This window comes from Trichosurus vulpecula, chromosome 4 (genome assembly GCF_011100635.1).
Source record: "Trichosurus vulpecula isolate mTriVul1 chromosome 4, mTriVul1.pri, whole genome shotgun sequence".
Classification (NCBI taxonomy): domain Eukaryota; kingdom Metazoa; phylum Chordata; class Mammalia; order Diprotodontia; family Phalangeridae; genus Trichosurus; species Trichosurus vulpecula.
In genome coordinates, this window is record NC_050576.1 from 402513010 (window position 1) to 402584395 (window position 71386).

The 71386-nt window shown below is 39.1% G+C and overlaps 2 protein-coding genes across 2 annotated transcripts in view; one reads left to right on the plus strand and one right to left on the minus strand.

The window, feature by feature from the left end:
* The window catches only part of TMEM182 (transmembrane protein 182), a 96183-nt gene extending 90109 nt beyond the window's left edge, over positions 1 to 6074 (minus strand). Inside the window, exons 1-3 of the mRNA XM_036756777.1 lie at positions 5711 to 6074; positions 5344 to 5443; positions 2283 to 2381 (exon numbers count right to left, since the gene is read on the minus strand). Of these exons, the coding sequence (XP_036612672.1) occupies positions 2283 to 2381; positions 5344 to 5443; positions 5711 to 5842 (331 nt within the window). The 5' untranslated portion in view covers positions 5843 to 6074. The remainder of the gene's footprint in view (positions 1 to 2282; positions 2382 to 5343; positions 5444 to 5710) is intronic.
* Positions 6075 to 36035: 29961 nt separating this feature from the next.
* Positions 36036 to 60731, plus strand: MFSD9 (major facilitator superfamily domain containing 9). Its single transcript, XM_036756801.1, has 6 exons — positions 36036 to 36272; positions 41636 to 41723; positions 45042 to 45085; positions 50627 to 50756; positions 55008 to 55217; positions 57151 to 60731. Exons 1-6 carry the CDS (start codon positions 36135 to 36137, stop codon positions 57945 to 57947), a joined length of 1407 nt encoding a protein of 468 aa, XP_036612696.1. The 5' UTR covers positions 36036 to 36134; the 3' UTR covers positions 57948 to 60731.
* Positions 60732 to 71386: the final 10655 nt, after the last annotated feature.

A 71386-nucleotide genomic window follows, 5' to 3' on the forward strand; every position in this document is an offset into this window, starting at 1 on the left:
AAAGATGAGAGTCTAAATTTGAACAAAAAATGTCCTCCAGTTTCCACAACAGGGTACTTGCGAGCTCCATGAGTCCCTACTTTGCTATTGATTGCAATAACCTTATGATTCATGTTCTTTGGATACAAACCCTGTTGCTCTCCCTGAACTAGACATTGAGTTGACGGGGACTGCAAATCCTTCTGAAGGAACCTTGTAAGATGTGCCACATACTGTAGTGCTGAGGCTACTTTCTGATGGTATATCAGATGCTCTGGGATACACAACTCTTTTAGACCACGGAAAGTGTCAGTTTTATACTGAGACAAGAAGAGATATCTGTACAATTATCTTTATAGGAAGCCTAGTGTGGCATGGCAAACAAATGGGACTTTAATAAATCCTCCCACATTGACTTACTTAGACAACATGACTACTTGATATAGTGGCCTGGGAGTGGGGTACCTTCTAAGTGTCATACTTTCTGGTCAGGCTCCTACGCAATTACCCAAGTGATTCAGACTCTAAAACCTGCTTAGATGAGTAACTATTGATACTTTGGCCTATCCAGAGACTAATTTATGCCAAAGATAGATGGCTTGTGATTCTTTAGAACTCTGTGTACAGTGTTTGAAGCAAGCAAGAGGAAAAAAAAAAGATTTGACATTAAGTATTGTATTGATGCTATCACTAAACACAGTATTGCATCCTTTGAAAGAAAAGTGATATCTTAGTGTGGAGACAAAACCGATTTTACATACAAATGAATAAATGGATGGATAATTTAAACATTTGTCAAGTCTATTCAGTATAAAAGTGAATTAGGCATTAAAATTTTGAAAATAAAAATATTGTAGCCTTCACTGATGACACTGGCGAATTCTGGCTCCTACTCGTGGTCAGGCTGACCAGCCTTGATTTATGCATTGGTTGAATCAGACTGACAGTATAGGAGACCTAGGAAGTTTCTATACTTTCTCTGAAAGTCACTAAATGAGATTATGTAGACAGAAAGGAAGCTACATAAGTATGTCTTCTAGTTAATTATTCTGAGAATCAACTGGGATCCCTTAGGCCTCTTGCACCAATCTTTTCGAGATAAGACAGAAAAACATCACTTTTATGAGTAGCCAGATAACCAATTGTAAAATAAATTCAAAAACTTGACATTTTTTATTAAATAAGCCATCTTAATTTGGGGATAAGTTTTTGGGTATTCTTATTTTTTTTTTAAGAAGTGAGTCAAGGTATGGTTCCTTTAATTAGAAAAAGAAAAAAAAAATCAAGCTGAGAGGGGAAGACCCTCAGGGTTGCCGTTCCAAAGAGAAACAGTTACCACTGACATTCGGTCTAGGCCAGGAGTGCCCAAAATACAGCCAAGTGGAGCTTGGGCAGGGACCTATTATGGTCCAATCTATGAGCTTCCAAGGTTTAAGGCTTTGGGAAGGAAGGAAGGAAGGAAGGAAGGAAGGAAGGAAGGAAGGAAGGAAGGAAGGAAGGAAGGAAGGAAAGGAGGAAGGAAGGAAGGAAGAAAGGAAGGAAGGAATCTAGCCAGTAAACCCCAAGTTAAGGGGGCAGCTTCTGGCCATCAAAATTTACCTTCCTTTGGAGAAGAGAAGGAGAGGATGAGCTGAGAATGGGTGTTGCCTCACTCTAAGTGAGTACCTGAAAAGGCCTTAGCCTAAAAGGGCCAGGGTCTCCCATTGTATCTTGGGCCATCTCCAGTCATCCTGGTGAATATCTGACAGCCCTTCCTCACTCAAATCAGAGTCAACTGCAAGTCACGTCATCATCGTCCTGATTCCATGGTCCTCTTCAAAAACGAAGGACAAGAACAATTTATTTTTTAAGAGAAGCCATTTTTCCTACTGCCAAAACATTTTAAAAGAATTTTGATAACAGAAAATAGCAAAACAACACTATTAGATTTGAGTGGGAAGAGAATTCAGATGTCATCTAGTCTAACCTCCCCATTTTGCAGATGAAGAATCTAAGGCTCAACACGGTGAAATATTTTGTCCAAGGTGACTCAGGTAGTAAGTTGCAGAACTAGGATTTGAGTCAAAGTTCTCTTACTCCATATCCTGAAATTCTCCCACAGCAGTTACTAGAAGACCCAAGAATCTGTTAAATATTATTCCACACGTATATCACTATGTTTGTAATCTATTTATGGGGGAGAGAAAATGCTTAACTTCAGCTCATTAAATGATTTTTAAAAATGAACCCAATCTCTTTGATTTAACATTAGTCTAGGTAATTATTCTTTAGAGACAGCATTCCAAGAAAGTGAAAGTACTTACTCACTGCAGAGTCATAGGAGGTCGAATTGTGCTCGTCTCTCAGGAAGGGATATGGGGAGAGGTAAGCGTGGGTACAATTCTTAGATGGTGATTGATTTGCTAGAAATGAATCAAAAAAAATTTTAAAAGCCTCTGTTATTGAGAAGATGAGATGTTCTTGTATAATGAAGACTGGCTTTGAGGGGACATTAAGAGTTGGGATTACACAAAGCAGAGAATTAAAGTAATTATTCAGAAAATCTTTCACACACATACACACATGCACACACACTACTATTACGTGGAGGGGGGAAAAGGGGTTGGAAGAATGTTTCGTCTAGATTTCAGCATTATTTGCTCAACATCTGCTCCTACAGACATCTTAAATTCAGCATGTCCAAAGCTGACTATTTTTTCCCTCAAACCTTCACTTTTTTTTTGGAGGAGGCAACTGGGGTTAAGTGACTTGCCCTGAGTCACACAGCTAGTAAGTATCTGAGGCCAAATTTGAACTCTCGCACTCCTGACCCAAAGGCCAGCGTTCTATCCACTGTTCCCGCTACCTAGCTGACCCCTTGCTTCTTTATAACTTTCCTATTACCATCAAGGGTACTACCATCCTCCTAGTCAACCAGAGTAATGACCTAGATTTCATCTTCAACTCCTCACTCTTTCTCTCCACCACCACCCCAAGTCCAGTAAGCTGTCAGGGCTTATCGATTTTAAATTCATAATATTTCTCCTATACAACTCTTTCTCTCTTCTGACACTGCCATCACCCTGGAGCCAGCCCTCACCACTTCATGTCTGCACTATTACAATACCCTGCTGGTTGGTTTCCCTGCCTCAAGTCTCTCCCACTACAATCCATCCTCCACTAAGCTATTAAGTTGATTTTCCTAAAATGCAGGTCTGAGTAGGTCATTCCATCCCTCCCCGTCATTCAATAAACTGCAGTGTAGTGAAGGAAAACTCATAGAATCTATAATTGTCTCTATTACTTTCAGGACCAAATGTGAAATCATCTGTTTGGTTTTCAAAGCCCTTCATAACCTGGCCCCTTCCTACCTCCCCAGTCTTCTTTTATCTTACTCCCTTCCAGTGACGCTGGCTTACTTGCTGTTTCTCCCATACAATACTCCATCTCCTGACTCTTCGAATTTGCCCTCTCAGTCATATCTAGAATGAAGTCCCTCCTTATATCAGCTACTCTGGCTTCCTTCAAGCCTCAACTAAAATCTCATCTTCTTCAAGAAACCTTTCCCAATCTTATTTAATCTTAGTGCCTTCCCTCTGAGATGACCTCCAATTTATCTTGTATATGTCTTGTTTGTACATAGCTGTTTGAATGTTTCCCCCCTTCTTTCTTAATATCCTCAGAGATTAGTACAGAGCCTGGCACATATCTGGCATGCTAGATGAATTACTATTTCAATAACTGCTAAATTAATTACAATTTCAATCAGCTAGGGAATTGTTTCACTGGACACAGTCTTCAAAATGGAGACACATCTTCTATTATCATCAACATTAGAATAAGATCTTGACTATCCAGATATCAGCTATCTTTAACCTTCCCTTTACATGCCTTTTTAAACCTCTATTTATACAGAAAAGATGTTGAAAAGAAAATTAGCTCCCCTTTAGTGTTTATTATTAATTTGTTTAGAGAGGCAACTTACAAAGAAGAAGTTATGATCTGAAAACTTAGAGATTTCACCTTACATTCCCTCTAAAAATTCATTTCTAAAAATACAAAAGAATGGCACCAACATTCACCATTGAGGGAAATGCTTTTGCCTATATGTCATTCCCCATATTATTCATATAAAATATAATTTGATTTTTGTCTCTAAGTACAAGACAGCATAGCTCTCCCCAAAATCTCCTCAACTTTGTCAAAGGTCTTTTGGAAGTCCAAATGTAACAGGCTAATGGATTCACCTTTATCTATATTACCCCTTCAAAGAACTCTCTTAAGGGGCAGCTAATGGCATAGCAGATACAGTAACAGGGTCTTGAATCAGGAAAATTCCTCTTCCAGAGTTCAAATATGGCCTCAGACACTTACTAGCTGTGTGACCCTAGACAGGTAACTTTGCCTCAGTTGTAAAGTGGGTTGGAGAAAAAAAATGGCAAACCACTCCAGTATCTCTACCAAGAAAACCCCAAATAGAGTCATGAAGAGTCAGAGAGGACTAAAAAAAGACCGAACTCTTAAAATCAGCTTTATTCTTATGGAAACCATCTTACCTTTCCCCAATAAGTTAGGCTGCAAAAGTGTTCGGTGATTCTACCTTTAATTATAGATTCCACAACTTTGCCTGGTATAGAAATAACTTCCCTTGCTGTGTCTCACAATGTTTATTATTATAGACACAGCAAGAGAAGTTCTTAATCACTATCAAGAAAAATAAACATTCTTTAAGTGCTTATTTTTACCTTGATGCAAACTGGCCATAAAGCAAGTTTTTTTTTTTAAATAAAGCAATATCTGAGCTCATATAAATCATATGAGATACAATTAGGGAAAAGTGTCATGGTAGTCTGCCTTAGTAGGGCCATGGAAATATCTTATGCCATTTCAAAACCACGTTTACATAAAAGGAAATTTATCCATTGACATACCATGCAATATAATTCAAACAAGTTTTCATGTCTCTACTACTATTGCTTAAACAAAAATTTCAGAGATTTGGATATAAAGAAGGTAAACCATCCCTTCTATAATTTCCAAAGTTATAAGGTTTTAAAGGAGTTTGATTATCAAGATAATGTTAATAACAGATACTTAGGAATGGTGGTAGAGAGAGGAAACTTAAATTGCCTCTAATTGGATGGTGACTACATGGTATTGTGTCACATTAACTACTACCAGTCACACACACACACACACACACATACACACACCCTAAAAAATTATTTGCCAGACAACTGTACAACTATATTGGCCAAAGAAACTATTCCCCAAAAGTACTAGAAATGCAATTATTTCAGATGCTATAACAAAAATTTATGTTGTTCCAAATTAAAGTTGTTCATTTTTTAATAACATAAAAAAATGAAGTTAAATTTCACTTACTGTACCAGAATTTCCAAATGTCGGCTGTGTTTTCCTCGGCAACACCACTAAACCAACATCTCCAAAAGAAACCTTCATGATGGAAAGTAACATTCTCTACCTGCCCAAAACACAAAAAAACCATGTATTATTTATTGGATAGAGAGCAACCAATCTAGTCACATTCAGTCATTTAGAAAAAGAAAGAAGAACACGTCTAATGCTGACTAATAAAGTTCTATTTAATATTATCACATCTCTTGAATGTAGGAATTCAAGCATTAGAGCCACTATTCTTTGATTTCCATGGATGCTTCACCTGCAAGAGAAGGGGAAACATATACTAGAGACTACAGAATGAATCATTATCCTGAAGAAGAAAACGCACATTATGTTCACCTGAACATTGCCCAACTTCAGTCACAAGCAGCCAATAATCTGACCCAAAAGCCACCAAAAAGAGCAGAACCCCCAGGGCACCAAAAAGAGCTCCAAAAAAGACTGCAATGTTCCGTTTCATTGTTAAGCTACTGGTTTCGGTTTTCCAAAAAAAAAAAACAAAACAAAACAAAAAAAAAACTTTAAATCCTTTACAAAACCCTGTTGCTCAATAAGACAGGAACATTTCACTAATGTAGAAGAAAAAGATCTCCTTTTTTTTGTCCCCAAGGAAGCACAATCTACTTGAGGAGTGTCTCTTTCCTTGTCTTTGGTCACTTTCTCCTATACTCTATCAGTAGATGTTTTCCTTTCCCCTGGGCTGACTCCAGTCTGGCAGCTGAGAATGACCTGCTATTTTAAGACATTAATTGAGAAGGATCTAGGGGGAGGAGGGGGAACAGCGAGGATCAGGATGGTAAGTGATCAAAAATAGTTGACCTTCTCCTGACTAACTAGTGTCAGGAACTGTCTCAGATTATTGTTACTGAACTTGATTCATCCATAAAACATAGAAAAAAGATGAAATGGTAGCAAAGCAATAGGTGTGACTATCTTAAAAAAAAAAGTCTTGCCTCAACAAGCATTTCTTATTTTAAGATAGTCACTATGAGCTGAGAGGTAGCCCGGAAGACATTTGAGAAGCTCTTTGAAGATGAATAAATCACAGTTACAAACAAACTGCAGAGACCTCTCTTGGTACGCACGATCTCCACATAAATATAGCTCATAATTAATTTCCTTCTTATTTAGCTACATTCTTTCACATGAAAAGTATTTGTGCAGCAGATGGTTCTAAAAGAGATACCACTGGTTACTCTGTAGATATTTAAATGTGCTCAATATATGTTCAGATATGTATTTTATAAGTAAAAACACTGAAGGGCAGCAGAGCTTTCTGGCCTGAAAAAAAGATGCTCTTTTTAAACAATTTATAAAAGACTAGGTAAAGGCTTCTATAGGAAGCACCAGAAACTAAAGTGGTTGGCATCTGAAAGGAGCTCTTGTCCTTTGAGACAAAGAGAGAGGTCTAGAAAATATGCAGTGATCCGAGGAAACAGGTTACAGCTCCTCTATAATTTGGTAAATCAATCAATCAATAGACATTCATTAAGTGCCTAATATGTGCCAGGCACTGTGCTAAGAACTGGAAATTCAAAAAACAAAAAAAGGCCACATTCCCTGCCCTCAAGGAGCTTACAGTCTAATGGGGGAGACAACATGCAAACAAATATATACAAAGCAAGCTATATACAGGATAAATAGGTAATAATTCACGGAGGGAAGCCACTGGCTTTAAAAGGTGTTGGGGAAGGCTTCCAGTAAAAGATGGGATTTTACTTGGAACTAAAAGGAAGCCAGAGAGAGAGAGAGCATTCTAGGGATAGAGGACAGCCAGAGAAAATGCCCAAAGCCAGGAGATAGAATGTCTTGTTCATGGAGCAGTATAGAGGCCAGTGTCACTGGGTCAAAGAATATGTATCAAAGAGTTAGTGTAGGGGAGAAAAGTGTGAGATGACTGGGAAGATAAGAGGGGGTTTCAGGAGCTACAGTGACTGAAAAACCCTGTTGCCAATTTAGGAATAGAGTCTTAACTAAGTTGGGATGACATCCTCTGTGCCTGAGGAGATTTGCCAAAGGGTAAAAATTTGCCACAGGACATAAAACAAGTAAGGCCACTAATAGCATTTGCACTCCTAGAACTTAATGCTTGTCATAACAAGATTTTCTGGGGAAGGGGAAGGACAGTCCAGCCTATTACTCTGCAGCCCCCAACACTAAAGAATAGATGTCTCCCAAAACCATGCCCTCCCTTCTCTTTCCTTTTCCCTTTCTCTTCCCTTCTCTCACCTCTCTTCTCTTCTTTTCTCTTCTCTTCTCACATTACTTCTTTATCCTCTTTTCCTTGGTGACTTCATCCTCTCTCATGTCTCTGGTGAGTTGATCAGGTTCTGCCCCAGACTTCTCAATCATGAGGTATTAGAGGAATCCCCATCAACAGAGAAGTGTAGCCCATCCCTTGGGACAGAAGGTAAAGCTGATGACCCAATCTTTCTTTTCTTCATTATGGCTTTTTATAGGATCATCTGAGTGAGCTCTATGTCTCTTATAGGATAGCTATAGAATAATTACTAGGGCAAACATAAATCAGAAAGGACAAGGGAGCCTCATTGCCCATATCATTACCTTGAAAGTGGGATTGGGGGAGACTACAGATGGTTTTTTTAAAAGATCAGATCAATGGCTGTTATTTGACTCCTGATGTGTAATCAGTTCTGTTGGCCACATGTGTGACTGTCAGAATCACATTAGTTAACCATCACTAGATATCTAATTTTTGGAATATATGAAAGTAATGGGCAGCTAGGTGGTGCTGTGGACAGAGGGCTGGGCATTCAGTCAGGAAGACTCATCTTCTAGAATTCAAATCCAGGTTCTGATACTTACTAATGCTATGACTCTGGGCAAGTCATTTGATCCTATTTGCCTCAGTTTCCCCATCTATAAAATGAGCTAAAGAAGGAAATGGCAAACCATTCCAGTATCTTTGCAAAAAACAAACAAACCCAAATGGAATCACAAAGAGTTGGATACAAATGAACAACAACATGACAGTGATACTTTGCTATTCTTTGACCTGATATGGGTTTAAACAATGGTAAAATGAGGCCCTGGGACATGGCTTAACGCTTTTGGGTTGGTCTTTAAATTATAAAACATTATATGAGAACCATTACATATGGATTCAGCTATCATCCTCCTGAAGGTGGCTCCTACCCCAATCTCTCCTTTGAGCTCCAGCTCCAAATCCTAGATAGCTCCGCTCAGAGCTATATTATTGTCACCTCAAATTCAACATGTACAAAGTTGAGCTTATAATCTTACCCTTAAACCTGCTACTTCTTCTAACTTTCCTATTTCTATTTTTAGAACTACAGACTTTTTTTTGTAGGGGGGAAGGCAGGACAATTGGGGTTAAGTGACTTGCCCAAGGTTACACAGCTAGTAAGTGTGTCAAGTGTCTGAGGCTGGATTTGAACTCAGGTCCTCCTGATTCCAGGGCCGGTGTTCTACCCACTGTGCCACCTAGCTGTCCAGAAGTACCAACTCTCTACCATCACCCAGACTTAAAATCTCGGAGTCATTTTTGGCTTTTGCTCCCCTCTCTCTCTGCATCTAACCGGTAGTCAAGTCCTATTAAATTCTTCCACCTCTCCTCCACATTTATTGTCACCACCCTGGGTTCAAATCCTTTTCATCAGCACTCTTAGAAGTGTCTCCTTACTAGTCTCACTACCTAGACTCTCTCCTCTCCAATCCATCAATCATTCCATGGTACCATCTGCTTTTAAAACCTCAGTGGCTCCTGACTGCCTTTACTTAAAACAACCTTTAGCAGAGCATTTAGGGCTTCTCACAATGTCATTCCAGACTCATTTCCAGTTGAAACTCATATTGTCCTCCTCCATATATTCTATATTTTAGCTGAACTAGACAATTAGCTATTCCCTGATCATGTCCTACAATCTCTCAGCTCTGTGAGATACAACAATATAAGTTGTATATATGGGGCAGCTAGGTGGCGCAGTGAGTAGAGCACCGGCCCTGGAGTCAGGAGGACATGAGTTCAAATAAGGCCTCAGACACATGAACTAGATGTGTGACCTTGAGCAAGTCACTTAACCCCAATTGCCCTGCCAAAAAACAAAAACAAATAAGTTGTATATACAACAATATAAGTTGTCTCCATCTTTGTCTGGTCTGACTCCAAGTCCAACATGTTATCCCAACCCTTTTTTCCCAGAAAACCTTTCCTTAACCCCTTCAATTCTAGTGCTTCCCCTATGTTGATCATTTCTGATTTATCCTGAATGTGGCTTGTTTGAACATAGTTGTTTGCACATTTCCTCCTCCACTAGACTGTGAGTTCCTTGACATCAGGAACTATCTTTTTTTTACCTTCCATTGTACCTCCGGTACCTGGCACATAGTAGCCACTTAATAAATATTTAGTGACTCTCATGTTGTCTCTGCATATCAATTTGTTGTGGTTCAGTTATTTCAGTTGTGTCTGACCCCATCTGGGGGTTTTCTTGGCAAAGATACTGGAGTGGTTTGCCATTTCCTTCTCTAGCTTGTTTCATAGATAAAGAAACAGAGAGAGTTAAATGACTTGCCCAGGATCATACAGCTGGTAAGTGTCTGAGGCTGGATTTGAATTCAGGTCCTCCTGACTCCAGACATGTATAAAAAGAAGGTAAACAGACCATCCATGAGAGATGAAAGATGGGTTTTCTGAGTGCAACACTGGCATGCTTGATATAATAAAATAATCAAAAGAAGGACTTTAGGATGTTGGGCAGAAGCTCTGTGGAGGATTTATGGAATGCACAGATAATTATCACATGGGATGGGAAGGAAGAGAGAAATCAGGATGTTCCTCAAAGAAAGGGATATCCAGACCTAAGAGATTACTGATCTAATATATAAAGTGAACTAGTGTGTGGGAATCAAAATTAAGCAGTCAGAGGACGTGACACAGGTCATTTTGTTTTACTCTGAATGTAGTGGATATGCATTTGAGAGAATTCTCTATTACAGATGTAGCTATGTGACCCTGGGAAAATCATTTAGCCCTGTTTGCCTCAGTTTCCTCATCTGTATAATGAGCTGAAAAAGGAAATGGCAAACCACTCTAGGATCTTTGCCAAGAAAACCCCAAATGGGGTCAGGAAGAGTCAGACACAACTGAAACTACTCAATGACAAGAGCTGAAATTTTGTACAAGCCTTAAAAATCTTAGATTATGGGGTAATAGAGCCAAAATAAAACAACAGAAATTAACTACAAAGGACACATAAAGGACACCTGCGTTCAGAGAAAAAACTGATAAATAGAAGTGCGTATAGAATGGTTTATACACACACACACACACACCACATGCATATATCTGTGTCTAATGGTAGACATCTCTAGGGTGGGGAGCGGGGGGAACAAGGAGAAAAACAAGGGAAAACAAAAGGAAGTTACATGATAATTTTATTATATATTTAAAATGAATAGCAAGTGGCACATAACAGATTTGTAGTTTTGTGTACAATCATCTTTTTTTATTATACTATGTTATGAAAATGCTTGTTTTATTTCTTGAATTCAGAATAAAATAAATAAAATTTTTTTAAAAGTTCAGGTTTTGATCATTTCTGCAGTATAAGTACCTCATACCATGGCATGGAGTTTTGGGGACAAAGTTGATTTTATTTTACATTTATTGGAAAAAAATATATGTATCATATGGTACCCAGTCTCCATCTAGCCTCTTTAGAGGAAGGAAGGAAGGAAGAAGAGCTGGGAAATCAGACACATAGTACTAAGAGTCCCAACTCTGGAAAAGTTGGGTATCACTACTCTGATATGATTATGAAAAAAAAAGGTCTCTTCTGGAGGTTATTCAGGGGGTAACACTGTGTAGTGGAAAGAGTGCTGAAGGATCTTAGATTAGAAACATGGGCTCAAGTTGAAGTTCTGCTACTTTTGACTATGAGGTTCTCAAATCCTCAGTTTTGCCTTCTGCAAAATAGGAATAATACACTACCTTAATTCACAATATTGTTATGAGAAAACTATTTTGTAAACTGTAAAAATCTAGATAAATGTGACATTATTGTATCTTCAAAATCCTCAATGTTAACTTTTCTACAGGGAACACTTCTCAACTGATTTAATAAAGATGTTAACTTTGGAGAGAAAAAGTATTTACAACCATCTTGCCTAGAGATAAAGATAGGCCTTAAACTGTAGCACAATTGCTATGCTCTTAAGTAAGTACTTATGGAAGAAATGACAGAAGTTTCCTCAAGATCCCTTTAAACCTGGGGTCTTAGCCTCTTTTTTTTTTTTATCATGGACACATTTGGCAATCTGGTGAGGTCTATATCAATCACTTCGCAGAATAATATCTTAAAATGCATAAAATAAATGTATAGTATTACAAAAGAAATCAATCACATTGAAATGGAGATGTAATTCCCTGGCTCCCCCTTACCCCCACCCCATCCAACCTCATAGCCCTTCTCAAACTTACGCATGGACCTCCCAGCTTTAAATGAGATATTTCTACAAAGCTACCTTCTATTATTCAAATAGAAAAGAAATGCTCTCCATAACAGTGACATCTGGTGGCTACAGGCAGGATTTAAAAGTATTATCTTGGGCCTTATTTTGAAAAGTAAAAGTACTATGGAAATTCTGTATTTTTAAGCATTTAATGTTAAATAACTATAAATGGGGTTACTTTGTTTAAATGAATGACTTTACATAGATTAAACGTCAAAGTAACTAGACACAGGTGAATTTAAATGCATATACATATAAACTAGACACCAGGTGAAAACGAATAAACGTATATGTACATACACCACTTTTTGTTGTTCAGTCCTTTCAGTCACGACAACTCTCTGTTACCCCATTTGGGGTTTTCTTGGTAGAAATACTGGAATGTTTTGCAGTTTCTTTCTCCAGCTCACTTTACAGATGAGGAAATTGAGGCAAGTGGAGTTAAATGACTTGCCCAAGGTCACACAGCTACTAAGTATCTGAGATCAATTTGAACCCAGATCTTCCCAATTCCAGGTCCAGCACAATCCACTGCACCACCTAGCTGGCAATATACACCCCATACATTTATCTTATTGTAGCCTCACAGTAACCTTTAGGCTCAAAAATAAACATCATTTATCTAAGAGGTCTGGAAAAGTTGGTTGCATTAAAAAAAAAATTACATTACAAAAAACACTAAGGATTACAGATTTAGAGCTAGAAGACACCTTAAAGTCCATCAAGAACAATCTCCTCACTTTACAGAGGGAACAATCTATCAGAGGCTCAGGGAGCTTCAGCGATTTGCTCAGGGTCACACAGCTAGTGTCTAAAGTAGGTTTTGAACTTGATCTTAGCTACAAGCCCAGCACCAGGATCCAGCAGGGTGCTAGAGCTGATTGTTAAGTTTTCAGTATGGGCATTTTATACCTTGGAAATCGGCAAAATATAAATCAGGGCTTGATTTATTGTCATGGTGTTCCTTTAGACTTAAGAAAGTGAAGGAAAAAGTGTAAAAAATGCAGATGAAGCTTTAAAAATGTTGCATGCTTGAGAGCAACCCTGCCAGGATCTGATGTAACCTACTGCCCCCACAATCCTGCCATTTGTTTGATTATCATTACCTGAAAGTACAGAGAAGGAAAAAAAAACAGCAAAACTCTTAAACCCAGTGCCTTTGACCACTTCCACTTAAGACAATCAAAAGATAAAGCACTGCAGAGATTGTGATAGGGAGGCCCAAGAGAGAAATAATTTGATTTAGGAAATAAGCAACTACATGGCAAATCACTTTCTAGTAATGCAGCTATTGAATTAAGGGAAGCACACCTATATATTAATACATTACAAATAGTTGCAATTTTGATTTTATTTACTTTTAAGTTTCCACATAATGAAAGGAAGTGTTTAGCCTAAATGGATCAACATCCTGAGTAGAATGTTTAAAAATTGGTGAATAAAAAGATTCTGTACTTAGGCTTCTAAGTCATAAATAAGTTTATTTTTTTAATGCATCCTGCATGTAATTTAATTTTGGCAAGTAAATCAAGTTGATACTTGTTTCTGTAGTATTAAGCAACCTTAGTATTGGTTCCCTCTGCATCTGGGTTGAAAATTTCAGTTTCTCTATAATATAACCATCTCTTCCCTCCCCCGACCCCTAATCACCTCTGGCCTATCCTGATTCTATCCATTCCTTTCCAGTCCACTTCATCCCATGCATCTGGGCAGCCTACCCATTAAGTATTAAGCAACCCTACAAGGAAGACAAACTAATTTGTGTTCATTAGAACCACAGATTATGAACTAGAAAATAATTCAGAAGTCTATCTAATTCAAATCCCTCATTTTACAGATGAGGAAAGTGTAGTAGGTAGCCAAAGCAGGGTTTGATATTTCTCAGACCATCCAAGGTTTACCTGACCACATAAAATTTCCTTGTTTAAAAATTGTGATAAATGTTTAGTCATTTTTCACTCAGGTCTGACTCTTCCTGATCCCATTTGGGGTTTTCTTCTCAACAATACTAGAATGATTTGCCATCTCCTTCTCCAGCTTATTTAACAGATGAGGAACTGAGGCAAACAGGGTTAAGTGACTTGGCCGGGGTCACACAGCTAGTATGTGTCTGTTTAAAAATTACAACAAAGAATTATGCAAAAAGAGAGGCAATATGGCACCTCTCAGTGAATACAGCAGAGGAGTTAAGAGTCAGGAAGACCTAGATTTGAAGGCCAAATCAGATATGGAATAGCTCTATGTCCCTGGGTGCATCACTTCATCTTTCTGGGCTTCAGTATTCTCATCTATAGAAACGTTTGGACTCAATGACCCATAAAATCACTTCCAGCTCTAAATCTATGATAATATGAACCCAGGTCTTCTGATCCTAAACCCAGTGTTCTTTCTATGGTTACCACATACAGACCAGGTATTTATGAAAAGGAAATAAATGTGATCCTTTCCAAGTGAGACTGTACCCAACTGTTCCACTGTGGGGGAGCCATTCACTGCACAGCTTCTGGATTAACCAGTCACTGTAGCTTGACTGGCAATCCCTTCAGTTCTGCTCCACTTTGTCTTCAGTCACATTCCCTGCAGGTCTACATAAGCTTAAGTATATGCTTGAAGGATTAACCCCCTTAAAATTAGAGCACTTGTTAATGAACCCTGACAACAGCCAACTTGCCATGGGTATAAGAGAATAGGAGGCAATGAAAACTACCTCCTCCTCTCATACCAGAAGCTTCATAAACCCATTGGGTTAAATCATTCATAGGTTTCTTCAGTCAATATACATCTGTCACAAAACAGGGAGGCTATAGCATGGACTCCCACCCCTCTCAACACACACACACAATCACACACACACACTCAAACCCAAAACAATATTAGAGCATGTAAATCATTTAAAGCATACCAGGGTGAGGAGGATTTAGAGATTATTTGAACACATCAGTGAAAGTAGAAAGAAGTGTGACAAAGAACTCTTACTTGTGGAATGGTCAGACAGGATTGCAGAGGTCCAATATGTTACCTACCTGCTGATAGAGAAGTATTGGACTCAGAGTACAGAATGAGACACATATTTTTGTGCGTGACCAGCACGGAAAGTTGTCTTGGTTGACTATACATGTTTGTCATAGGTTTTGTTTTTCCGTTGTTCTCCGTTGGAGACAGGGGAGGTAAAAAGGTGAATTTTGATTGACTGAAACAACACATTAAAAAAAAGAAATAAGTGTGATATATGTATTCCAGGAACATTTCTCTTATCTTCCAAGGAAGTCCATGTAGTCAAGTAAAATTTCCTGGGCAAATGAACAAACATTTATTAAGAGATCATTAAATTCTAGGTGCTATGTTAAGAGCTGAAGACACAAATGCAAGCAAAAAGTCAGTCCTTACCCTCAAGGAGCTTACATTCTAATGGGGAAAATGATACATAAAAGGAAGATGAAAAGGGGCAGCCACGTGTTGCAGTGGATAGAGTACAGGGCCTAGAGTCAGGAAGACCTGAGTTCAAATCTAGCCTCAGACACTAGCTGTCTAACCCTGGGCAAATCACTTAACCCTGTTTGCCTCAGTTTCCTCACCTATAAAAAAAGCTGGAGAAGGAAATGGCAAACTACTTCAGTATCTTTGCCAAGAAAACCCCAAATGGGGTCACAAAGAGTCAGACATTACTAAAACGACTGAACAACAATGAAAAATGAGGAGTAGGAGGCAGAGTAACCTCAAAGGAGCATTGAGGCAAAATTTAGAGAATGAAGGATGACCAGGTTGGGTCCTTCCTTAAAATGTCAGTTCTGGGAAGAAGTCACTAAAGGGAGACTTACAAAAAAGAAATAGTGTACAGGCATACCTCATTTTATGGTGCTTTGCTTTAGTGCACTTTACAAATAGTGAATTTTTTTGACAGATTGAAGGTTTGTGGCAACTCTGCATCAAGCAAGTCCATTGGCGTCATTTTTCTTTTCTTTTTTTTTTGACTTTTTTTTATTTAATATATTTAGTTTTCAGCATTGATTTTCACAAGAGTTTAAATTAGGAATTGTCTCCCCATTTCTACCCTCCCCCCCGCTCCAAGGTGGCATATATTCTGGTTGCCCTGTTCCCCAGGCAGCCCTCCCTTCTGTCTCCCCACTCTCCTCCCATCCCCTTTTCCGTTTCTTTCCTATAGGGCATGATAAATTTCTACACTCCATTGCCTGTGTATCTTATTTTCTAGTTGCATGCAAAAACTATTTTTTTTGTTTTTGAACATCTGTTTTTAACACTGAGTTCCAAATTCTCTCCCCTCTTCCCTTCCCACCCACCCTCCCTAAGAAGTCAAGCAATTCAACATAGGCCACATGCCTATCATTATGTATAACCCTTCCACAATACTCATGTTGTGAAAGACTCACTATATTTTGCTCCTTCCTAACCTATCCCCCTTTATTGAATTTTCTCCCTTGACCCTTTCCCCTTTTGAAAGTGTTTGTTTTTGATTACCTCCACCCCCATCTGCCCTCCCTTCTATCATCCCCCCTTTTTTATCTTCTTCTTCCTCCTTTTTCCCTGTGGGGTAAGATACCCAATTGAGTATGTATGGTATTCCCTCCTCAGGTCAAATCTGATGAGAGCAAGATTCACTCATTCCCCCTCACCTGACTTCTCTTCCATTCCTACAGAACTGCTTTTTCTTGCCACTTTTATGCAAGATAATTAACCCCATTCTATCTCTCCCTGTCTCTCTCTCTCAATATATTCCTCTCTCATCCCTTAATTTGATTTTATTTCTTTTAGATATCTTCCCTTCATCTTCAACTCACCCTGTGCCTGCTCTCTCTCTCTCTCTCTCTCTCTATATATATATATATATATATACACACACATACACACACACATATACATACATACACACCCACATACACATATATATATACATAAATATATATATATATATATATATATATATATATATAAAATATGCATATTCCCTTCAGCTACCCTAATACTGAGGTCTCATGAATCATACACAACATCTTTCCATGTAAGAATGTAAACAAAACAGTTCAACTTTAGTAAGTCCCTTGCAATTTCTTTTTCTTGTTCTTTTTCTTGATTACCTTTTCATGCTTCTCTTGATTCTTGTGTTTGAAAGTCAAATTTTGTATTCAGCTCTGGTCTTTTCACTGAGAAAGCTTGAAAGTCCTCTATTTTATTGAAAGCCCATATTTTGCCTTGGAGCACGATACTCAGTTTTGCTGGGTAGGTGATTCTTGGTTTTAATCCTAGCTCCATTGACCTCCGGAATATCGTATTCCAAGCCCTTCGATCTCTTGATGTGGAAGCTGCTAGATCTTGGATTATTATGATTATGTTTCCACAATACTCAAATTGTTTCTTTCTGGCTGCTTGAAGTATTTTCTCCTTGATCTGGGAGCTCTGGAATTTGGCAACAATTTTCCTAGGAGATTTCTTTTGGGGATCTATTTGAGGAGGCGATTGGTGGATTCTTTCAATTTCTATTTTGCCCTGTGGCTCTAGAATATCAGGGCAGTTCTCCTTGATCATTTCTTGAAAGATGATATCTAGGCTCTTTTTTTGATCATGGCTTTCAGGTAGTCCAATAATTTTTAAGTTATCTCTCCTGAATCTATTTTCCAGGTCAGCAGTTTTTCCAAGGAGATATTTCACATTATCTTCCATTTTTTCATTCCTTTGGTTCTGTTTTATAATATTTTGATTTCTCACAAAGTCACTAGCTTCCACTTGCTCCAATCTCATTTTTAAGGTAGTATTTTCTTCAGTGGTCTTTTGGACCTCCTTTTCCATTTGGCTAATTGTGCCTTTCAAGGCATTCTTCTCCTCATTGGCTTTTTGGAGCTCTTTTGCCATTTGAGTTAGTCTGTTTTTTAATGTGTTGTTTTCTTCAGTATATTTTTCAGTACTTTTTGGGTCTCCTTTAGCAAGTCCTTGACTTGTTTTCATGGCTTTCTCGCATCCTTCTCATTTCTCTTCCCATTTTTTCCTCTACTTCTCTAACTTGCTTTTCCAAATCCTTTTTGAGCTCTTCCATGGCCTGAGACCAGTTCATGTTTTTCTTGGAGGCTTTTGTTGTAGGCTCTTGGACTTTGTTGACTTCTTCTGGCTGTATGTTTTGGTCTTCTTAGTCACCAAAGTAAGATTCCAAAGTCTGAGACTGAATCTGGGTGCATTTTTGCTGCCTGGCCATGTTCCCAACCAGCTCACTTGACCCTTGAGTTTTTCAGCGAGGTGTGACTGCTTGTACACTAAAGAGTTCTATGTTTCACGCTTGGTGGGATGTGCCAGCTCTGCCACACCAGCATTCCTCCCTCCCCAAGAACCCCTAACCCAGACTGGACTTAGATCTTCAGCAGGCTCTTCAGTCCTGCTCTGATCTGCCACTTAATTCCTCCCACCAGGTGGGCCTGGGGCCGGAAGCAACTGCAGCTGTACTTCTGTAGCTGCCCCACCTCTGCTGCCCCCTGGGCGGTGGCTGAACCCTGAACTCTATCACCCTGTCCTTAGCAGCTTTTCCCACTAACCTTCTCTGTTGTCTTTGGTGTTCGTGGGTTGAGAAGTCCGGTAACTGCCGCAGCTCACTGATTCAGGGCCCCAGGGCCCACTCCGCCTGGCTTCTCGTCTGGTTGGTCCACACGGCCCATGCTGGGCTCTGCTCTGCTCCGCTCCCAGCTCCATGTGGGATAGACCTTACCCAGAGACCATCCAGGCTGTCCTGGGCTGGAGCCCTGCTTCCCTCTGCTATTTTGTGGCTTCTGCAGTTCTAGAATTGGTTCAGAGCCATTTTTTATAGGTTTTTGGAGGGACTCGGCAGGGAGCTCACGCTAGTCCCTGCTTTTCAGCCACCATCTTGGCTCCGCCCCTCCGGCACCATTTTTCTAACAGCATGTGCTCACATTGTATCTCTGTGTCACAGTTTGGCAACATTCACAATTTTTCAAACTTTTTCATTATTATTATATCTGTTTTGGTGATTTGTGATTAGTGATCTTTGATATTACTGTTGTAATTATTTTGGGGCACTATGAATTGTACCCATATAAGATGGTAAATTTAATTGATAAACGTTGTATGTGTTCTCACTGCTCCACCCGCTGACAAGTAGTTTCCATTCTCCAGCCTACCTATTTCCTGAAGCACAACAATATTGAAATTAGGTGAATTAATAAACCTACGGTGGCCTCTAGGTGTTCAAGTAAAAGTGAGAATCAGTGCAGCAAATTTCATTGTTGTCTTGTTTTTGAAAATTGCCACAGTCATCCCAATCTTCAGCAACCAGGACCCTGATCAGTCAGCAACCATCAACATCAAGGCAAGACCCTCCACCAGCAAAAGGATTACAACTTGCTAAAGGTTCAGGTGATGGCTAGCATTTTTTTTTTTAGCAATAAAGTCTTTTAAATGAAGGTATGTACATTTTTTAAAGATGTAATGCTATTTCACACTTTATAATAGACAGTCAATAAACATAACTTTTATATGCAATGGGAAACCAAAAAATTCACATACCTTGTTTTATGGTGGTTTTCACTGTATTGAAATAATTGCTTTATTGCAGTGCTCCTGCAATCTCTCTGAGGTGTACCTGTATTTAGGGTCAGCACCTTCAAGTCAGAAAGACTTGCACTAGATGAGGGACTTTAGGCAAATCATTTAACCTCTTGGCATCTCCCAGGCAACACCCTAAATCAGACTATATATTAGAGGCGATTGTAGCCCTACATCTACGGGAGAAGGTTTCCCCTAGGGAGCTTCTGATGTTTATCAAATCACAGGTGGAAATGGGAATAGGGGAGGGGGAAGGAGGAAGAAATGAAGGGGAAAAGGAAATGGGATGATGACCCCAAATGAAACTATAGGAGATAAATGTGAAATGCTCTGTTCATCTTTGTGGGCAAAGTATTATATTAATAAAGGGCTTCCATTATATTAGCTTATTTAAAATTAGAATTTAATGAGCAAGAATGCAAAAATGGGCTTATTCTTCTGTTGCCAATATATTCTGCTTTTATAGTTGGCATAATGCTACTGTTTCCTCTTAACTTTTTAGAAACCAGTATAGAATTCTGAAAACGAATCCATTATCACGAGGGGATATAAATCCAACAGCAGCAGATTAATTATGTGAATCATCACATGATGGATTTTTACAAACCGTTTGAAGTTGTAAGTAGAGTTCCTGCTTCTCATTCTATTGGTCTTAGGTTGTAAACCAAAATGAAAAAAAAGTCAAAGTGAAATGTCCTAAAATTCAGGATAATTGTTTAATTTTAGGGAACTGAAATTTGCCCTTTGAAATACAGAAATCAAAACTTCCATTTACTGCAATAAATTTCAGTAATTGTCTGAGATCTGTAAAACATATTGAAAATTTATATTGTTTAAAATCCTCTTCTCATTGTTAAAAGCCATGAGTGTTTGAAGGCCAAGTCTGGTAACTGAGGAGGTAATTCAAGATTCACTTAAATAAAAGAGCTGAAGGGAGCCCTCTTGGGGACTAAGCTATAATAAAAGTGTTCAAGGAGAACTGAATTTTACTTAAATTAGTTTTATTTGCAGGAGAAAAAAGGGCTAAAGGAAACAGAAAGCAAGTAGGTAGAGGGAATTTCTATATTGGTGAACTCTGCATCTAGAAAGCCCAATGCATTTACAAGACTCACCTTTCACACAGTTATTTTGTAAATATCATGGTCTCTAGGTACTGTTCCTCCCTTTCCCTCCTTTCCGCCCTAAGAAAGTGAAATACTATTCTACTGATTTGAATAATTCAGCCTAATTTCCTCATATTTTATGGGATTTAAGAGAGATGGTGTATTAGGAGGGCAGAGTTTATAATCTCAAAGAGGATCATAAACATGTCTGAAAGGTTTGGAACCGCCGGATATAAGAAACTCTCAAAGTAGAAGGCAGAAGAATCAAAGCATATATTTAGGCTCCACAGTAACCAACCCATGAACCAGCAACCCCATTTTGATATATTGATCAAAAGCTTCCAGGCCCAATAAGTACGCCTTGAAAGAGTAACCAGGAGGCTACAGAGAAGCATGATTGCGTAAAGCAAAATCATGCTTCCCCCTCTATGGTAAAAAGATTACCCACTGGCTTCAAGTCCTTGTTCAGCTTCCTCCCGTAGGTCAGCTCTGCTACTGGCAGCTCCTGCTTTGGCTGTGGCTGTGGCCGTGGCTGTGGCTGTGGCTGTGGCTGTGGCCGTGGCTGTGGCTATGGCTATAGCAGCCTCTGGCTCCAACGGGAGCTGCTTTTAACCATCCGACTTCTGCGGGGGTGTAAGGTACGCCGGGGAAAGCACAGGTTCTTTCAATCTGCTTAAGCAAGGTGAAGGGGTTGACCGGGAAAGCACAGGTTCTTTCCATCAGCTTAAGCAAGGGAAGCAAGGTGAAGGGGCCGACAAGCTTACTCCAGTCCAACATACAAACAGCATTCAGTTCAGGGAAAAAAGCCAAACTAGTCAAGGGCACTTGTTGACTAAGTGCTAAGGAGCCCATTTTTGGTTGCCAACACAGATGGGAAGAAATTAGGGTCCTTTGAGGGAGAAAATATGGTGACATTTGTAGTCTTCCCATGCTAACTTAATATTAGTGACTGGAACTGTTTTGGAATTAGACTGGAAATGATTTTGCACTCTGGCATGAGTTTGTAGAGGTAGTGGTGAAGGATTAGAAGGATAAGAAACCTAGTTTGCTGGTGGATCACTAGAATACAAGGAGCCTTGTATCATTAAGACAGGGAATATTTGAAGCAGTGGGTGGCAAAGATGTGCTCAGAAAGAGGGCTTGGTTGTATCTGAGACTGACACCTGGTGCCACCTGCTGGGAACTTCACAGGTCTGCAGGAGCCAGCATGGGCTGGGGAAAGACGGTCAAAAGCCCTAACTAGTTGTACTTGCAAGTAACTAAGGGAAGAAAGAACTTTAGGAATTCATTGTTCATAGAATGGTCTCTTCTATTTTTCTAAGACCTCAGTTGTAGGTAGTATTATTTTCTTGGACCTTCCTATCCTTTCTTAAGATCACTGAGTCCTTTCAAAAGGAGTAGTCTTAATATGTCAGGGGTGGGACACTATGTTTTCCTAGGTTTCCAGGTTAGGGATTATAAACCAAGTGAGTGAGAAAACCCCTGAAGATGATCCGTTTTGTCTTGAGTCTCTGACACAAGGTTTATGCAAATACTTCATATGATCATTCTCATTTTTAATCACCATTTCCTAGAGAAGCTTATGAAAAACAAAGGAATCACTGAAAAGAGGAGTCTTCTATACACAGGTCAACAGGTAACAAGCATTTATTAAAGCCCTTACTATGTGCCAGGTACTGTGCTAAGTGCTAGAGAAACAAATAGAAGCAAAAAGACAGTCTCTGCTCTCAATCAGCTTCCATTTTAATGGGGGAGATAATGCATAAAAGGCAGATGAAGGGGAGGAGGATGATGGGTACCCACTGGGTGTAAGACATGGTGGCAAAATCCTGAGAGACGGAAGCACAACGAAAAGGGAATGAAGCGTGGCTGACTTGACCCCTTCTCTAAAATTTAAGTCCCTGAAAGGAACTCACCAGTGGGAGAAGGGGACCAATATGGCAGAGGGATATTACAGGATGGAAAGGTCCCAGGGGAAGAGGGAATTTCTAGGGTGAGAGGACTGTTGAGTCACGGTGGCAAGGTCCGTAGAGTCAGAAGCACAGCCAGGAGGGGAATGAAGCACGGCTATCCTGGGTCTGTCAACAAAAAGGAGGTCCTGAAAGGAACTCACCTATGGGAGGAGGGGGGTTGGCATCACAGAAGTATATTGAAGGATGAGAAGGCCCCGGGCACTAAGGGAATTTCCCAGTTGAGTAAAGGTGGCAAAATCACCTCAGTCAAGAAAAACTTATTAGTAAAAAGGTAAGAGAGTATCTAGAAACACTTAACAATTTTAAATCGGGTCCAGACAAATTATATACTACAGTACTGAAAGTATAGGAAGGTGTATGATTGATGAGCTGCTTTAGATGATCTCTGAAATATTTTGGAAAACAGGAGAGGTAACATGGGATTACAGAAGGACAAATATCACAAATGTCCTGATTTTGAAAAAAAATAGAAAATTATAGATTCTACAAGATAAGTGATTTCTTACAAAATTCAAGAATACATTTTTATTAAAAGGATGAGTTGAAAGCATTTAGGAAAAAAAAGGCAGTGACAATTAAAATTAGCATGGCTTCATCAAGAAAGGGGATAGCCGACTAACTTCAGTGACAATTAAAATTAGCATGGTTTCATCAAGAAAGGGGATAGCCAACTAACTTCATTTCCTTTTTTGAAAGGATAGCTTGACTGGAGATCATGGTAATACTCTAAACATAGTATATCTAGATTTTAGCAAAGCATTTGTTAAAGTCTCATGGCATGTTCATGGCAAAGAGAGAAAGTGGGAGAAATAAACATATTTAAGTGGCTTGGTAACTGGTCAAATGACCAAGACCAAAGAAGCCTCCTCAAAGTCCTACTCCAATGTCTCATTATGGTATGGTGGTAAAGGTTATGCCAGCAAAGCATGAACTCTGGCAGGGTTTATCACACCAGAAAGGTTTCAAGTATGGCTCTTACAACAGGCTAAGTCTGCTGCCTAAGAACTAATTGAAACACAGAAAGGTTTATCACTGGAAGGTAGTTCACGAAGTGATGAATCCTTCAGTTGTGCAACCAATCCATGAAAACAAAACAAAACAAAACATGGAAAAACTGCCCTCAGTCCTGTGTGGCCTCCTTTCTTTTCCACAGTAACAACAGTGGAATGGCAGAGGATATTAAGAATAGAACACTTTTTAGACTCTCTATAAGCATTAATGTAATTGTTAGAATTCTAAATAGGAGATCATTTTCCCCCTTTGGAAGAATGGAATCAAAATCTGACATTTTAACAACAAACGAAGCAAGAAGACAAAAATGAAATTGCAACTCTGTGGAAAAAGAGACAAGGGAAAATGAAGGTGTTGGCTAAGTTCATTTCATAATGGGCTCAAGACAATAAGAAACATCATTTCTTTTTCTTTCTTCTCTCTCTCTCTCTCTCTCTCTCTCTCTCTCTCTCTTTTGCTATTCCAAATATTTTAATAAGAGTTCTCTGGAAAGAATTTAAAGCACCAGTTTGTGAAGATAAACTCCACTGGAGAGAGAGAATACAGAATACAGGTAGCCATGGAACTGAGAAATTTTCTTGATTTGGGGCAGGATCTGAGAGTTTACTGTTTTCTGATTAGCCTTGTGCTGCTCTGTAATCTCATATTTCTCTTTTTCTGTGTCAAAAATCTCTCCTTCTTGGTGTCTAGGTTTATGGAGTCTTTTCTTCTTGATGTAAGCATCAGTAAGATGATTTGGAATTATTACACCTGAAAGGTTAACCCTGGTAGAGGTGGTAAAGACAAATTTCTGATAGGTCCTTCTCAGAGGAACACAGTTGATGGTCAGAGGTATAGTCACCAGTACCAAGCCACTAGCCAGCTGCTTCAGGAAAACCACTTGCTTGCTCCTGTGGTGGCCAGTGAGCATGATCAGACTGGTGCCTGGCTTGATGGTAGCTCAAAGTCCCCTCACACACTAGCTGAAGGGCTTTTTGCCATGATTGAGCAGCTTTCTAGGCACATCCTCAGTAGGATAATACCTAGGCATTTTTCGAATCTTTACCACATGGGTTCCTCCATTCTTATCACCACCAACTGGCTTTGAGATAGTAGCAGTTTTTCCTTTCAACTGGGGTTTTTGGTGCAGCCTATTTCTGCTTGCCCATGGCTCTCCAGGAACACATGGCAGACCTGGAGTATCTACCAATCCCTCAGGCCAGGACTGGGTTCCTACTGCAATGCTTTCAAGGCTTTTTCTTTTTTTTTTTTTTGGAGGGGGGAAGGCAAGGCAATTGGGGTTAAGTAACTTGCCCGAGACCACATAGCTAGTAAATGTGTCAAGTGTCTGAGGCCGCATTTGAACTCAGGTCCTCCTGACTCCTGAGTCAGTGCTCTACTCACTGTACCATCTAGCTGCCCCACTCGAGGCTTTTTTAACACCTCAGTCACATCTTCTTTTTTGTTCTCTTTTTTTTTTCCTTTTTGAACTTCTTTTCCTTTGGTTCCTTTGGGGGCTTTTTGTCCAAACACCACCTTGAGAGAAGGGAAAAGGGAAACATCATTTCTTAGAACATCTGATCATCTTCTGTTACATTACTCTTGATAAATTAAAAAAAAAAAGATTGCCATGATGAGATCTCCAACATAGGTACCATTTGTCGAAGAGGATTAAGAGGCAGAAGAATTCTACTAATAATGTGACAAAATCTTCCTAGTCAACATATAACATTCAATCAATCAACAGGCATTTATTAAGTGTGCCAGGCACTGTACTAAGCAATGATGATGCAAAAAAAAAATAAAAACCAAAACCTAGCTACTGTTCTGGTTACATTTTAATGGGGGGGAGGGGAGAAGGAGACAATGTATAATTAGGTATAAACCAGGTACATCTAGTATAAATGAAAGATAAGTCACAAATTGCTGAGGAAATCAAGAAAAATCTCTTGGCGAAAGTGGTTGAGCTGAATCTTGAAGGAAGTTAGGGTATTCTGAGGAGGGAGAAAATTCCAAGCATGGGGAGCAGCACAAAAGCACAGAGGCAAAGAGTCATGTGGGAAGAATAGCAGATAGGCCAATATGTCTGGACCATAGAGTGAATGCAGGTGAATAATGTATAAGAAGACTAGATGGGAAAGGGCTAGGTCAAAGAGCTTTATCCTAGGGGTACTAGAGACCCACTGGAGTTTACTGATTGAGTAGGCAGGGGTATCATATGGTCAAAACTGTGCTTTAGGTTTCAGCAGTTTGAGGAGGTGTAACAGCAATGTTGCTAGCAGCTGTTGTGCGGGTAAAAGACCAACAACACCAGTATACGGAATGACTGCTAGCATAAGTTTTTTGATCTGCTTTTCTAAGGAAAGCAACTTTAAGGAGTTTACTATCTCACTTTAATCAAACATACATATATCATTCACTTAGTTCAGGAGGAAAAGCTAGCACCCTGAACTTCAGATAAAATACAAACAGAAATTATAAGCATACATAGTATAAAGAGAGCAAATAACACACAGAGATCCACAGACAGGCCAAATCACAATAGTTACCAGAGAGAGAGGCACCAACTTCTGAGTTTTCAAAGCCAGGGGGCTCCAAAGGGTATCCATAGTCTCATCTGGTCGAATCACAGGACACTCTTCCAGTGAGTGAGAGCCCCAAAGCATATATACCCTTCTTAGGGCCAGGAAGACTTCACACTAATCAGCAAAAAGATGTGGGCTTGGGGCTTTACACCTAGTAAGCAAAAAGGGGTGGGCCTGGGCCTCCTGCACTTAGCAAGACTTAATCAAAGGCACTTGATTACTTCAGCATTCTAAAAAAGAAAACAGTAAAAAAAAGTCCCACCCTGATTACTATTACAGGAGGATGAATTTGGATGGGGAAAGATAAGCCTAGAGGCCAATTAGGAGGCTATTATTCATAATCCAAATAAGAAGTAATGAGAATACGAACTGAGACGGTGTCTTTGTGAGCAAAGGGGGTATCTTCAAGAGATGTTGGGGAGATGGAAACAGCAAAATTTGGCAGCTGATTCAACATGTAGAGAGAGGGAGGGTAAGGAATCAAAAATGCCATCAAAGTTGCACACACACTGGGGCCACTGGAAAGATGATTGTAACCTCAACAGTAATAAGAAAGGTCAGAAGAAGAGAGAGTTTGAGGCAAAAGATGGTAAGTTCTGTTTTGGACATGTTGAGTTTGAGATGCCTATGAGACACCCAGGTGGAAATTTCTAAAAGGCAGGTTACTAACGTAGTGCTGAAATTCAGGACAGAGACTAAAGCTTGTTATATTAGATCTGAGAATTACCTGCATAGAGATCACTGATCCCACGGGAGCCAATGAGATCACAAAGTGAGAATTTAGAGAGAAAAGAGAAGTAGGCCCAGGAGAGAGTCTTAGGGCACACCCACAGTTAGTGGCATGACATCGAGAAGGAAGATACAGCAAAGGAGTGTGAGAAAAAAAGTGCTTAGTCAGATAAGAGAAGCCACAAAAGAAATGTCAATAAAACCCAGGTAGGGGGAAGTATTCAGGAAGAAGTGGTCAGCAGTGTCAAATGTTGCAGAGAGGTCAAGAACAATGAAGATTAAGAAAAAGCTATTAGATCTGGTGATTAAGAGATCATTGATAATTTTGGATAGAGCAGTTTTAGTTCAATGATGAGTTCAGAAGCCGGACTACAGAGAGCTTAGAAGAAAGTGAGAGGAGAGAAAGTGGAAGCACTGAATATAAATACCATACTCAGCCAGCACAACCAAAATTGGTGGTCCAGGAAAAAAGGAATGGGGAATGACAGAGAATGCTGGGATCCACAATGCACCAGACTTAAGAAAGTAAAAAGGAGAAAGAGAGAGAGAAATGGAAACAGGGAGGAGAAGTGGGACTACCATGGCTATATCTATGTGCATGGTTTCATTCAAAATTGCGGGATCAAAGAGGAAGCAATCCTGCTTATGAGGCAGCAAAGTGGTAAAGTGGATAGAGTCAGGAAGACCTGAGTTCAAATTTGACTTCAGACACTTACTAGCTGTGTGACCCTGGACAAGTCACTTAACCCTGTTTGCTTCAGCTTCCTTATCTGTAAAATGTGCTGGAGTAGGCTCAATTGGCTCTCCTGGAGAAGGAAAGGGCAAACCACTCCAGCATCTTAACCCTCAGTGGGGTCACGGAGAGTCTGACACGACGGAAATGACTCAACAACTAATCTCCTGGAGTAGTGGTGAGACAAAGTGCACTAATATTTGTAAAGCCCTTAGCACAGTGCCTGGCACGTAGTAACTGCTATATTAAATGATAGCTTTATGATCATTACTCTCCTGTGGATTGTTAAGAGATCCTTCCTGTCCTGTTGAGGGCATAGTTTGTCATCAATGCCTGGACTCATCAGCCAATGTTTCTGACGTGGAGAAGCCCAGTAAAGAGTTTGGTAGTCCTCTACTGCCAGAATGTCTGTGGCCATTCCTTGTGCTACTTGCGTCATGGCTAGCTTGCAATTCCTTCCTTTGGAATCAGAAATCAGAGGCTTATATCAAGCCAGTGAACTTCCTGACTTCTCCCCATGCTGCTTGGGAGTGGCAGTAAAGCATGTATAGCTAGTGAGTATTCTTGACCCTAAGGGTGGGGATTGAGATTGGCTGCATTTTCTGCTTACTGGGCTGCTACTACTGATATGATCATGCTTTTACTAATTAAACCATTTTGTTTTATTTTTATTACAACATGAACTAAAAGTAATTTGTTATTAAAAATGATCTAGATAAGGAGCTACCAGTGGGTGGAGGTGAAAAATTACTTAAGAGACTATCTAAGTCTGTTGAATAATAGTAACTTCCCAACTTCCACAACTTCCCAGTTAATTTGGAGGGGGCCTTTGATACACAAGAGTTATTCAATAATCCTCTAATATTAATGACTAGCTAGGCACAAAATAAGGAAATATATGTTTGATAAAGGCATTCATTTCTGTCTAAGAGGATGTGCATTATGGGGTCTCTATATGTAGTGATATCTCTAGATGCTCCTGGTTGTGAAAAAGTAATTACTGACATTTATACAGTACCTTCAAGTCTGCAAAGTTTACATAGATTATCTCATTTGATCCTCATAACAACCTTGTGATGAAAGTGTTAGAGGTATTATTATCCTCATTTTACAGATAAGGAAACATAGGCTTAGAAATATTAAGTGGTTTACTTCCCCATAATCACAGGTCTTAGATGTGTCAGAGAAGGGAAGTAAACCTCGAGTTTCTTGACTCTAGGCCCAGTACCCTAACCACTACACCATGCTGCCTCTCAATGACAGTGTGCTGACTGCATTAAGTTCCAGAACATTATATGGGTCTCCTTTGTGAGACACATTACTATTAAATAAAAAAAAACTGCCTAAAAACTGATGTTGGAAAAAATAAAAGGTTAAAAAAAAGCTCTAATACTATAGGCATTGAATTAATCCTTTGAATTTCCCATTGAATTAGTGTGTGTATGTGTATGTCTATATATGTATGTATATATAAAAACATACACATATATACATATCCACAGATATATGTATTTATACACACATATGAACATAAGCGTGTGTGTGTGTATGTGTGTGTATGTGTGCATGTGTGCGTGTGTGTGTGTGTGTGTGTGTGTGTGTGTGTGTGTGTGTATGAGACAGTAATTGGGGCAAGTAGCTGGCAAAAGGGATAGAGCACTGGGCTTGGAATCAGGAAGATTCATCTTCCTGACTTCAAACCCAGCCTTAGACACTTACTAGTTGTGTGGTCCTGGGAAAGTCACTTAACGCTGTTTACCTCAGTTCCTCATCTGTAAAATGAGTTGGAGAAGGAAACAGCAAACCACTCTAGTATCCTTGCCAAGAAAACCCCAAATAGAGTCATGAAGAGTAGCGCACGACTGAAAGAAAAACATAGATATATGTATCTGCATTATATATGTATACATATATGTATAAATACATACATATGTGTATGAGAGAGAGAGAGAGAGAGAGAGAGAGAGAGAGAGAGGAAGTACTAGATTATGGCTCTAGAATGGAAGATGGAGGAGGAAAATGGAATGGATTGTGTTTGGGAAATTTTGCAATGCTTTTTAGCCTTCCAAATTTTGCAGTACAATACATACGTATATATATAATCGCTTGAACAATCAAGACAAGCCTCCTTCCCTTTCTAGTGAGCCTCACCTTCCCCAGGGACCTATACTGTCCTCCAGACTTGATGGGTCACTATCAAACAACATGCTTCTTCTGGTTAACACCACAACCCCTAGGGATTCTACAGTGACTCCAGAATTCTAGAACTACCCAGTTTTGGGCATCTCACCAGTAAGTGAAAAGACTAGGGAATATCTAGAGTTTTGTCCTACTTTCCCTAGACCTACAACATGACTCAAAATATAAGCAAAGAGTAAGGCCAAAGCAAGGTTTGCTGCCCCCCTTCATGAGTTTATCCTTTGCTTCTCTTTAGTCCTGGGAAGTCAGTATTGTTCAGGGAATCTTCAAGACTGGCCTACTGCAATTGGCCCTGGCTGACAGAAGTGACTCCATGTTTGATTACTGATTGAACCACTTATGTATTAAGAAGTTCCTACGTACCAGCAATCTGTTTATGTTAGCTCCATTTAGGCAATATTTGCAAGGCTCTTCTAATCAGAATCCAGGTGTGAAAGGCATGCAAAGCTCCCCTAATCATAATAAATTTAGCAAACTACCTTTATCATGATGCCCTTTTATTTGATAAGGGGTGAGGGGTGAGGAGGAATTTCAGCAGTCTGAGTGCCCTAGGTCCCCCTCCTTCTTGGTTCCTGTGAATCTGCCAGTAGCCACAATCAGATATTAAGTAAGGCAGCAAACCAAAGTTCTGTGCTCTCAACAGGGGTACTCAACCTGCCATGAATCCTCCCCAGCACCAGTACTTTCCCTGTTACTGAACAGCTGGGTAGCTACACATTTGCATGTCCATGAGAAATAAACTGCTTGACTTGGGATCCTTCAGCACGTGCTCCTTCTCAGAAACTCATCCACAGCATCCTCAGGTCCAGTAATTCCTTTATCACTTCCTTACAGCCTTCTGCTGCTGACAGCTCCTAGCTTGACCCAGGACACGCTGGCTCTCAATCCGGGGTTTGGTGGTTTCCTGATACATGCAGTTCTAGAGAGGTCACAGGGCTGTGGGATCAGTGAACCATACAGACTTCCTTCCAGGAAACCACAGTCTTTGCATATTTCTGGCTGTATCAGTCTGGTTCTCTCCATGTTTGTCTTCTCTCTGTAAAGGACTAATCTGGGAGCATGGCCTAGGTACTCTGAAATCAATCACCCTAATTGTGTATCTGGGGCCCAGCTAGTACTCAGGACCAGGTGAATGCATACCTCACATTGCTGCTGTTGTAGTTCAGTCGTGTCTAACTCTTCATGACCTCATTTGGGGTTTTCTTGGCACAGATGCTGGAATGGTTTGCCATTTCCTCCTCCAGCTCATTTTACAGATGAAGAAACTGAGGCAAACAGGGTTGAGTGACTTGCTCAGGGTGACATAGCTAATGAGTGTCAGAGTTCATCTGAACTAAGAAGATGAGTCTTCCTAACTCTAGGTCCCGTGCTCTAGCCACCAGGCCACCTAGCTTTCTTCTATACTCATAAACAATTGCTTAATCCAGACAATATAAATGATAATTGTACTAATGAAATCACAAGTCCAATATCCCACAAATCCACAAAACCCTATCAAAGTTCTATGGTTTGCAGGTATCACTATAGTACCCATTCATAACTCCAGCTGAAGTCTTTCCCTCCTAAATGGTATACTAGAGAGGGTGCTGGGTCTAGAATCAGGAAAACTTGAGTTCAAATCTGTGCTCGGAAATTTATTAGCATTGCGACCCTGGGGATAGAGCAAAAATTAGCAGAGTGAAAGCCAGGGTTTTTTTCTGAGCTCCCCCTAAAAATGCTCTCCACAATAACCTAAAAAAGCATACCAAACTAAATTCTGAGAGAGAAAGCCAAGAAGAAAACAAAATTCCAGCCTTGTGAATCTTAGGACATAGACAACTGGCCAGGACAGAAGCAGCATAGAGTTAATGGAAATAGCAGCAAAGTTGAGAAGTAGAAGAGAAATCAGGGACGGAAAGGGAAGTGAACACCTGGTTAGAAAGAGATCCAAGGGGATCCCTGTACAATCATTTGGCACAGGATTGAGTGCCATTTGGCAGCTTTGTTGGAGCAGTGAATTAATCCAACTATTCTGGAGAACAATTTGGAACTATACCCATATATATTCTTTGGCCCAGCAATACCATTACTAGATATATTACTCAAAGATATCAAATAAAAAAGGTTAAAAGGACCCACATATACAAAAATAACTATAACAGTTCTTTTAGTGGTAGCAAAAATTATGAAATTTCGGGAATGTCCATAAATTGGGAATTGACTGAACATCTTATAATATATAAATGTGATGGGATACTATTACTCTTGTACGAAATGTTGAAGAGAATATTTACAAAAATATAAATTGCCCAGGTTAACAGAAGAGGAAATAAAATACCTAAATAACTGCATCTCAGAAAAAGAAATTGAGCAAGCCATCAATGAACTCCCTAGGAAAAAATCTCCAGGGCCAGACGGTTTTACATGTGAATTCTATCAAACATTTAAAGAACAATTCATTCCCATCCTTTACAGACTATTTGGGAAAATAGGTGAAGAAGGAGTCCAATCAAATTCTTTTTATGACACAAATATGGTACTAATACCTAAACCAGGAAGAGTCAAAACAGGGAAAGAAAAATTTAGAGCAATTTCTCTAATGAATATTGATGCAAAAAATTTAAATTAAATATTAGCAAAAAGATTTAGCAATTTATAGCAATTTATCATGAGAATGATACACTATGACCAGGTAGGATTTATTCTAGGAATGCAAAGCTGGTTCAATACTAGGCGAACTGTCAGCATAACTGATCATATCAACAACAAAACTAGCAGAAACCATATGAGTATCTCAATAGATGCAGAAAAAGATTTTGACAAAATACAATACCCATTCCTATTAAAAACACCAGAAAGCATAGGAATAAACAGAGTCCTCCTTAACATCATAAGTAGAATCTACCTAAAACCATCAGCAAGTATTATATATAATGGGGATAAGCTAGATGCATTCCCAATAAGATTGGGGGTGAAACAAGGATGTCCATTATCATCCCTATTGTATAATTTGGTACTAGAAATATTACTTTAGCAAAGAGAGAAGAAAATAAATCGAAGGAATTAGAATAGGCAAAGAAGAAACTAATTTATCACTCTTTGCAGATGATATGATGATTTACTTAGAGAATCCTAGAGAATCAAGTAAAAAACTACTTGAAATAATAAACAACTTTAGCAAAGTTGCAGGATATAAAATAAACCCACATAAATCCTCGGCATTCCTATATATTACTAACAAAGCCCAACAGCAAGAGATAGAAAGAGAAATTCCATTTAAAGTTACTGTAGACACTATAAAATATTTGGGAGTCTACCTGCCAAGACAAACCCAGGACCTATATGAACACAATTGTGAAACACTTCTCACACAAATAAAGTCAGATCTAAATAAATGGAAGAACATCAGTTGTTCATGGTTAGGCTGAGCTAACATAATAAAAATGAAAATTTTACCTAAATTAATTTACTTATTCAGTGCCATACCAATCAAACTACCAAAAATATTTTACAGAGCTGTATAAAATAATACCTAAATTTATCTGGAAGAACAAAAGCTCCAGAATATAAAGGGAATTAATGAAAAGAAATGCTAGGGAAGGTAGCCAGCCATACCTCATATTAAACTGCACTACAAAGCAGCAGTCATCAAAACTACTTGGTACTGACTGAGAAACAGAGTGGTGGATCAGTGGAATACGTTAGGTACACAAGTTGCAGTAGTCAACAACTATAGCAATCTAATCTTTGATAAACCCAAAGAATCCAGCTTCTGGGTTAAGAATTCACTATTTCACAAAAACTGCTGGGAAAACTAGAAAACAGTATGGCAAAAACTGGGCATAGACCAATACCTTGTACCGTATACCAAAATAAAGTCAAAATGGGTTCATGATTTAGGAATAAAGGCTGATACTATAAGCAATTCTGGAGAGCAAGGAATAGTTTACCTGTCAGATTTATGGGAAAGGGAAGAAGTCATGACCCAACAAGCGATAGAGAGCACTACAAAATGCAAAATGGATAATTTTGATTATGTTAAATTGAAAAGCTTTGTACAAACAAAGACAATGCAAGCAAGATTAGGAGGGAAGCAGAAAATTGGGAAAGAATTTTTACCACCAGTGCCTCTGATAAAGGCCTCATATCTAAAATATACAGGGAACTGAGCCAAATTTATAGGAATACAAGTCATTCCCCAATTGAGAAATGGTCAAATGACATGAACAGGCAGTTTTCAGAGGAAGAAATTAAAGCTATCTATAGTCATATTAAAAAATGCTCTATTGATTACAGAGAAATGCAAATCAAAACAACTCTGAGATACCACATCTCTCCTGTCAGATTGGCTAACACGACAAAACAGGAAAATGATAAATGCTGGAGAGGATATGGGAAAATTGCAACACTGTTACATTGTTGGTGGAGTTATGAACTGATCCAGCCATTCTGAAGAGCAATTTGGAACTATGCCCAAAGGGCTATAAAAATGTGCATACCCTTTGACCCAGCAATACCACTTCTAGGGCTGTATCCCAAAGAAATCACACAAGTGAGAAATGGGCCAGTATGTACAAAAATATTTATAGCAGCTGTTTCTGTGGTGGCAAAGAATTGGAAATCAAAGGGATGCCCATCAATTGGGGAATGGCTAAACAAATTGTGGTATATGAATGCAATGAAATACTATTGTGCTATAAGAAATGAGGGGCAGACAGACTTCATTATAACCTGGAAAGACGTATATGAACTGATGTTGAGCAAGGGGAGCAGAACCAGACGATCATTATACAGGATTACAGACACAGGGAATCTGTAAGAACTAACATTGATACACTTGGCTCCTCTCATCATTGCAAGGTTCAAAGACAGCTCCAAAAGACTCAGGATGGAAAAAGCTATGCACATCCAGAGAAAGAATTACAGAGTCTGAATGCAGACTGAAGCAAACTATTTGCTCTCTTTTTTCCCCTTCTTTCTTGGTTTATTTCTTCTTTCTCATGATTCATTCCATTGGTTATAATTCTTCTTTACAACTGGACTGTTATGTAAATGAGTTCATATGTAGAACCTGCATTGGATTATAAGCCGTCTTGGGGGGCAGGGAGGAGAAAACAGAGGGAAAGAAAATTTGGAACCCAAAAACGTATGGAACTGAATACTGTAAACAAAAAATAAAAAATAAATTTATAATTAAAAAAAGAAATGTTGAAGAGAATAGTTTCTGGAAAACTTGGTAAGACCTACATAAACTGATGCAATGCGAAGTGAGCAGAACTAGAACAATTTACACAGTAACAACAATATTGTAAAAATGATAAAATATGAAAGACAATATCTCTGATCAATGCAATTATCAGTGAAGGGGACAGCTTCAGAAAGATCTGGGAAGACTTTAAGACCTGATGCAAAAGTGAAGCGAGCAGACCCAAGAGTACAAGATACACAGTAACAGCAATATGGTAAAGAAAATCAACCGTGAAAGACTTACTTTGATCAATACGATGATATACCATAATGCCAAAGGATCTGGGAATGAAAAACCCTATCCGCCTCCAGAGAGAGATGTGATGCACTTCTTTTTCTCTTGGAAGGGAGAAGTGAGGCAATCGGGGTTAATTGACTTGCCCAAAGTCACACACAGCTAGTAAGGGTTAAGTGTCTGAGGCTGGATTTGAACTCCGGGCCTTCCTGACTCCAGGGCCAGTGCTCTATTCACTGCTCCACCTAGCTGCCCCAACTGGTGGACTTCTGGATGCACATTGAAGGGTACTGTTTCCCTCTATCTTCTCGATTTGGGGGCGGGGGTGGAATATGACTCACGCAGAAATGTTTTGCAAGTACTATAATTCTTGTTTCTTTAATGGGTGGGGGATGGAACTGAAAATAAAAATAAAACTGAAAAACAAAACCGAGAGGGTCACAACCTCTGTCTATCTCACTTTCCCAGACTGTAAAATACGGGTAATAACAGTACCTACCTCGCGGGGTTGTTCAAATAAGATGCTATTTGTAAAGTGTTATGTAGATATATGAAGTGCATATAGGAAGTGCTTAATAAATGCTTATTACGTTCCCCTTCCTTCCAGCCTCTGGCAGGGCAGTGCACTTTGCAAGGAGGAATGCGGCTCCAGAAATAAGCCCCGGCCCCGGCTCCCCGGCCCCTGCGCCGGCTCCCCGGGCCGGGATTGGGGTTCGCTGCCCTCTGTCCCCGGGCAGGCGGGACGGCTACGCCTGGAGGGCTCCCAGTGCGCAGGCGCCTCCTTTTGGTTGTCTTCCGCCAGAGGCGGGGCGGAGCTGAGAGCCGGGGCGGATCAGCCTGACCCTCTTCTTGGCCAGAGGCTGCCCCGGGCCACAGCCGCATCCGCCCGCCTCGTTCCGCACCCGGGGCTGGGGTCCTCTCTGGATGGAGGATGGGGGCGGCTGCTCCCGGAGCAGAGCCCCGGCCTGCGGAGGACCGGGAGCAGAGGAGGCGGGGACCTCGGCTCAGTCCTGCCGCCGGCTCAGCAGACTCTCGCATTACCTCTACCTGGTGGGCTTCCTGGTGAGTCTGGGGAGGGCGGCTCCAAGTGCGGGGCGCAAGCGGAGCCGCAGCTGCGGAGCCTGGGGGAGAAGGGAGGGAGCAGAGCGTGCGCCGCGGGGCTCCCAACAGCTTTTCATTTCACCGCGATGCCCTCCCCCTCTCCATGCCCTCCCTGCCACCCTCCCCACACACCTGCCTTTAAGCTCAGCAAGTCCCAGCACTCGGTGATTAAGGAGTCGTAGGAGGCCGGGGTGCCCGAGAGGCGATGCAGCGAACCACGCCAATATACGCTTTGTGGGGAGAGGGCCACCGCTGTTTCCCAAGTGACTTCACAGCTGTCAACTAGGTGGCCCAGTGGACAAAACGCTGGGCCTGGCGTTATAAAGACGCGAGTTCAAATCCGGCCTCAGACACTTCCTAGCTGTGTGACCCTGGGCAAAGCACGTAACCCTGTTTGTTTCCTCGTCCGTAAAATGAGCTGGAGAAGAAAATGGCAAACCACTCCAGTATCTTTGCCCAGAAAACCCCAAGTGGGGTAAGGAAAAGTCTGACACGACTGAACAACAGCAAAAACCATAACTAACCACATGCAGAGATGGTTCCGAGTGTGGAAACTCCACCAGGCAAGGCAGGTCAGAGGGAAGCCTTGCCCTGGATTATCTCCATATCAGAGACCATGGGATCATAGTGCAAGAGCTCGTAAGGGGAATGCGAGGTCGTTCAGAGGTGTCAAACCCCAGGCTGACAAAAAAAGAGAAGAAACAAACAAAAAAAAACAGCCAAACTCCTACCAAATGAGACCCAAATTAGATTTAAATGTAATTGGGCAGTGTTTGCCAAAATAAATAACAAGTTATATTGAAATAGTGATTCAAAAAATGAAAGGACCCGTTTAAAAACCTGTGCCCTACGATGAAATATAAACTATTTAGTTTAGTTTTTAAAGTCCATCACAACGTATCTTCAATGTAGCCAACCAGTTATCTTTGTTCCGTGTAGAGGACACTCCCATCTCCTTTCGGACCTTTGCCCTGGCCTTCTTGCATGTGAAATATAGGGCTTCCTTAATCTTCCTTGTAGAATCACTCCTCTCCTTTAAGACAAAACTCAAGCGTTGTCTTCTGCATAAAGCCTTTTTTGATCCCTCCAACTGAGAGTACCTCCCCCCCACCCTAAAGTACTTTGTATATAATTATGTTTATTCCCTTCTTATTTTCTGTTTTTATATGTGCTTGTCTCCCTCATTAAAATGTAAGCTCATTTCAAGTAGAGATTATTTCATTTTTTTGCACTTGTTATCCCCAGTACCTAGCACTATGCCAGGCACATACTAGGTACTGATTGTTTGCTAATTAACTGGTTGACTTGCTCTAGGTGTGAGAGACGGTGCACAGTGAAGTTCGCTCACTAATACACTCTTACATTCTTCTCTCTCTCTCCGCTACATTTGCCAACTAGTTCGGTTTCAGTTTCATTTCCTGAGAAACACGTGATTTCCCCTGAAATGATGAAACGAAACCGAAACTGAACCTCAATAGTCCTCTTCTGATTGGTTACTCCCAAATTTGGTAACAGGAAATGCATAATGAGGTTTTGCAAAACCACTGTCCTCTGATAGGGTACAGATTAGTTACGAATAATTATGGTAATGAAGGATAGAAACTCTTTTGCGCCCATTAGTTAGATATTAGTAAGAAGACCGGGAGCGTCCCCCCCTCACCAGCCAATGGTGAGGTAGGACAGGAGTTAGAGGTGGGGTTAGGATTAGGACAAAAGAAGCCTGAGAGCTTCCACATGTGGTACTCCCGGGATTTGGCGGCTTAAGCAATCAGTGGGTGCTGTGCCCTTTCGCATGAGAAAGAATAAAGAATTTTTTTTTATTATTTAAAATAATTTATTTTTTATTTTTTTTAATTTAAATTTATTTATTTAACATATTTACTTTTCAGCATTGATTTTCACAAGAGTTTGAAAGGAGGAGCGGAGCAAAAGGAATAAAGAACTTTTATGATCTTGGACTCAGACTCCAAACTTTTGATTCCCGTGTTTGTCATCCCGCACGTAGCTCGTACAATTAATAACCATCAGAGGTCATGTTTGAACCCATGACTTTTGACTGCACTGTCAGTGGTCTCCCTGCTGCAAGACAATTTTTAACATTTAAATGCTTTATAACTTTGTCTAAATTCAAAAACCTTTCCATCAGTTAAAAGAAGAGCCACATGTCCTTAAATTAATCCATAATTTGTGGAGACCTGGATTTGATTTCCCAATAGAATAAGAGAATTTTTTTTTAATTTTTATAAACAGTAGAGTCAATAATTTCCTTGCAGGCTGGACTGAAAATGGGAAGTTGTTATTTGGTATTTAGGATTCGGTATTTTGTAGTCATTGCCAGCTGGTGCAGTGTATACAACCCTGGGCGTAGACTCAGGAGATCTTCCCAAGTTCAAATCCAGGCTCAGACGCTTACTAGCTTTGTGACCCTGGGCAAGTCACTTATCCCTGTTTGCCTCATCTGTAAAATGAGCTGGAGAAGGAAATGACAAACCACTCCAGTATCTTCGCCAGGAAAACCCCCAATGGGGTCACAAAGGGTCAGACGTGACAGAAAAACGACCTACCGACAAAGCCTAAGTCTTGGGGGAACTTGTCAAGGTTCCAGGGCTTAATTTTTCTTAGGGTACAACTTCAGTAAATGCCACTTATTTGATCATTTAAAGAAATATTTACTGAGCGCCTCATTTCTACAAGACACTGTCTAAAACACAAAGATAAGTAAAATACTACTCTTGTCTTCAAGGAATTTACTTGAAATCTGGTAGGCAATTTGCAGATTAGATTTGGAGGCTGATCCCAGTCTCCCTTAGGATGCCTTTTGCCAGTTCTTGTTCTGATTTTCTCTACTTTTTATGCATTGGAATTTCTGTAAACAGTGCTGGAGGAGGGTTAGGAAAAAGCCTATTATTGTCTCTCTACTTACTATTAGTAACTTGTAACCTAAGGTTATGTATCCCTGGAGGAGGATGCCCTAGCAAGAAGATAATCCTTTGGTCTGAAAATTTGCTACTTAGGACCTCATCCTTTTCCCATATGTTGCCTCCTTGTTATGACTCCATTATTCTCCCTTTCCTCACAGTAGTATCCTCATTTAAGTTCTTCATTTCCTTCCACCAACCCAGGAATAATTGATTTGCAGTAAGATCATCTGCTCTTCCCTCCTGTTAGGCTGGTCAAAAGTGGGAGTAGTTACAAGTCAACTCTTTTTGATCTTGAAAATATTGGGGCTGATTTTGTTCAGCCTCAGGCAAGTATTTTGCTCATCCTAATCTTAGCAATATATTATAGTATTCCATCAGCATTGGGTAACTGGAGCTGACATGATTTGGAATGCATTCCTAGGATGAATTAATCTTGAGTTTGAGTTTATATAATAAATTGCTTTTAAAAATTTGAGTTTTGATGAGTAGTGAAAGAACAAAAAGGCCGTCAGTAGTACTAGATCATGTTTGATAATGTTTGATTTATGAAAATGACTTTATTTGAAACAAACCCTGTGTGATTGGTAATACAAGAGTTATATCCATTCTATAGGTGACAAAATTGAAGCTCAAAGAAATAAATGATTTGCCTAAAATCACAGAGTAAGTAATTCAGTCAGGCCTTGAACCTAAGGTTTCCAAATACGAATTGCATTCTTTTTCCACTGAGTAAGAAATTCACATCATCTATAAGTTGATACTTCATCATTGGATATTCAGAAAATTATTTGCTGACACATCCAAACAACATTTTAAGTCCATTTGGGGAACTTTATATAAAATTTGGGGAATTTAAGAATTTTAGGGTAAAGGAGAACTGCTATGGAATCTACTGTTAATGCTAGGTAGAGTGCTGTTGTGGAAAAAGTACTATATTTGTAGTCAAGGCAACCTTGGATGTTTTTGAAGGGCCACAAGATTTGTTCTGTTTGATCCCCTCTTAGAAATAGGAATAATGGATAGCAATGAAGAGAGGCAGATTTAGTCTGTTAATAGGTGACTGGCAAAACTCTTAAATTCCTAGGGTCTTATATAATATTCCTAGTGTGGACTTAAAATGTTGGGACATGTCCCAACATAAATTCGTTTTCTGAATATTCAAGAATGAAATTGCCAACCTGTAGATTATCCAGACAGAAAGAATATTCTGTGGTCTGAGGAGGCTAAGTCACTTGTCCAAGATCACACATTCTTGAAGCTGCTCTCTCAACCCAAATTATTAACCAAGGTCCCTTCATTGCCCTGGGCAGAATGTTGGAGAGATGGTGTTGTATAATGTGGAGTGTAAGGATAAGGTACTGTACTTGGGATACAGGTTCCTGTCTGACATTTTTATAGTTCTTTAACCCTGAACAAGGGATTATCATCTCTGAGGCCCAATTTCATCACCTAGTAAATACAAATGATAACAATAACTGTCTTCACTATTTTACAGTGTTGTTGTGAAGAACAAATGAGAGAAGGGGCTGTGTAATTTCAATTATTATTATTATTTGGGGTTCAAAGTGAAGTGGGAATTATTTCTTATAGAATAAGAAAACTTTGCATTTCAGTTAGTCGTTATGGCATTTTTTTCAACAAGAAAGTAGAGATGATTTATTATACAAGTGCTACACTTAGCCACAAAGAAAACAATCAGTCTGGAATGACAAGAGAGTACCATGGCACATGATCAAGAGGCAGACCTTGCATTAAAATATCCTTTGTAAGGAAGGAGTGTTCAGTGGTAAGAGTCCTTATCTGATGGTAGAGCTGGCAAAGTCCTTCATGGGTTGATGTCTCCTGAAGGTGGATACTTTATACCTGAAATACCCAAGGTAAGACTTCATGCCTTATTTAGAGAGTTGCAAGCCTTGGTTACTTCTGGGTACAGCACCGTCTTCTCTGGTTTAATCTCATATCCCCTCATTCTATATTCTTTTCCTTTAGTGAGGAAAAAGACAGAAGTAGGAAGAGGGAAGCTCTGCTTGCAACCCTCCCTCCCTTTTTATTGTAAGCACTATGTCAATGCTATCTTTCTTTTGGGATACTTTTAAAATACATTCCCAGTGAATGATAATGGTGTTCTTTGTTTATGAAAGAAGAAAGTTAGACAGACTTGAAGGTAGAGTGCATTATAGGACATGGCAAATCTGTCATTTACAAATTGCAAATTTCATGAGCAATGTTAGTGGTATCTCAAAAGAGTTATGAGTGAAAAATTGGCATTTTGTTAGAAACAGCAGATGTTGTATATGGAATAAAAAGAGAAGGGACTTTACCTAGTATAGGATCTGCAATTCCAAAACCTCTCAAATTCTAACATTCTTCTAATTAATGAAAGTATCATCTATTTTCTTTTAGGATTTTTTTGGTGTAAGCATGGTAGTTCCTTTGTTAAGTGTTCATATCAAATCCCTTGGAGCAAGCCCAACTACCGCAGGAGTAGTAGGTAAGTGATGTAAATTAATAAACTAAAAACAAGTGTAGATTATGAATCATTGCTATTCAACAGCTGAATAGCAAAAATATCATTTCTCAGAGATGTTTAAAGATACATGATCCTGGAGTAAGTTTATCCTATCTTTCTCTAGTTTGGTGGTTAAGCTGTTCATCAAGTGTTTGTTGAGTATATATAATGCGTAGAACTGTGTTTTCAATTTAATAATTCAGCCCAAAAGATATTGAATTGTGGATAAAGCATTGTCTTAGACCTTGGGGAAGATACACGGTTTAGATAATACTCGATCCCTGTCCTCCTAGGGCTTTCAATTTGGGAGAAGGTTAAGACACATATATAGAGAAGGATAGGGACAGTACCTATGATTTCACTGTTACAGAGAATTCTCTTGGGGACTGTGTAATCGAAAGGAACAAGCATTTATTGAGTGCACACTATATACTAGGCACCATACTAAGTGCTTCACAACTATCTCATTTAATCCTCACAGTAACCTATTTTGTCGTCAAGGAAACTCAGGCAGAAAGGGATTAAGTTACTTGACCAGGATCATTCATCTAGTATGTGTCTGAAGCCAGATTTCTACTCAAGTCATACTGACTCCAGACTCAGCACTCTATCCATTGTGCCACCTAGCTTCTTCACAGTTGAGGAAATTCATTCTACCAATTCAGGTTAGCACTTTCTCTGCAATGTATAGTCTTACAGAGTTACGAGGGCACTATGCCCTGAGTCATACAGCCAGCATGTTAGACTCACGATTTGAGCCCCGTTCCTGAGTCAGAAGCCTCTTTGTCTTCTATACTGCTCAGTTGTTCAGACATGGACATATTTAATGCATATTATTATATTCTAAATATGTTAGAGTTGCAAAAGCTAAGTGCTTTATGTGTTCTGAGCTCCCTAAGGTCTAAGTTTCTTTTTGATAACAGAGGGTCAAGGAAGTCTTGAAAAAGGTGGCATTTGAATTGGGCTTTGAAGAGTAGGATTTCCACAGGTAAAAAGAAGTAAAGGGTAGATTTTAGGTGTTGGGAATCAAATGACATATTTGGGAAATAGAGATTACTCTAGTTTGGGTGGAGTATAAGATGCCTAAAAGGGGGTAATAGAAGTTGTCTGGACATTTTCCCTCACTCCTTTGCAGAGATGGAAGTCCACAGGTATAGAACATTAAATATATTTTTGAAATATTGACCAGTTTTGATTTGTTTTTCTCTTCTCCTTAAAAAATCTTTGTTATATACACAATGGTTGTCTGGAAGAAGGTAAGGGGGGGAATAGAGCAGGAAATCTATAGATATAAAAACAAATAATACCAATGAAAGCTTATTAAAATATAAATTGTGTGATAGCAGATGGTAACAGGAGAAGTCCTTGAATGCCAGGCAAAAGATTTTGAGCTTTACTCAGTAATTAGTAGGAATCTCCTGAAGATTTCTGAGCAATGACATGAGAAGACACAGGATAGTGATGGTGATGGTGGTAGTAGTGGTGATGGTGGTGGTGACGATGATGACAATGATGACGACTGTGGCAGAAGTATGAAGAAAGAGGAGAAAAATAGAAGCAGAAAAACTTGTTGAAAAGCTGTTGCATGTAGATGGTAATCAGACTCTGGAAGTAGAAACTGAAATAAATGTGGAAATATAAGGTTCCGGTAGAATTGTTGAGACTTAGTATAAAGGTATATTTTAATCTAGCAGCCAACTCAGAGGGTTCAGAGATAATTTATTGGGATTAAAATAAAAGATGTCAGGAGGACCTGTGCCAGAGGGGTAGGAGAACCAAGAGAATCTCTGAATCTAAAGTATGAAGGATCCAGTTAGAGAGGGTGGTCAATAGTATTAAATGCTGAGGATGGGGTGGGTCAAGAAGAACGTATACCAGTTTACCACTTTGGGGTAAATCTGGCAATTGAGAGGTGATCTTAAAGAGCAGTATCAGTAGATCATTTGGATGCAGAAACCAAATTTCAGGGAATGAGAACAAATGGTAAAGAAGTGAAGGCTGCAGATGTAAACAGTGAAAGCTTGGAGAAAGGTGGGATAGTCATGGAGTATACGAACAAGATTTTTTTTTTTAATGTGAAGAATTGAGCTTATTTGCAGATGCTTTGGAAAGAGCAGTGGAGTGGGAGTGGTTGAAGATGAAAGAGAGAGAAGGGGAAAAGTCTGCTGAAGCAGCCTTGTATAGGAGACTAGAGAGAATAGAACCAAAGGCATAGAGAGAGGGTTTGGCCTTAGTGAAGAGGAGAGGTATATATCTGTGACTTCTAGTGGCCCATGATGCTCAGAATAGATTTAAAGAGTAGATGCCATAGGGCTTTACAATCTAATGTAAGAGACAAGATATAGATGTTATCCTCAGAAATATGTACATTGAGTGATAGGATTATAGTAGTGGGGTGGAAGGGTGGAAAATGATTAAAGTATGTCAGATCTAGTTTTCCATTTCCTCGACATGTTTTAAGTATCTCCTTGTTACCAAGTATCTATCAGGTTTATCCCAACCAGAAAGTCTTTCTTAGCTCTTCCCTTGCCAGATCCCTATCAGCAGTCATGTCCTCACTTTGTTGCTAAGTGTTGGAAATGTCCAGCTGGCCTTATCTAACCAGCCCAGGGATAACTCACTATTAATGAGGGAATGTTAAGCTGGAAGAGGAAAACCTCTAGACGTAAGGAGAATACAGACCCGCACCCTCACCCTACTTCCCCCCAAGCAAAAAACATACAGAAGCCATTCATTTCAGAATCACAAAATAGGTTAATATAGCAATAATATTACTAAGGACCTGCAGGTAGGAATAAGAGGCTTTTGGCATCGGTAATGGTTACTGTGACAGTACAGAATTTTTTTTTAAATTTTTTTCAAACCTCATACACTGCCATGATTTGAATTCACAATGAGGAATAAAATGTCTGTAAAAAAACCCCTTTTGCTCAAGTTGATCACTCAGGTAGGGATTTTTATACAAAGCCCAGCAACTCTAAAATAATTACATGTAGCAGAGTTTTCATATTGCCCAACATGCTAAAAATCCTCTTCCAAATTCAGGAATTTTTACTCTTCGCTGCACTCCTTCAACTCCTTCCTTCAGAATTTTTCCATCTCACTGTTCAAGCATCATGATTGTGCCATTCTTTTAGTCTGAGCCCCCACGCCCTTCTGCTTCTTCTGCTTGTCCTAAATTATATTTAGTAATCATACCGTTTTTGTTGGTACACTTCCCATTGATCTCTCATTGGTTAAATCAGCTCTATGATGAGTCTGGGCCTCCTTGATTTATACTGTTGCTGTATTTTATTTCAGGGTCCCTCTATGGTGTTCTACAGCTCTTTTCTAGCGCAGTAGTGGTAAGTTTACCTTCATTTGTACCATTGCAGCTTTTGAAACATATTCGTGTAGCTGTTGATGAGTTGAGGCCAGTTGTCCATTGGTACAGTAAACAATGATGACTGTTTATGAAACTTTAAAAAAAATCATGTTCACAAAAAAGACACAGGTAATTAGTTTAATGTGTAATATAAATCATTACTGTTCTTTTTAAAAATCTAAATTAATAAGTCATCAAATCTTCCTGGAATATTAGGACTCATGCTAAAATTAAATACTCTGAACTATATCTCAAAAGTCAAAATCTTGCTCATGATGGCTGACATATTAACCAGACTTCTGTGATATTCATGCAGTGTGTAGTGTGTATGTATCCGTATGCATCTATATGCATGTGTATGTATTTATGAATATGTATATTATGTGTACATATATGTATATGCAGGTTTCTATTCTAGTGGCTGTCTAGTGGCTCAAAATCTATTCTGTTCGATATTTAGAGCCACTTATTTAAGTTATATCTATCTCTGTATTTCTATCTCTATGTAGCAATCTAGATAGATAGATACACATGCACATATATACACATACACACACATTTATTTTATCTCCCCTAATATAATTTGTGGGGCAGCTAGGTGGCACAGTGCCTAGAGTGCCAGGCCTAGAGCCAGGAAGACTCATTTTCCTGAGTTCAGATCTGGCCTCAGACATTTGCTAGGTGTGTGATCCTGGGCAACTCACTTAACCCTGTTTGCCTTAGTTCCTCACCTGTAAAATGAGCTGGAGAAGGAAATGGCAAACCACTCCAGCATCTTTACCAAGAAAACCCCGAATGGGGTCACAAAGAGGCAGGCACAACTGAAAAACAACTCAACAACAATCTAATTTAAACTCCTTGAGAGTAGAGATAACTTCATTTTTCCTTTTGGTTCCCTAGCACAGTACCTGGCACGCAGTGTGCACTTAATAAATGCTTGTTGGTTGATTGATTGACTTTATTATATGACTCTAGTAAAGAACCTTTGCTCATAAATCAAATCACTGAAGATACGGTATCCCAGATTTTTATTGACCATTATCAGTGTTGAACCAGTTAAAGGAACAGTTTGAGCAGAGCTGGATCTGTCTTTCTTTGTCCTTTGACCTCACACCCCAGTCCATTCAAGTGTGTTTTATGATCTTCAAGTCTCATGGAAACATTTTGCATGATTAGCATACTGGACACATTATTAGAAGGATGCTTTTCAAATTGCATGGTCCCATAACCCCTAGCTATCTTCATTATGTCAGAAATTAACACTCCAACCTGCTTTAGATATGTTCACCTTTTCCACTAGAGATTTGCATTTTAACATCCCTGATTAAGTTTTTCATAAACTGGGGAAATGGACAGAAACTGTCTATCAAGGGAAATATGAACATGTAAAAGGAAAGTGAAAGATTTAAAAAATAATTTTGATAGTCAACCTACAGAGAAATGTAATTTGTAACCTGACTTTTCCTTAGGAGTTGGAGAAAGGGTAAGGATTAGTATTAAAAAAAGGAAATTTAGATTAATTTGAAAAAAAATTAGATGTGCCTAAAATATACATAGCTAAAGCCTTTCTTTTCTGTCTCATTATAGCATAGAGGTGACCTTTGGGTTTCTATTATAATTTTACAACTGTAGCAAATAAATTTGATGATGGAGACTGTTGAAGGCTATCCCAGCAGAGCACAAAAGCTCTGTCAGGTCATACCAAGCTGGAAAAACTTCAGGTAATGGCCTGTGACAGACTTTGTATCGGTGAGCTGAGGACCAGCCTAGCTAAATTCAGAAAGACACACTACCAGAGGGTTGGCCACCAGGTGAAACTGATAAAGATCATCTAAAAAGACATTCTGCATCGTTGGAAGAAGTATCCATGGGAATGAAATCTTAGGTCTTTTAAAATATTCATGCATGAAGCACATTCTGAGTTCTTCTTTGACAATCCAGCTGATGTGGTAAAATAATGAAATAAGCATGTCTGCCTCTAATGGGATCTTAAACTCCTATATCCTAAGACAGTAGCAATGGGTATTATTTTTTCTAAAAGCAGAACAGTGTCTCCCTAAAGAAAGTCTAGGTGAATTTCTAAACATTTGGATGTAGAACATGATCTGAAGACAAGACTTTCTCATTTTAATCATTTAACATCACTTTCTCATTTAAATCACAAACCTTACTTTTGAGGATTTGAAAGCAAGTATTTTTTAAATACATGGAGTTACTACTTTCCCACTTACTTCATAGGAGTTTTTTCTGATACAAAGTTCTGTGTGAGATCCACTTTTTAGGCATACTTATTCTCTCGAACTCTGCGCATATGCCCAAATAACCAGTCAGTTTAGTCAAATGGTTGACCATTTTCAGTAAAAAAGATATTCTTACCAGTTGCATGACCATTGAATTCAATTAAAGTGGTCAGTTTGGTAGACAAATGTTTATTGAACAGCTATAAGTGATAGATATGTTCCTAAAATAATAAGTGTAAATCAGTTTTTAAAATCTAATCCTATTTTAAAGACACCAAGAAAGTTTGGTATTGAAAGAATCCTTATTACTCCTTTTATAAAACAAATTTGGTAACCTCTAATTTAATTTTACTGGTGAATAAATGTGAATTTCTACACCTTATAGAATTTAAATGAAGTGTACTCATATAAGAATTCATTTGATTAAGGAGTTCTTCAGTGTTCTGAAAGCAGGTATATAGACTAAAGTGTCAAGTTTATGATAGAAGAATAATGCTCTCCCTTCAAGGATTCCATGTAATATTTCACTTTCATGTGAGACAAGAATTTGAACTATAGTTTAGTGTAGGTGGGCAACGAGGTGGCACAGGAGATAAGAGTGCTGGGCCTAGAACTAGGAAGACTCAGCTTCCAGAGTTCAAATCTGACCTCAGACACTTAGTAGTTGTGTGACCCTGGGCAAGTCACATAACCCTGTTTACCTCAGTTTCCTGATCTGTCAAATGATCTGGAGAAGGAAATGGCAAACTACTGTAGTACCTTTGCCAAGAAAACCCTAGATGGGATCATGAAAAGTCAGACACAGCTGAACAACAAAAACAGACCCTCTTAAATCTGTCCCCTTCTTTTTTTTTCTCCAAAGTTTACTTTTTGTTTAATTGGCCTATGACTTCATTTTAAATAATTGTATTTAGAATCATAACTGCTAAAACTTGAGAAACTTTAAGGTCAGCTTGGAGAAACTGAAGGCCAGAGAAGTTTAATAACTTACCCAAGGCTACACAGCTAGTAAAGGTGATAACCAGAACTTGAATCAAAGTTTTGATTTAAAATCCAGTGTTCTTCGTACTACAACAGAATTGTCTCTAATTAGTCAGTGTTTTCCTTTAAGAATACCTTGTTCATAGAAATTACCAATTTAATTTTTAAACCAATAAATAACTTAAAGAATATTGATTAATGGAAATTTCCAGAACAATATTTTATTTCTGAAAAGCCTATTTTTTTAAAAAAAGTAAAAATATACATGTTATTTTTACTTTTTTTGGTATGGGGTGGGGGCAAGATCCAGGCTTTTAATTTAATTAGTTTAGGAGTATCCCTTGAGGTAACTCCCTGGACCAGGGCAAATATCTAATGACTTCTCTGAAACTCATAATCTTAGATGTCTGGGTTACTGAGAGGTTAAAGGATGTGCCCATTGTTACACACCTATGTGTCATGGGGGGAACTTGAACTCAGGTCTTAACTATTATATTAATAATGTATATCCTTTGGATGCAAGTACAAAGACAATATTATAAAATTTAGGTTAGTAACTTCCTAACCATATCAAATTAGTAGTTGGAAATGACTGTTTTCAGGAAAGAAGTTGTTTATTTATTGTAACACAGGCATACCCTGAAGATATTTGCCCTAACTCACATCTTTTCACAATAACATCATTAATGTGTTACCAAATTCCCAATTAACTATTAAAAAAAGTCATTCAAAGGTTTCTCGATCCTTTAGCAGATCAGCTGATTCCTGCCTATCCCCACCTGCCTAACATTCTCTGACCAGACAGCTCTCCCTTCAGCCAGGTTACACACACTTCTGTGAGACAGCACCTACCTTGTAACTCTCTCCCAAACATCGTAGGATTTCAAGCTGAAAGTGACTTCAAAATTCATCTAGTCTAACGCCTTCATTTTATGTTTAAGGAACCTGATGCCCACAGGAGTGAAGTGACTTGCTTAATGTCACACAGCTTGTAAGTGGCAGAGCTTGATTTTTAATGTCCTCTAACTCCAAATCCGCCGTTCTTTCCATTAGGCCCTATTGTCTCTACCAGGAAGTTATCATCTTTTCCTAAGGCATTAACTAACTGCTGGTTAGTGATGTTAGGTGGCATGTGCCTATGCACCCACCGGAGCAGGCCTCATGAATCATTCAGTCACAAATTTTTGTATTACTGTTTTTATCTATAAGATCCTTTTTGGATATTTGTCATTTTTTCCTAGTAATAATTGTTTCTGCCCATTTTATAAATATTAAAGACTGATATAGAAGCCATGGTATAGGGAACATTAAGTTTTTCCCACAGATTTATTGAAAGTCTTAGAATCTTAAGTCTAAGTTTTTCTAAGCTTTCCCTCAGATCACCCAACCACAAAAGACATGTGCTTCTTTATACAGAAAGAAAAATCTCCACAAAAGACATGTGCTTCTTTATACAGAAAGAACACTATCAACACAATTTCCAGGGGCAAAATATGTCTAAATGATCATTTATTTATATTGGGTAAAGTTTGCATGCCTCACACTTGTGCATTGTTGGTGGAGTTGTGAATTGGTTCAGCCATTCCGAAAAGCAATTTGGAACTATGCTTTCAAAGTTACTAACCTGTCCATACCCTTTGACCCATTGATGCCATTAAGCCTGTATCCCGAAAAGATCAAATAAAAAGGAAAAAGGACCTGTATATACAAAAATTTGTACAGCAGCTCATTTCATGGTGGCCCCAAACTAAGAGAAACTAAGGATTTGGCCACATATTGGGGAATGTCTAACTAAATAATGTTATATGAATGCAATGGGATATTATTTTGTGAATTGTAAGAATTGACAAAATGGATGACTTCAGAAGACACGGGAAATACCTCAATAACTGATGCAGAGTGATCAAGAAGAGAACAATTTATACATTGACAACAACCGAGAAAAACAATTTTGAAACTCTGATTAATGCAAGGATAAATCATAAATCCAGAAGACTGAAGATTAATCACATCACCCACCCCCTGCAAGAGAGGTGATGAACTTAAGATATAGAAAGACAAATTTTTAGATATGGCCAATGTAGGAATCTGTTAGACAGCACTATGCATATTTGTTATGAGGTGTTTTTATTTGTTTGTTTGTGGGGGGGAAGGGGGTTGGTTGCTTTTTCATTTTAATTATACGCTGGGGTCTGGGAGTGGGGAGAGAGTTAATAAATGCTCATAAAAACATATATACATACCATATTTATATGTACAAATATACATATGTGTATTTAAAGTTTTCGAACCTCTTACAGGGCTACTGGAGTGATGTAGTGGGAAGACAGTATTCGTTACTTGTGTGTATTCTGCTCAGTGCTCTAGGTTATTTCCTCCTGGGCATATCCACCAGTCTCCTGTTAGTTGCCATCGCTAGAATTCCTGTTGGTGAGTTTCTTGTATATTCCATGTTGTCTCTCCCCCTCCTCCTCCTCCTCTAGATGGCGCTGCTGAGAGTTTTCTTCTGTCCATATTGTTTGTATCCCCATAGGTCCTAATCTTACCTGCTCTTGTCTTTGTTTCTGTGTTTTTGCCTCATAAGCCACATACTTCTGTTTGAAGAGAGCCAATTCAGTCTCGGATTACTGCATCATACCTATCTGTCTCCTGGTGCTGTTGCCTAGGATTTAAGTGAACCTGTATTGGCTCAACATCTGGTATGGGCAACTCTGTCCCAGGCATCTGTAGAAGATAACCCACTTCTTCAGGAGTTTCTAGGTTCCTAGCTGAGCCATGGAGCTTCAAGCATAGGTCCACTGGTATGGCTCGTGTTCAGCTTTAAACCTCTCTAAACTCAACTATTATTAGTTTCTGTTGTTGAAAATGGATATAGAGGACCAAAGATTAGTTTTCCATGTCAGTACTTAGTTCCTTTTAATCCCTTAGACCAGAGGTTCTTAACTTGGGATCTGTGAACTTTTAAAAAATATTTTGATAATTACATTTCAATATACTTGGTTTTTTAATAATCCTATATATTCCATTTTATGCATTAAAAACTTTATTCTAAGAAGGGATCCATAGGCATTACCAGACTGGAAAAAGGGGTCTGTGACACAAACACATAAATGTTTAACACCCCTGTCTTAGACCAAACTTTGCCTGAGGGTAGCTAATTCTAGTGAGGATGTCTTTTTTTTTATTTCATTTCTCCAAGACAAATTTTAACTCTCTCATATTCAGGGTTTCCTTTTTTACTATATTTGGAAAACTGGTTGCAACCTGGATTAAATGGAGCATAAATTACATTTCTTTGAAATCATCAGGTTTCAGTTTCACTCATTAAAGAATGAGTGTAGCTCAATAAACAGTTTTAGCACAGCATTCTATTACAGTGGTCAATGAAATATATTATGCCAAAACTCTATTTTCACTTTCCATAAATATATTTTTGTCTTTATCTTGCAACCTCACTTGCTTAAGAAAACTGTGTGTGTGTTGGGATATGAGGATGGAGGAGGTATGATAATAGGGGATAAGCAAACTGAGTTCATTTCTTTTTATTTTTATCATGTATCCATAATTTCTGCATACTGATTAAGTTTATAATAATTTATATGAAACATTTCCCATAATTCTGTAAGAAATTTTTGATATTACTACAAGTAAATAGAAGTGCAGCATAAACCAGGGACTAGGTTCCTACCTCAAATTACCCTAGAGGATATTCCTTTTTTGTTCATGATTTCATTTATAAATGTGAAATCAATGTATTATGAGTAGAGGTAATATCGTGGTACTATATTGGTACCCCTAGATAAATGTCCTTTAATATCCAAGCTACTGCTGCAGTGCTTGGCATCCCATGGAAATAGAGTGCATGACAAGAGCACTCCCAGATATTGTGGTAGGGAATTCCTTTGCAAAGTTTTACTTCTGGTCTTGGATTTTAAATATATGCTACTTATCCCTTCCCTCCCACCATTCCACCACATACAGACAACACAAGGAAAGTGATGTCACCTCTGGTTTGCTTACATATGTTTCCTTCTATAGCCCAGCTCTTCCAGATCCAAGAGGAATTCATCTTTTTAATTCAATTTAGTTTAATTCAGCAAGCATTATTTAAGTCCTGCTGATATTCTAGACACTGGTCTAGTAACTAGGACTGCAAAGAAAAAAAAAACAATCCCTGTCTTCAAAAAACTGAAATTCTTTGCATGAGCAGGGGGTGAGGAGAGTATGGGGGAGAAAACAATATATACACACATAAATATAAATTACAAGATTGTTTGTGGGGATGGTTGTTATTGTTGTTTTAGAGTTTTTCAGTTGAGTCTGACTCTTCATGACCCCATTTGGGGTTTTCTTGGTAAAGAGAGTGGCTTCTTCCTCCAGCTCATTTTACAGATGAGAAAAGTGAGGTAAACAGGGTTAAGTGACTTTCCCAGGGTCACACAGCTAGTAAGTATCTGAGGTCAGATTTGAACTCAGGAAGAAGAGTCGTTCTGGACCTAGGCCTGGCACTCTATCCACTGTACCACCTCGCTGCCCCTTGTGAGAATGGATGGGGGGGCACTGTTAACTAAGGGAATCAGGAAAGACCTTTTATAGGAGGCACATGAGCTGAGCAGATAAAGGGATTGAGACTGAGGTAAGAGCGAGAATATTCTAGGCATGGGGACAGGCTATTCATAGACATAGAAGGCAGGACATGGAATGTTGTATCCAGGGAACAGAAAATAGGCCCATTTGTCTGGAATGAAGAGGGATTAATATGCAATTGGTCTGGAAAGATAATTTTAGTATTGCATCTTGTAGCTGGGAATATAAAGAAAGATAAAAACAGCCCCTGCCTTAATTAGCTCACATTCTAATGGAGTATACCACTTGCAAACAGTGTACATATAGGATTTATACAGGGTACATTGGAGGTTATCTCAGAAAAAGAAGGTAGTAGTTAATAGGGATTTAGGCCAAGTGTTGAAGGAATAGCAAGTAAGACAGCAGGCAGAGAGGAAGAGGAAAAGCATTCTACGCATGTGGGACAACCAAGGAAAATGCATGGAGTTAGGAGAGGTAATGCGTACAAGGAACAGCAAGGAGACCAGTATCAATAGAAGACTGAAATATTTGGGGTCAGGTTGTGAAGGACTTTAAAAGCCCACCAGAGCATTTTATACTCGACCCTGAAACACTTATTGATTTTATTGAGTAGGGAGGTGATGTGACCTGTGCTTGTTTTACTGCCACTTTGCTAAGTCACTTTGGCAGAAGAGTGAAGCATGGAGTAGGGTGGGGAGTGACTTTAGGCAGGGAGATGACCCAACAGGCTATTGTAGTAGTCCAGGTGTCTATCAGGTAAGGAGGGCCTACACTAGGGTGGTGGCAGAGTCAGAGGGCAGAAGCGTACATTTAATTAGAGGTGTCTGGAAGGCAAAATCAAGAGAAAGGATTGTGGGCACCATCATTACCTGAGGTCAGGACAGGCCTGGCACAGAGTAGGGAATTCAGACGGGTCTGAGTCTTCAGTTTTTCACTTTTTGTGGGATGGGGCAAAAGGCAAGAAGTCACGCAGGAGGTCATGCACTTTTATGGAGGCACGGTGGTACGGGGAAAGGACACTGGCTCTGCATTTGAGGATCCGGGTTCAAATCCCACTTCTGCCATTTACTAGCTCTGTGGCCTTGGCACAAGTCCCTGAACTTTCCTGGGCCTCAGTTTCCTCAAAGATAAAATAATGGAATTGGATTAGATGGCCCCTGAGGTGCCTTCCTGCTCTAGAGCTGTGAGCCCAAGGCAGTACCAGTGGTCAGAACTCAGGAGAAGGAGAGGGTCTGAGCAAAGACCACAAATTGTTTTCTTCAAAGGTCCTTTTCCTATTTCATGTCAGGAGCAGAAACTACTCATGGAACATGGGATTTAAAATGGTACAGGACCTTAGAGGGCCAACACCCTCATTTTACAGATGAGGAAAGCTGAAAGGTAGATGAAAGAGGGAAACAGCACAGAGATAAGCAGTTACTGAAGTGTAACATAAGTAGTAAGCAGCAGAATCCAGTTTCAAACCCAGGTCATTTATTTCCAAATCTGTTGAGTACCTTTTCCATCTTGACAAGGAACGAGTAACACTGCACCCACCAGAACATTCAGGGAATTGATTTCAGCAGTGTGGGAGATAAAGAGGATTGTGGGTTCATTCCAGTCCTAGTTAGGGCCAAGGCAGGGCAGCTAGAATTACCAAAGGCCCTTCCAGAAACCATGTTCTCTTTTGAAGGGGAAGCTGCAAATCTTACATAGCCTTGCCTTTTCCATGTAAAGAACTTTTCAGCCAAAGTTCGTTGTAGTTCTTAAATCTGTACATTCCAAATGCTTTAAAGGCTTGCCAGAAATTGTTCTGGTAAACATTAGTGTTAAAAGCGCACCTGTATTTTATTATGTATTGTTAAATTAGCATGCTTCACTCATATGGTAGAAGAAGGTTTTCTATCCTTTTTCATGAATATTTCATTTTTTTCTAATTAAATACAGATATTGTATTCATAGAAATGAAACCTAGCCAGAAATTCTTAACCATATATATATGTTTGCTATTTGAAAGTCGAATATTTTGTGGTAATTTAGATTAAATACAGGACAGGAAATGAAATGCTTTCATTTTGGGAAATGTACTAAACCATTCTTCTTCTCAACCTGTAGGTATATTCAAGCACACGCTCTCAATCTCAAGAGCTCTTCTTTCGGATCTGGTTTTAGACAGAGAGCGCCCACTGGTATTAGGGAAACTGAATACAGCATCGAGTGTGGGTTTTATCTTGGGTCCTATGGTCGGTGGATATCTTACTGAGTTAGAAGGTGGATTTTATATAACATCCTTCATCTGTTTCTCTATCTTCATTCTGAATGCTGGTAAGTTGTGATTTGACCACAAGATAAGTCAATTTATTTGCAGTTAATGTTGGTCCACTATACATTGTGAGAATTTTTAGCTGTCACGAGGCCAAGATCATGAGTTTGATCCCTGCTTTGTTGTGTGGTTCATAGTCAGAAACTTTACCTTTAAGCTCTATCAGCTCCCCTACAAATGCATGGCACATGGGAAACCCAGAAAGAGTGTAAATGCATCAGGACAAATCCATCACCATGGCCAGAAAAATTACTTCAAGCATATGCCTTGTTTATGGATTATCAGTGTATTTTCTCATTTATAAGATGTCATATATCTCACATAGGACATCACATATCCATGATACAGGGAAGGAATAGCATCAGAGCAGTTGATAAAAAAGGTGATTTGAGGACCTTACTTTTATTTTTTTCATTAAATTGTATGCCATTCATTTTATCTTATTCCAAACGAAGTTCCTCTGTATGTCTTTTGCCTGGTCACTAAGTAAATACGCTAGTAAAGCATATTACTATTACTCTCTTATATGAAATGCTACAACTCTCTGACCCAACTACCACAACTATACTATCATCCACTTCTTGTAGTCTACTAACTATATCTTTTGCCGTAATCAACCTTATTGCTTGAGTATCCTATTTAGGCTTTTTTTTCCTGTCCTTCATATCTATGCCTATGTCTTTTTCCATGGTCCAAGTGCCTGGAATGATCTTTTCCTTTTAGTCCATCAATGATCATGCTGAGTTCCTTCATATTCCTCCTGAAATCTTCATTCCATGAAAGTCTTGGAGAACCCCTTTAAATATAAATAAGTGGAAAAACTCGAGAGGGCCTCTTACCACTTTCTTATAGGGTGAGTTTTCTGTTGGAATTATGCAATAAATGTTTAAGCTGTAGCCTATTTCCTATTCTGGTGCCATACATATGACTTTGGATCCTAATGCCTTTCCCAAACTGTTAAAAATTCATACATTTTATTTCACACCTACTGTGTGCAGAGCACAATGGAGAAATGTTAAAAATAGATATCCTTACAGCTTATGATATAGCTGGAAAAACAACATACATGTGTGCAAATATATGAGAATAATATAAAGCAATACCAAATCCCTGCAAAGGCAAAGCAATATAGTTAAGAACTACATTTTAAGTTGTCAAGTCAGATTAGTCAAGGAAAGATTGGCAGAGTAGGTTTGTGGTGGGTTGGGTTTTTGAAGGAGGTGCAGTATGTGGACAGTAATGGCTGAAGATCAGGGGATAGGTTAAGTTCAGGTGATAGGAATGGAATGTATAACCAACCAGAGTCAGCATGGAGTAGCTTGTTAAATTGAAGAGGCAAAGAAAGTAGCTTGTTGGGAGTAGAGGGGAGCTGAAGAGAAGTGAGATCAGTTAATGAAAAGCCTCGAACAGAAAGCACAATTTAGATTTGAGATAATGAGAAATAAGAGGCCATTTGAAAGTTCTCAAGCAGGGGGATGAATGGTCAACATTTTGTTTGAGGAGATCATTTTTTTTTAGTCCAACCCTCTCCTTTTATTATTATTAATAACAGTAAATAATGATTACAGAAAGAATAATGTAAATAATAAGCCAAATGCATTCTTTAATTATTTCAGTGGAATAGTGAATATAGTGCTGAGTTAGGCTAAGGAAGGCCTGAGTTTAAATTCTGCTTCTGATGCTCATTAGATCCTTGTAAATTACTCATAGTCCCTGAACCTCAGCTGAGATCATTTCTAGCAGCTGTGTAGGAAATGGGTTGAAGCAAGGAGATCAACTGGGGGTTCTTGACATAGGCTCAGACAGAGAGTAGAAGGAAGGGTCTGTAGAAGTTACCTCAACCATTTTGACAAACACAGTTGAGCAGTGTTAGAGAAGTAGCTTTTTAGCATCTGAGGACAGAAGTACACTTATGTTCTTGCCCTGTATTAACAGGTCTTGTCTGGATATTTCCATGGAATGACACAAACTTGAGTAGGAGGAAAAATAACCTGCAAACCAGCAACAGACCTCCTTCACACCTCCTGAAAAAGACAAAAAACAAGTTGCAGGAGACTCCAGCAACTAATGGTGCCATCACACCTCAGGCAATGACTTGGCAGCTGTGGATTCAAATTGTGTCTGTGTTAAGAGATATTAAGAATGTGATATTTTCTGAAATGTGGGACATCTTTTCAGTGCGCTTCCTGATGTCTCTGGCTGTCATGCTGTACCACAGTAACTTTGTTCTGGCAATCGAGGAGCGCTTTGGGATGAAACCCAGGCTGACTGGGTATATTATCAGCTACAGTAGTGCCCTGGGAGTGTTGGCGGGTTTTGTTCTAGGACCAGTAATGAGACTCTATAAACACAACACCTATACCATTCTGTTACACTCGAGTACCTTCACCTGTGTGCTATTGCTGCTTTACTCCACAGCACTCAGCATATGGGTGGTCATTTTCTGCTCCACTTTTTTATCCTTTTCTACTGCTATAGGCAGGATCTGCATCACAGATCTTCAGCTAACTGTGGGCGGGACTCAGGCTAGCGGAACTCTTATAGGCCTGGGCCAATCCGTGACAGCTGTGGGTCGTATCATTGCCCCTCTCCTCTCAGGAGTCGTCCAAGAGTTCAGTCCCTGTGGTCCCCCAGGTTTAGGAGCAGCATTAGCTTTATTGGGTGTCCTCATAATGGTTTTAAACAAACCTCGTTACAGTAATGATCAAAATGTTAAGCTGAAAAGCCAATAGGACAATTTCCATTAAAAGAGAAGTTAAATATGTGGTGAATGAGCCAGGGGCAAATGCAATAATTATTAAGGGCACTGTGACAGTATCTCATAGAAGAATAACACACCTTTAAAGAAAAAGGTGCTGTGAAAACAAGGGAAGAGGATCTGATTTCCACAGATACAGCTGCTCTAAAATCAGAAGCCAAAACAGGAATGTTGATACTCATGGTTCCGAGAAAGCATTCACCAGAAGGAAGATAGGTATGAGATGTGTACCTAAAAGTTTCATCTGCTGGTTATGCCAATGGGGTTAACATTTTTAAAGGAAATAAGATAGGAGCTGTTGAGCTTAGGAGCATGTTGGTAGAATGCATACAAGCAGGGTACTTGGAAGAATGGAAGTAGCTACTAGGACTTGCCCACTAAATGAAAACAAAATTGTACTTTCAGAAAAACATTTAAAATTGGGTGGATAGCAATGATGTCCTTATACCATTGGGGTATTTATGCAGGTTGTCCCTTCCATGTAGATTTTAAAGAACTTGACAACTTCCGTTAACCAATTTGTTATCTTTTAAATAGACTGACTTATCCTTATTTGAATTTGGAGATTTTCCTAAAATTCTGTTTACACTAAGTGGTATTTAGAATTTTATCAGCTCTTGCTGTTGAAATGTGAAGGGTTATATAGATTGTTTGATCCTGTCCCGTATGTGTTAGGTTTTATCTTTACCCTTACTGCCAGAGGTTTCCCTCAGGACTTGACTAAAAGGGCTGAAGGTCAGCCAAGGTGAATCTTACCTGAAATTCTGTATTCCTGTGTTGCAGCATAACTTGGGGAAGAGAATATCACCTCAAGTAAGTTAAGGAAACTATTAATAACAAAGTAGTGTCATCAAGTGAGATGTCCCATTTCACCTATGTTATTGAATGGTATAAAAGAACCTTAAGATTATTTTGAAAATCTGCTTGTTACACATGATCCCCTTGTGTGGGAAAATGACAACCTCTCCTAGCCCTAATGTCTGTATGGCAGATTTAAATTACACTTGTGTATGTACTACTTAGGAGCCCAAGATTGACCTTAAGACTGAGGTATGCCAAGAGATTGATGCAGATCATAGTTGGCACTTGTACACATTTATAAAATATATGTTCAAATTCATGGTTTGAAAAGTTCAAGAGATACTCACTGTGACCTATGGGAAACCACTTAACCCCATTGATGTCTGACAACTCTCTAAGATTATAAGTTGCAATCAGTGCCTGTTTTCATTGGGAGATGGAGCTTCTTACACTGATGAAATCCCAGGCCTAGTTTAAAGATAGATAGATGGATAGATACATTTTTTCTACAACAGGCACTTCCCAACAAACATCTTAATAAACCCACCTAGAAAGTGCATTTCCCCAAAACAATTTGCTTAAGTACAGAATTTCTTTTCAGAAAGGAGATAATACTCATGATGAAGATGAAAAGATAATATTTTGTAGGTTGGAAGTTTTTCCATTTTCTTCTACTGTAAGGATGCAGTTGAATAAATCACTTGTTATTGAACTGAACAAGTTAAACTGTAATAATTAAATTCCATAAGTATTTATGAAGCACCTTCTAGATACACAGGACTGTTTGGTTCTGTGGGAAAGATAAAGACTGTTTTAGGTTACTTATAGTCTTAATGGGAGAAGAGAGCATAGCATCATGGATTTAAAACTGGAGGGAATCTCAGGTGTCACTAGTCCAAATCTATCATTTTTCAGATGAGAAAACAGAGGACCAGATGGGAAGCAATGTAGTACAGTGGAGAGAATGAACAATTTATAATCATAAGCCCTAATTTTAAATCCCAGCTCTGCCAATTTACTCTCTATATGACTTATTCTCTCTGGGCCTCACCTTTCTCATCTGTAAAATGAAAAAATTAGACAAAATGTAAGCTCCTAAGCTCCCTCCCAGTTCTGGATTTACAATTCTAAGATCCATAAGCAAGAGGACAGTTACATACAGTAAAGGTTGGAGAGATGAGATGTGTGATAGAAAGGTTAAGGGGAGAGGGCTGTGAAATAGAAATACTGAACACACTGTGTGTGGTTATCTTCTTGCCCCAGACAAATAAAAATACAGCTCTTCCAATGGGAATTTCAAATTTAGGCATATTTTTATTCACAGCAATTGATTTTAGCCATATCTGAAGTCAGCATCCTATAATATTTATGATACTGTTATGATGCATAAAGCAAAATTATATCATTATTAAGAGTTATAAAATAGATAAGAGCAGAGAGATTCAGAGTTTGACTTTTGTTTATGGATAAAAATAACTAGCAATTAGATAGCACTTTAAAGTTTGCAAAGCACTTTCCATGCGTTATCTCATTTCATACCTCATCCTTTGAGGTAGGTGCTGCTATACCCGTTTTACACATAAGGAAATAGGTTAAATAACTTGCCCAGGTTCACACAGCTAACTATGTTAGGCAGGATTCAAATTCATGTGTTCTTGACTCCAAGACTAGCATTCTTTGTTCTGCAGATAAAGTGAAATGTTCCTTCGGTACGCCACTGCAATATTTTTACTCTTTAATTAATATGGATTTTACATGACTTTTAGATGGATGTTTTCTTAAGATGTTTCTTACATGGTAATCCATTAAGGACTTGGAGGGTTTGTGGTATATGTTCTCAGGGAGATGCCAACTGATGCTACCTAATATTAAAGTTTTTATTGTTTTTTTTGTCCTGAATGACTACAAGTTAATATTGACTTCTTAAGACACAATAAACTATTAATGTGAAAAAGAATCTAAAGAAAGTGCCATTCTTCCCTTCCCAGTATTCTTTTTTTGCCATTTTCTTACAACTGTAGTTTTTTTATATTTATTACCTTCCCACCAGTCCAGAACAAGCCCTCTACTCCTATAACTTTCCATAATAACCAACGCATGATCTGAATATTAAGGACCAGTTTAATGCTTATAGAAGAGTACCTGGCATCATAGATGATAATAGTGCGCTTAGTCATTTTTAGTCCAACTCTTTGTGACCCCTTTTGGGGTTTTCCTGGCAAAGATACTAGAATGGTTTGCCATTTCTTTCTCCAGCTTATTTTACAGAGGAGGAAATTGAGGCAAACAGGGTTGAGTGACTTCTCCAAGGTCACACAGCTAGTGAATGTGTGGGGCCAGATTTGAACTCAGGTCTTCCTGACTCCATGCCTGGCACTCTATCCACTGCACCACCTTAGTGCCCTGGAGCTAACATTTGTATAGTGCTGTAAGGTTTGCGAAGCGCTTATTTGATCACCACAATACCCCTGTGAAGTAGTTTTCAGATGAGAAAGAGGTTAAGTGGCTTACCTAGTCAGAAAATGAGGCATTAGGTCTTTTATACTATATACTATACTACAAATACATTTTTATATAGGTGAACAATATATAAAATAAAAAGAACAAGTTCCAAAATAGTCGTATAAATAATACCCTTAAAGGCTCAAGAGAGAACCTTAGAATGGGGGTGGTAAAAGGCGACTTTATGGAAAAGGTGGAATTCGAACCTGACTTTGAAGTCTAGGAAAATAATGGAAAGAAGTTGGTGTGAACGGCATTATCAAAAGAAGAGAGAGGAATGTTTAGGGGCCAAGTAGACGGGACAGCAAGCAGCCAACTTGGCTAATCAGTCCATATAAATGAGTGGAAGTTTTCATAGAGGACCAAAGGACAATTAAATTGGGGAAAATAGGTTGCGGACATGGTTTGGATTTTATAAGCAATAGAAAATGCCACGAGATGGTTTTTTTTTTTAATCAGAGGAATGAATTAAATAATGAAAGGAAAAAAGTATAAGCTGAGAATTATCAAGTTGCAGGCAGTAGCCTAAAAGAAGGCAAAGACTGTGTGTGTGTGTGTGTGTGTGTGTGCGTGTGTGCAGATCTATAGGCATCGTCAGCCAGGGCTTACGAGAATGCAGCTCCCCCTATGACCTGTGGCCAATGGACAACAAGAGGCTTATTTATAGGTGAGTAAACTAGACGGAAGGAGTAGAGGACTATTATTGTAAGGTTCTAGGTACTTCAGGTCAATCTCTCTGCCTCAAAGCCGTATCCCTTATTTACTCATTGATGACTGAAACCTCACCATCTGAACTTGCTTTAAGTTTTCATTCCTGTCCCAACACAAATGACCTTAAATCTTTACTAATCACATATTTTAGTAAGAATAAATTTCCATCCTTTTCTGTATATAAAATTTAGCAAGGAAAGGATATGAAAGCAATGACTGCCTGAGGGGAGTAAGTTGAGAAAAGAAAGGGAAGAAAAAAGAGGGGAAGGGGCAGAATTGGGAGTTGGGAAACCCAAAGATGGCAACAACAATAAATAATGACTAGTATTTATATAGTACTTGACTATTTCCTTCCACTTTGGTCTTGAATTGTAGCCTTTTCGAGTTGAAGAATTTACCATCAGTGTGGTAGCTGACCTTGAGGCCACGTTCATTCTCATTGAAAGCATTTGACAACATGGCTGAAAACATCATGCTAAAAAACATGGGAGCCTTGTTTCGTTCCATTGGTGACTGGGAAGGCATGAAAGCATTGTCCATTATCTAGAACCCGGGCAAGCATGCTGTCACAAAATTGACATGCAATGCTGATGAACTTCTCCAGGCAACCAAATTTTGACATAATTTTCCATAAGCCCTCAAGACTAACAGTATCAAAGGCCTTGGTCAGATCTACAAACTTCATATAGAGACCTTTGTTCCGCTGCTGGCATTTCTCCTGGAGTTGTCAGGCAGCAAACACCATATCAACTGTCCCTTGGCCCTTTTCGAATCCACACTGGGTCTCAGATAGATGACCATCTTTCAGGTGAAGGATCAGCCATTTAAGGAGGACTCTGGCAAGAATCTTGCCAGCAATGACTAACAGAGAGACCCCTCTGTGATTGTCACAGGACAATCTACTTCCTTTACCTTTACAGAGATGAAGGCATTCTTAAACTCCTAGGGGATAGTCTTCTCTTGCCAAGTAACCTGGAAAATTTCCATCAGCTTTTGTATGAGCAATGGATCCCCTGCCTTGTAAATCTCAGCTGGAGTAGAATCAGCACCAGGTGCTTTGCCACATGAAAGGAGCCTAATGGCATTCTCTTCTTCAGTTGGAGCTTCAGCTAGGGAGGGATTGACTTCAACCTGAAGTAAACAGTCATTGGCTTCAGCATGGATTGATGATGGTCTGTTGAGAACACTATGGAAATGTTCAGTCCATCTCTCCAGGATCATGTCCTTATCACTAAACAATGTGGCTCCGTCAGCACTGAGTAGTTGAGATGCAGGTCATTGGTGCGTGATTTTCTGTTTTCAGATGATTGTGCACTCAATGCAGCATCTGAAGCTGAGATGCAATGAAGTATGGATCACTTCTCTGCTGCTTGTGCTGATTTTGACATAATAACACCAAGAAAACACAGGTCCTCTGTCAGCCACCACCACACCACCCATACATGGAAGCATCAGTTACAGCATATGGAGAAGTTTTGAATGCTGTGGATAAGTTCACTTACCTAGGTAGGGAACTTCCCAGGGATGTACACATTGATAATGAGGTTGATGCCTGCATTGCCAGAGCTAGCTCAGTGTTTGGGAGGCTCCAAAGAAAAGTATGGGAGAGAAGATGTATTAGACTGACTACCAAATTGAAGGTCTACAGAACCGTGGTACTGACCTCATTGTTGTATGCCTGAGAAACCTGGACGGTCTACCAGTGCCATGTCAAGGAAACTGAATCGCTTTCATTGAATGTCTTAGGAAGATTCTGAAGATCACCTGGCAGGGTAATGAATCAGACACTGAGTTCCTTACTGGAACTAAACTGTCAAGCATTCAAACTCTGCTTCAGAGAGCATAACTCCAATGGGCTGGCCACGTTGTTCGAATGCAAAATGTATGCTTGCTAAAAAGACTGTTTTATGGAGAACTCATATATGGCAAGTATTCACATGGTGGTCAGAAGAAGTGATAGAAGGACACTCTCAAGGTCTCCCTTAAGAACTTTGGAACCGACTGTGTGACATGGGAGACACTGACGCAGGAACATGGTGCGCTCTATGAGCAAAGCAGAATTGAAACAGCTCAAAGGAAACGCAGGATGGACAAGTTTGGAGTATCCACCCCAAATGGTCACAAGGACTATTTGTGCCTGACCTGTGGTAGAGCATTCTGAGCTCATATTGGTCTGATCAGCCACGGTCAGACACACTGAATCTTGACTTAAGCATAGTGACGTCATTTTTGTCCTCTTCGAGAATGAAGGATAAAAGCCAACCAACTTGAATGTTTACAAAGTACTTTACATATGATAATCGTTTGTTCCTCAGAATAACCCTATTAGATAAATGCTATTAGTATCCTCATTTTACAAATGAGAAAACTGAGTCTCAGTAAGATTAAGTGACTTGCCAGGATTTTATAACTAGAATCTGAAGCTAGATTTGAACTTGGGTCTTCTTGACTCTAGGTCCAAGCTAGACCTAGCTGCCAAACTTCATTTAACTTAGAATTTTCCTAGGATTGAACTGATGCTGGTGGAAGTTAAGAAATGTATGGACTATTGAGGGGAGGCAGATTAATGGTGATGGGAGTGTGGAGGGGGATAGGTTCAGGGAGAAAGTATGTGACATATTATTCATCCTTACAACCACCCTATGTTAACACTTCACTGGGAGTTTATGACAGCCTTTACCATGGGAAATTGGTCTGTTTCATGCCATTGAATGATGGCTTGGAATTCTCTCCTGTGGATAATTACATATATATGCCAGTTCTCAATTTAAAAAAATTCCTTCAGATGTGATTACAGGAAATGTCAATCATTTAAACAAATCTGAAATCTGGGTGTTCATCAGATTCCTCAGAATTTTCATTTAAAACATATGTAAGTGCATAAATCTGATTTTCTAAGACCTGGCACTCTTAAGACACTTTGAGACTATAGTAGAGGTCTAATTATCTAGAATGGCATATGATATTTTTCTTCCTGAAGCAAGGGAGGGAGCAAGGTACTAATACAACTCATTAAGAAGGTATTTTTAAAACAAGCTAAAATGTTGGATTTAAAAACCAAAACCAACTGCAAAAAATATACTTAAAATACTCATTATTGTAATTATAGATAGGAAGTTGTTTTAGAGGCCATCATCACATGAGTTGGATGGTTTAATTTTTAATCAGAGGCATAAGAATGAATCCATCAGTTTCCAGGGGTGGGGAGCCTGCCCCCTCAAGGCCACATGTGGTCTTCTAGGTCCTTGGGTGCAGCCTTTTGACTGAATGCAAGTTTTGCCAAACAGATCCTTTAAGGGGATTTGTTCTGTGAAGTTTGGATTCAGCCAAAGGACTGCACTGGAGGACCTAGAGGGCCACATGTGGCCTTGAAGCTGCAGGTTCCCCACCCCTAGTCTACACTGTCCTCAGTATAAAAGGAAGATGCCCATTTCTCCACCAAGAGATGCTTGCAAAAGTATCCACTGGTGTTTCACAGACAGAATGTGAAAATTCTCCTTCCTCTTTTCCCTTGAGGAACCTCTCCTACAACTGAGAGACTGGCCATGTTGTACTAGTGAATCACCAGCTAATTAACTGCCACACAAATAGCAGTTCCCATCAAAAACAGATGTTTGCTGTTGTCTTGACCATAGATCTGCTGAATTTTGTAGCTAAGAAGTGAGAACAAAGATAAAATCAAATAATAAACTGGAAAAAGATGCCTCTAATGGAAGACAAAATCACCTCATGACTTTTTATTTTGTCTTTGAACATAAATGATTGACATGGATGTATTTTATTTGGGGGGATTTTTTTCTTACATATATTTTTTAAATTCCCTAAAGTGCAAACTGGCTATTTGAATGTAACAGGCATTGCTTCAGCACTGAAGAGGTTAGGCAGGGATCCTCTTAACTTCCAGGAAAGGAAGGATGCTCTCCTTTAATAGATTTTCTTCATTGAGATGTTTCTACTCTTTACAACAATCTTTATGGAGTTGCATATATTCCTATTTCCCCAAATTTGCTTTTATTATTTTAACTTAATTTTTAGAAGGTTAGCTATATAAATTAACTACATAAAAGAAAGTAGCAAAGTTTGCCAAATGGAATTTTAAAAAATTAATATAATGTTTCTTGACTCTAAATAATACTCAATATGTATGGCCATGGAGTCCTACTTTGGCACCTCATCATGGTATAAAGGTCACTTTGGCCTTTGCTAATGGAGACCAAGACCTAACAAATTTTATCGTTCATGATCCCAGCAACCCACTCTCTCTACTTTGTGATTTGTTAACCTGAATGGAGAGGCCACTTGGTAATGAATTCTTTAGCCATGACAAGTGACGAATCAAAAATACAGTTCAGTGTGGTCTTCTGCTTCTTCAGTGATAGAAAAGGAGACAGAAGGTGTTAAGCATCAGAGTTTTTAGATGGTCTTTATGCATCAATTTCACTGCTGGTGTTAATTTATATGTGAGATACTTGTCCAGCAGCAAATAAATGGATGTACTAACTAAAGGAATGGAATTGCTGATCTTGACAGTCTTGGTACCCATGAAACCAGAAGACAAAGAAAGATACTGAAAAAGTGGCAGCAAAATTTAAAGATGACTCATGGCCTCCCTTTTCAGAGACAAAGGAGTGGAGGTGCTTATTTTATTGTGCATCTAAAGCAGGAGTCCTTAATCTAGGGTCCATGTAGTGCTAAGGGGTCTGTGCATAGAATTGGGAAGAGGGTCAATGAAATAAAATGAGGAGAAAATACATCAATCTTAATTTTCACAAACCTCTGATTGAAATCATGCATTTCCTTCAAAAATGAATTTTTAAAAAGATATAATTCTGAGAATGAGGCTATAGGTTTATCAACCTGCCAAAAGGGTCCTTGATGCAAAAAAGGTTAGTAACCCCTGACCTAAAGACAACAGGAAAAACATGTAGCTGTTTAGCTCCTGCTAGTACATTGACATTTTGTCCCAGCCTCATTTACCTGGTTCGCATAGCAGGATATAGGATGCTTGGTGGGGCAACAGAGGAAGGGAAGTGATGTCAGAGGGAAAATAGCAGGGAGTTAAGAAGGTGAAAAGAATTTTAGAGAAAATGGCACCTTCCCAATAGAGCTGTGCTTTCATCCTCTCTGCTACCTGGACAGGCCTGTGATATGCAAGCACTTTATGCTGTCCTCTCCTATGAAACTTACCCAGTAGAAAAAAAAGAGAAAATTAAAGGCACACACTAGGACCCAAGAATAGGACCATGCTGCCCTCTGGAGAGGCCAACGGATTATTCAGAGTTCCCATATTGAATCCACAGGGAACTGAGCCAGTGCTACAAGTTTAGTGAATAAAAATGGCTGCTGAGGGTTAAGGAGAAGAAACATCCAGAGGAATTCACACAATTAATGTACTAACCTCTTGCTATTATGTCCTGAAAGCCTGTCTATAGCTGGCAGGGAAAGTAAGAAAATGCCTAAAACAATAAAACAACAAATTGATGGTTTTTTCCTCCAGATGTTCCTGTTAGCAGACAACATTGTCCTGATTGCATCAAACCCCAACACATACAGAGCCTTTTAAAAAAGAACCATAATCACTCAAAAATATTTGACCCAACTATCCAGTCAGTAAAATACCAGGTAGGTAAAGACCAGGGCTGTCCAACCTTAGGTTTTTATTGAAACAATAGACAGTGTATTTTGATTTGCCATTTTGGTGACAGCTCTGTGGTAGCTGGGCTTTGTTTACTAAATTTCTAGGCTTGTAGGCAGGCCACATAAATTGCACTGCAGGCTGCATGTGGCCTGTGGGCCGCATTTTGGACAGCCCTGGTCCAGACCATGACTTAGAGTCCATAGACCTGGTCAATTAGTACATCTATCCCGGATAGACATTGCAGATGGACAATGAGCTGGGCCTACAACTGAACAAGAGGAGGGTAGACTGGATTGCCCTTGGGAAATTGGGCACTGCTTTCGATGACCCTATACTATTCACAGAAACAAACATCCATCTTTTTAATGTCTGTAATTTTTTCAGCAATGTCATATTGCATTGCAATGTTAATGAAATAGGAAGATTTTCCCTGTCCATTAATAGGCCTATGTGACCACATGTGTTCCATCTCAGTTGTGATACATCCTGAGTCACATAGAGTCCTTTGGGGGAGGAACTTGTCTAAGGAGGAGCTTTATTAGGGGGAGGTTGCTTACTGGGGGACTTGCTTGGAGGGAGGCTTTCACACCTTTTGGTACTGAACTAATTAGGCACTGAGTCACCAGGGTTGTGATGCCTTCTGGCTCTGAAAAAGTGTGTGTATATATACATACATACACACACACACACACACACACACACACACACACACATATATATATATATATTCTGAGGTTGGTATTTTGCTTTGGGGGTTCATTCATGAGAAGGACCTTTTGATTTCCTAAACACTTTCTCAATCCAGTGATGTATGTAAAGTACATAGCGATATTGCTTTGTTCAGACAGTTGGAGCCCTGTCTGTTAATCTTTGTGCTGATTTCTCTGCTTGTATTTTCTCCACATGCAGGGTACTGATCTTTTACCTGAACTAGTGAATGTAATTGAAGTAAGATTGTTGACCCCTTAAAAGCTGCTTTCCTTTATAAAAGAAGATCAAAGAACCCGTGCTAGCAAACCATCCTGGGTGTGCCAGGGTACTTGCTGTTACAGGCATCAAGTTCTTGAATACTACCATCTTTGAAGAATTAAACTTAACTGTAGGCCTAAGGTTAATAATAAAACCTGTTGCTAAAGCAGCAAGGAACCCTGAGGGACAGACAAGAAGAAGCATGAGTCAAGTGGGTCAAATCACTGGCACCACTGCTTCCCCTCAAGAATCAATGGAAATAGCCCGAGATCCTGAGCCCCAAAGCCTTGGAAATAGCAATATCCATCATGCCACTAACGCTGATTCCAATCCAACACCCTCGGCCATCATTCAGGGGATAAAGCCCTATGAGAAGGGTCCAACCAACTCCATCAGTCACCAATTGTGACCAACAGGACAGGCAAACAAGCCTAGATGAAGCTACACAAAGTAGCATACATATGCCAGGCAAGTCAAATCATTACCACCACCTTGACCATCATATCCTCTCAGACCCAGATGGAAATAGCTCAGGATCCTGAGTTCAAGATCCTCAGGAATATTAATGTCCCTCAGACCACTGGCACTGCTTCCCACCCAGTCCACATAGTTATCATCCTGGCTATCAACCCCTGAAGAAATGATACCTGGCAACTTCCACAGGTGTTTAATCCCTGACTGCTTAGCAGCCATAGCTACTGAAGACCCAGAAAAGGAAGTTCTCACAACCAAAGTCCTTGGCACAACAAATGGTTCAACATCAGAAACTAATATGGTCTTATTAGTGGAAATAATATTAAAGAAGATGCATTACCATCTCATTATTTGCTATAACCTAAGCACCATGGGGCCTTTAAGATTTGCAACTGAAACCTTTTTTATGTCTTTTCTCCTCCTCCAATAGAGCCCCTTGAGGGCAGAAATTGCCTTACTTTTCTATCTGTATGTCTAACACATAACATATAGTACTTTGCACATAGAACACTCTTAGTAATTTTTTTTCATTTATTCATTCATATGGTGGGTATGAGTAGGCCGCAACACATTGGCAATGGAGAATTGTGCAAGAGAAGTGGCAATAAAGAAGGATATGATCAGAAGAAGAGGCAGGTTGGTGATTTATCATGAACAATGTATGGATAACTTGTCTCATGTGTATCCTGCCAATTTCAAGAGATTTAGAGAAGGGTCCAAAGCTTAGTATGCAGAGAATGTATGCGAAGAGTTGGGCAAGAGTTACAGAGAATGAGAAAGCATAGATAAGTTGTGATCTGCCATGTTGGAAGAAGTACCCATATTGATAACATCATGGATCCATACAAGTATTGAGGTATAATATTTGAATATTGATTATTGATTTGTCCTTTAGAAGGAGGAATTTAAAGATACCCTGTGTTGCCCCTCATAGGGAAAAACAGCACTTATAAACGTTAGGTAGAGAGTGTTATTTATTAATGCTAGATATATAGTACAATGCACAACAAAATGAATAGGGAAAACTTTTTATAACAAAAAGAATTTTATTTTAATCAGTCTTGAACTGATTGAAACATATATGCACTGTTGATCAACAGAAATGCCTCTTCCCAATGCAATCTACACTATAGAGAAAGGTGATGCAGAATGCTAATTAACAATTATAATTAAACTTAGGAAACCTGGCTCTATGGGAAGTGATCTTTTTCAGACCACATCTTTCTCAAAAAAATTTCAATTCCCTTCTTAACGAATAGGTCTCATAGAGGCTTAAGTCATGACCTCAGGAATTCAGCATCCCAGCCCCCAACAGCCTATGCCAGGGCTGTCCAAAACGTGGCCCACCTACAAGCATAGAAATTTACATTAATGCTTTAGCAAGCGAAGAGCTCTCACTAAAATGGCAAATCAAAATATATTATCTGTTGTTTCAATAAAAACCTAAGGTTGCACAGCCCTGGCCTATGCTATGACAATTCTGAATTTGTTTAGTGAGATACAAATTGTAAGAAAAACCCTAATGACTAGTGCAACAAATACATCTATTCCTGACTTGGGATCTTGGACTATGTGGGTGTTTGTGTGCATGCATGCACATGTTATTTGAGTAGTTTTGAGCCATCTACAACATATAATACAGATATTGCACAGATCTTGAATTCTATCATTTTTTGTTTTTCATATTACCTCTAATAATATCCCGTTGTGGCACCTTAAGCTTTTGGTCCATTTATCACTAAAATTAAGGCAATATCATTTTCCTGTCTCTTTGGGATGAATATCCATTTTAGCAGTATTAAAGATTGACCTGAACATGAGAGGTTTATATATAATTATACATAATTTGCTTACTACATTTTAAGATTTAATTTTCTGAGTAAAGTGAAAGACTTCAATTAGATGTCTAGTATTAAAAGAACCTGGTGGATTTATCATGAAAACAAATAAAGGGAGTCCTCAAGCTCTACTGAGTTTGTGTTTAAAAACTGATTTCTTGTAATGCATACTGCATGCTCCCACAGTAACGATAGTATATATATGTATATATATACATATATATGTATATATATATGTGTGTGTGTATATGTGTGTGTATATATGTGTGTGTGTGTGTGTGTGTGTGTGTGTGTGTGTGTACATATATATGGTGGTCAGGTTCCCAGATTGGTCACAAAAGCCCATCTGACCGACAGGGAACTCAAGATGTATCAGATCAAAGGGTTTGTGTTATATATGATCACTGCATTTAGATCTAGAAGGGACCAAATATACCAACAGACAGCCATTTGCAGTTAGATGAGACTTTAGAGGTTATC

Excerpts from the sequence above, each read along its gene's own strand:
- MFSD9 (XM_036756801.1), top strand. The coding sequence starts at position 36,135 with ATGGAGGATGGGGGCGGCTGCTCCCGGAGCAGAGCCCCGGCCTGCGGA. Across the intron at positions 36,273-41,635 it reads TCTACCTGGTGGGCTTCCTG|GATTTTTTTGGTGTAAGCAT; the intron begins GTGAGTCTGGGG and ends ATTTTCTTTTAG. Across the intron at positions 55,218-57,150 it reads TATCTTCATTCTGAATGCTG|GTCTTGTCTGGATATTTCCA; the intron begins GTAAGTTGTGAT and ends CTGTATTAACAG.